Here is a 70,344-nt window from a genome sequence, read left to right on the forward strand (position 1 = left end):
GGGAGAAATGAAAAGGGCTCAAGGGGTGAGGTAAGGATGGGGGAGATCACTCAACAATTATCGTGACGGGCAAAACAGACTCAGCACAGGGAGATGGTAAGATTTATTGCCTATTGCTAACAAGCTAGAGAAGTGAGAAACAAAGGAAAGAAACCAAAAGCACCTTCCCCACATCCACCCTCTTCCACCTCCTCCCCTTGAGCAGCGCAGGGGAATGGTGGCTGCAGTCAGTCTGTGGCACTTCGTCTCTGCCGCTCCTTCTTGGTCACTCTCATTCCCTGTGACGTGGGGTCCCTCCCACGGGATGCCGTCCATGCTGAACGGATCCTGCGTGGGCTTCCCACAGGCAGCAGCTCCTCAAGAACTGCTCCAGATATGGCTCTGTACCATGGGGTCCATCCCTCAGGAGCAAACTGCTCCAACCTGGGTCCCCCATGGGCAGCAGCTCCCCCCAGCCCCCTGCTCCTGCATGGGCTCCTCTCCATGGGCCACAGCTCTGGCCTGGAATCTGCTCCAGGAGGGCTCTCCATGGGCCGCAGCCTCCTCCAGGCCATATCCACCTGCTCCACCGGGGGCTCCTCCACCCATGGGGGGGCTGCAGTGTGGAGATCTGCTCCATGTGGGACCCATGGGCTGCAGGGGGACAGCCTGCTCCACCAGGGGCCTCACCACAGGCTGCCTGGAGCACCTCTCCCCCTCCTTGGCACCTGCAGGGCTGTTTCTCACTCATCTCACTCTACCATCTGCTGTGAAGCAGTTTTTTTTTTTTTCTTTCTCTTTCTTAACTCTGCTCTCACAGAGGCATAAACGTCGCTTATTGGCTCGGCTCTGGCCAGCAGCGGGGCCCTTATCTAACATGGGACAGCTTCTGGATTCTTCTCACAGAAGCCACCCCTGTGGCCCCCGCTACCCAAACCTTGCCACATAAACCCGCTCCCGCTTCTGGTGCAGGACACCCCGACCCACCCCATCCCCTCCCCACAGCAGCAGCCCTGCTTCTGCGGGCACAAAGCCTGCACTTGCACTCCTGCCTCTAGCTTTAGCTACAGGCGCAGCTTTATTTGACCTGTCCCTGTATCTTTTGGGCTCAGGGACCCTTCCTCCTCAGCCTGCAGCACGGCGAGCGCCTCACGCTTTGCCTGCGCTACCCCGGAGGCAGCCCCACCGCGGAGCCGTGCCGCAGCCCGGCACCACCCGAGCTGGTCGCTGGCCCTACTGCTGACCCTAAACACAGCTCCAGATCCCTCTCCTGCCTTGTCCTTCCCTGCTCTCCTCCATCCCTCTCCTCTCCCCTCCTCTTCCCCGTCCATCTCCTCTCTCCCCCCCCTTCCCCCGCGCAGGCGCCGGGCGGGTGGAAGATGGCGGCGCCCGTGGACCTGGAGCTGAAGAAGGTAACGGGCGGCCCGAGGCGGGCAGGGGGCATTGGGCAGGGCCCCCCCGGGCCGCCCGCATGAGGCAGCGCTGCCCTGCTGGCCCCTTCCCCTCCCGCAGCCCCCGGCCCGGCCACTCCAGCCTCTCCTTGTGTTTGCTTTCTCCCCCCCGCAGGCTTTCACGGAGCTCCAGGCTAAGGTGATAGACACGCAGCAGAAGGTGAAGCTGGCCGACATCCAGATCGAGCAGCTGAGCAAGACGAAGAAGCACGCGCACCTCACCGACACCGAGATCATGATGCTGGTGGACGAGACCCGCATGTACGAGGGCGTGGGCAGAATGTGAGTAGCCCCCGGTGCGAGGCCTGGGCCTCGTGTTCCTCTGTACCGCTGGTAAATGGCTGGTGGGTGCCTCTTTGTAGGTAAGCGAGGTGGCAGCCCGGTGGGTGAGGAGATCTTCGTGGTCTCTGTATATAAAAGGCCTCCAGGCTGCTGTCTTTTGGGAGAGGTTTCTTCTTGTTATGAAAAATGTGGCAGCTTTCCCAGCCTTCCCTCCCCTCTGGATTCCCTCAGTCTTTCTGGGAGTACAGCAGAGCTTACTGGGGTTTATCAGTCGGGGTTTGCTGCTCTATGCCTTTAGGAAGGACTGTTAGAAGTCCCCCTGGTACTCCTGCTCATGTTGGCTTGCAGGCTTGGCTGCTCTCCGTGATGGTCTCGTTTGCCATGACTTTGAATTTTATAATCTCAATTAGCAAAACAAAGTTCTAAGGACAAGCTGCGTTTGTGAGCAGCAAGGGAGGCTCTCGCAGTCTGTCCAGCTGCGATTGTTCCGGGTATAATTTACATCGGACTCTGTGGACAGCAGCCATGTGCAGCTGATGTGCTCAGGCCTTTGCTGACACACGTGTTCGTCTGCAGGAGAGCTCTTTGCAGTGTCATGTCAGTGCTGGCTTGTCTGGATTTAAACCTTGAAAGTGAGCGTGTCCCAGTGCACCCATGGAAAGCTACTGCCACGTGTTGGATGGTTGCTGAAAGAAACACCTTAAGCTAGAAGTGATATGTTTTGGTTAACATTGCTGATGCACCTCTGTTTGACTTCAGCAGTCCCTTGTAGAAGTTCACACAAGCTGGTTTTAGATCTGGAATGCAAGCTTACTCACTGAATGATGTGGCTCCCAGTAAATAAATGTCTCCATGTAGATGAACTAAATTTTGGGTTTGCATGGAGATACCAGTGACCTGGAAAGGAAATAGGTTTTGGTCTCTCGCAGGAGGTGACTGGTGCAACCTGGTCAGACTGGAGGCTGTTCATTTTTGTCACAGAGAAGACAGACTGAGGGTAGATAATTCAGGAGTTGTCAACTTTTTTTTTTTTTTTTTTAGGGCTTTTTTAAAATCTGAAAGCAGAGAGTGCTTCTTCAATATGGAGAAATGCTTCAAGATTCCTTAAAAGCATGAGTGTATCAATCTTTACAGCAAAGTAATGTTGCTTGTGAATGAGACAGTATTTCCTTGCTAGCTGAAATGCGTTGTCCTGCTTTCTGCTTCCAGCTTATCAGTAAGAGACACTCACCTTCTTTGTCCCCAAAACCACTTACATTTTCTTTGTGTGCAGCAGCTGTTGGAGTGACAGTCTTTTGGGGAATTTTCTCTTGCTTACCTTTCAATGACCAGATAAGGTGGTTTAGACCCTAGTGGGTAGCTTTGTGGTCCTGGAGGATTGTAGAGGTGCCACCAGAAAAATATGGTTTGTGTTATGAAAGTATTTAAAGCCTGAACTTGTAATGAATTTTGTTGTGGTAGTCATTATGTAAATTCGGATTAAGAGAGTATTCTGTTCACAATACTGAGTAAGTTATTTATATATATATATTTCTTCCCCTTCTTTAGCCTGATGCAGTATTTATGCGAGCTCAGCCTATTCTGGCCATGGGGCTGAAATCTGCCTTGCAAATTGGTAGCTGTGTTTTGGTATGCTCTGTGTCACTTGCTAATGTAATGAACTCACACCAGGGACACAAGGCTCTTCCTGGAGCCCACTCCATCCCGTCATAGAAAACTTCTGGCTGAAATCCGGGCATTTGGATAAATTGGTTAAAGCTGTGCTTGAGCAGGAATTAAAATCCAAGGGCAGTCTGGCCATTTATATTTCCAAGGAAGTGGTCATTACAGTTGTTTTGTCTTTGTAATCTGTGTTCTATAGAGTGAAATTGGAGACTTAAAAACAAACAAACAAAGCAAAACAAACAACAACAAAAACACACACACACAAAACACCTTGTTGATTTAATTGGCTCGTATGGATATGGGTTTTTACACACCTTTGGGTGCTGGTGATGTCTTCAACACCTGTGATTTGTTTTGCACAGTTTAGCATTATCTCATGTGACCAAAAGAGGCATAGATGTTTTCTGTAAATAATGTTAGAACTCCAGTAGATTTCAGGTATCCAGAAAAGATTGGTGTTGGTGTCAGTATCAGCTCTGGTAATTGGAGCTCTTCTGACAGCTTGCTTGAATAGCTAAATTCTTGAAAGTAGGTTTGGTGCTTCTGTTCCTGCACTCAACTTTTTTTTCTTGTTTTACTTCACTTTTTTTTTTTTTTCCCTTCCGTCTTCTTTTCTTCTTTAACCCACTGAAACTGCTGCTTAGAATCTGACTTCTGATAATTTTTTTTCTTCATCTGTGGTAATATGCGGTGTGTGCATGAGGGTAGCACATGCACTTCTATTGAATGAACTACTCCAGGTCTTTGTGGAAGTGAAAGGTCTGAGGCACAGTAGTGATGTGATGCATCCTGGGAAGAAGTCTGCCTAGTTCTGTATTTGTTTCTGCGCTACTTGGACCGTAGTTGTGTGGTTTCTGTGCTCTGAACCTAGAGCCTGAGCCTGCTTCCTTTCTGAGAGGCTTTTCTTGCACCACTAGTGAATGTGAAAGTCCACTTGTTCCAAAACTTGTGTGGGTGAGTTCGTTTTTAGTTTTTACTTAGTTATTATTGCAGCGTGTATAACACGCACAAGCCTTACTGGGCTGCACATGTGGTGCTTGATTTACTTTTACTATAGCTATTTTTGTTTCAACACAAGAAATGTCAGTGCCACATAGTATGAGATGATGAATTGCTGTGTACTGTACATGTCTATGAGGCTAGGATATCATCTGAGTAGTGGCATTGTGCCAAATACATTGCAATTCTCTTACTTCATACTCTTTCGAAAGGCTTGTTACGTAGCCTGAGACAACTACTGCTGTGCTGGACTTCTGCTTAAGCTATTTGTGAACTGATATCATCATACTGCTTTGAGAACTATGCTGAAAGTTTAAGTTTCAGAATCCTGTCTGAATATTCAGACCTTTCCCTTCACATTCTTTTAACTATTAACCTGTACAAGGTTCTTACTTAGAGAAGAAAAATGTCAAGGGCTTATGCGAGGCATAGTGAGGACAGCACTTCAATTTTTCATGCCATGCCAAAATAGATGCTCAGTTTTGGTTTGACATTGCTTTATCATCAGTGTTCTCTCATTTGTTGTAGAAATAGACTTAAAAACGAAGTGCAATAAAGTAAAAATCAAGCAAATACTGCAGCACAACTTTATATTCAAAGTTTTCTGTGAGTATACCATTTTATGGGAACAGCTGTAATGGTGTAGTTTTCATTGTTTCTTCTAAAAGTGACTCAGATTTTTGGTGGAACCATCCACAAGTGAAAGCTGAGGGAGGATTAAACGTTCTTGATCATTTGTGAGATTTAAATGCATTCCTGTCTTTAGCATGAGCAATCACTCAGGTGATGACACTTTTTTGGATAGAGCTGCAAGTGCTGATTTTATGTTTTTTTTTGTTGTTCTGTGGATGGGATTGCTGTTAGATTTTACCAGCACAGATCACTGCAGAATATGGTAGCTGTACCTTCCTGCTCATACTTCAAAAACTCAGAGAAGTGATGGACATGCAAGGCTTAATCCTTATGGTTCAGTTACTAACTATAGGTCAGTCTGTGAAATCCGAGTGGCTCTCTGTTGCCCATCTCTTCAGATAAGGCTTTGTCCAGAGTTCAGCACTGAAGCCCAGCTGCTGAGAGGCTGATGGGTGCTGTAATACTTAAATGAATCCCATGACAAGCATGTTGCTATCAGCCTCTGGCTAATACATAGATGATAAAATTAAATCTTCCTTATCTTGTTCAACATCTTCATTGACAACCTTGATGAGGGAATAGTGTCCACCCTCAGCAAGTACAGGGATGACACAAAGCTGGGAGGAGTGGCTGACACGCCAGAGGCTGTGCTGCCATCCAGCGAGACCTGGACAGGCTGGAGAGATGAGCAGGGAGAAACCAAATGAGGTTTAATAAGAGCAAGTGCAGAGTCCTGCACCTGGGAAGGAACAACCCGAAATATCAGTACAGGCTGGGGGATGACCTGCTGGAGAGGAGCTCTGAGGAGAAGCTCTGAGGAGAGCTCTGGGGGTCCTGGTGGACGACAGGTTGGCCATGAGCCAGCAATGTGCCCTGGTGGCCAAGAGGGCCAACGGGATCCTGGCATGCACTGAAAGGAGCGTGGCCAGCAGGTCAAGGGAGGTGATCCTCCCCCTCTGCTCTGCCCTGGTCAGGCCTCACCTGGAGTACTGTGTCCAGTTCTGGGCTCCCCGGTACAAAAAACACAGGGAGCTCCTGGAGAGTCCAGAGGAGGGCCACAAAGATGAGATGGGGCCTGGAGCATCTTCCCTATGAGGAAAGGCTGAGAGACCTGGGGCTGTTGAGCCTCGAGAAGACTGAGAGGGGATCTCATCAATGTTTACAAATATCTGAAGTGTGGGAGACAGAGGGATTTGGCCAACCTCTTTTTGGTGGTTTGTGGGGACAGGACAAGGGGCAATGGCCACAAGATGGAGCCCAGGAAGTTCCGCACCAACATGCGAAAGAACTTCCTCACGGTGAGGGTGACGGAGCACTGGGACAGGCTGCCCAGGGAGGTTGTGGAGTCTCCTCTGGAGGTATTTGAGAACCATCTGGATGCCTACTTGGGCATCTAAGGATTTTGCTCTAAGGAACCTGCTTTCACAGCGGGGTTGGACCCGATGATCTCTTGAGGTCCCTTCCAACCCCTTCAATTCTGTGATTCTGTGATTTTGCTGTTGAAAAAGTCAAGATTTCATTTTCCACAATGTCTAATTAAGTAGAATCAATAATGTGAGAGAAGAGTACCATTGGTATCAGTGGTTCTCAGTTAACTGCTGGTGGTAGAGGGATCCAGGGAGTTCAGACTGCTGGATTCTGCTTCAAGATCAGAAAGGGAGCTTGTTCTGATGGTTCCCTTGCTGGCTTGGCATCTTTTGATGTCTCAAAGATGTTCTTCTTCCCTGTTCCCCCACTTGGTTCTTGATCTTACTCCTGCTGCCCTGGGCTGCTCACTTGTAATCTGGATATTGTGGTCTAGTTATAGCTCTCTTGCCCTGCTGCTCTATGTAATTACCCCATGACACACTGAAACTCTAGAGAAGAAAAGATTTTCATAGCTTGCATGCAAAATGCTTATCTGCTAAATTCCAGGAAATAGCTGCATTTTTTTTTTTTAACAAAAAACAAGGACAAAAAAACAGCTTTGACAGAGAACTGGTGTAGAATGGACACATCAGATAAGTCAGTGTTTATCAAATGTATACGCAACAGAAGAAAATAGTCTTAAAATATAAATAGCGGCTAGCTTAAAAAATAGCTGTTTTTCTCAGCCTTGCTCAGAACCTCTTGTTTGTGCTTCCCTACCTACTCTGTGAGCATTGTGATAGAAGGTTAGTGAGTGAAGGGCTGCAGTTTTTACTTGATGGTTGTCTCCCTTGCCTGGAAATATGTAATTCTTCAGGAGTACATTTCTGTTGGGTCTTTGAGTATGAAATTCAGACAAATCTGTTCCATTCGTATCTTCTTTTTCCATAGTATTTTCCCTACATGTTACCTCAACAGGGGCTCCTACAGAGGAAAGAGCTACCTGGGTAGATGTAAAGGAGATAAAATCTCAACTTAGAAGATAAGAGGCAGAACCAAGACAGACTACTTGTGCAGGCTGCCATTCTAGATGGAAGAAGTTGTTTGATCTGCTGTGGTCCAGAGGCGTTTTGTTATAATATATCTAACGTATTGTAATGCAGGTGCCAAAGCTTTCAAGAAGTCTTGCACTTCAGCTGTTTGGACGTCATATGTTGTGGGGAGCAAGGACATAGTAAGGCACCTTTGTTTTGTCCCAACCTCCAAAAAGGAGAAATCCGGGATCTCTTGTTAAATGCAACAGATTTGTTGCTTCAATGCTACAGGGCTACCTTTGGAAGAATTCTGTACAAGTATTAAATATTCAGGGAATAGAATAGTTCAGTTGGAAAGGACCTACAGAGAACATCGAGTCCAACTGCTTGACTGCTTCAGGGTTAACCAAAAGTTAAAGTGTGTTATTAAAGGCATCATCCAAACGCCTGCTTTTGTAGCTGGCTGTGCCAAATGCCTGCAAAAATGATGGAAGATGGCTATCTTATTTTTGCGCTTAAAATGTCAGTTTCATATTTTGTAACGGCAAAGAACTTCTGCTTGTTTTGACGCTTACTGGATTTCAAGTACTGTATTTTGAGCCTTTTTCCCCCATTCCCCACAGGAAATTTTGAAATCAAGGGTTAGAGTCCCTGTGGGAAATGCTCAGTGTTAAAGCATTTCTTTCAGAAGATAGATCTGTTTCTCTGCTTTAGCACAGGGGTTTAAATGGTGCTTTCCTGTGGCAGATGAAAATGGCCAAATTAGTGGACCAAAGAGGTATTGGAAGAGTCCCTGTTGTGTCCGTGTGGTGCCTGGCAATGCTGTTCCAGATGTGGTACCACTGCGGTGTGTGACAAGCTAGCCTGACACCTAGGGCCCTAGGGCTGGTGGGTGGAGATGCCCAGAGCCCGTTCCCAGTCTGATATGCAGATTTAAATATAGTCTATAAAATTTATTTGGAACAGTCTTAATACAAATGATAAATCCAGGTCTGAGCATCCTTTGAGCTAGATGCCTGCTCTTGTTCAGAATCTGAAAGTAGGAAGATTAAATTAATATCCCCTACTCCAAAACAGTGAAGCGAAATATGAGGACTCCAATACTGTGGGATGTGGTTATATTTTACATAGCTATAATGCAGAGATGCAAGAACCAAAGTGCTAATTCAGGAATTCTGCAACTGCTATCTTGAATTTTTGTTTTCTCCAGAACTATGTGCTGAATTGACAGAATGTTTCAGCCAGTTTAAAATGATAATAAAAATTGAGGGGAAAGCAAGCAAACAAACAAAAAACACACAAACAAATAATAATAATAATATATTTTTTAAAAAAAACAAAACACGTACATACTGGGAAGGAATGATTTTCTAAAACAACTTAACATCCATCCTTTTTGGTCCACAAATGCTAATTCTAAAACGTTTTGTTCTTAGTGATTAGGAAGCTGTAGTGCAGTTGTTTTAGTGCTGGCTAATTTAAATTTAGCATCTCGAAATAGGTCTTCTGACTGGAACAGTTATCTTGCATCTACTTCTGTGCTGTTTGCTGTATTGGTTTCTTTGATGTTCTGTTGATTTTTTATAGCAGGATTTGTGGTATGCAGGAGTGAAGGCTGTGTTATTTAAGAACCATAAATGGATGCCTGGGTCTTCATTCTCACTCTGGCATTTCAAAAGGAAGATCCTTTTATGTCTGTATTTTCACTTTTGATTTTGTGTGCCCAGGAGGAGAAACAAAGCATTTTTTTTCTTGCATCTGGGTATGGATTTTCCTTTCAAAAGAGATGAATCCAGATTTTGCTGGTTTTCCTATATAGGTTCTTAGTGAAGGGCTGCTGTTGAGCAGTGTAAATATAAGTTTGCAGAGTACAGCAGTGATTCCATGTCACTTCATTTACCACTACAAAATTCATCTTTCTGATCACTGAAGTTTTACCAATAGAAAAACTTTTTTTTTTTTTTTTTTAATAGAAATGACTTCAGGATTGGTTGACAAAGATGTTTGTGTTCTTTTGCTTGCTTCTGTTTCCCTAGGTGCCTATTCATTTGATGTTTTTTGTTTGTTTTAGCTGTTCTTCCTTAGAAAATTGGGACATTGTTGAAAATACTGGATGCTTTAGAAGTGGATCTGGACATCCTGTTGTTGGAGGGAATGGCTTTTGTTTTCTGCAGCTTGCAACTTTCAAATTTGGTACAAAATAAACTGCAGACAATCGATTTGAAGTGCATACTTTAGTAGGTACGTTGTACTCGTTTGAGTTTCCTTTGCTTTAACAAGCTACAGGTCATCTTTGCTACATACTAAAACTTACTATAAAACAAAAATAGAAGATAAAATTTCTAAACTAGGGATATACTGAGGAAAAACAATTCATGGAGCTTTTACCATCGTGAACTGCAGTCATGCTTGTGCTGTTTTCCACACGTGGTTTGAATCTCGTCTGTTACTCATTCCTGTATAATTAAGGGGAATCTTTTTTTTCAAATTCCATTTATCCTGAACGAGCATTCAGAAAGAATGGATGATGTCCTTTAAAAGCTGACCACAGTAATATTTTATTATTTTTGGTTGTGCTATATTTAATACACACTTCTTAGAGATATATTCCTTTTTTTTTTTAAAGAACCAAGTATGAACAATGGTATAATTCTACCATCTAGTTAAGTGTCTGGCAATGCAGAAACTGCTGTTTATGAGCTGTGTTACTATCTTCATTTGAGGTAATGTAATACCCTGTAGCTATTGACACATTTTCTCCCTCCTTCCCCCCCAAAAAAAAAAAAAAAGTGAAAAGTCAATGTAAACACGGCCGGAGGTGCAGAACAAAACCCACTGCCCCTCAGCTGGATGAGATGTGTGTTGAGGCTGTGGGGAGTTTAGAGGAAAGCCAACAGTATGGCATTTCTGTTTTCCTTTAGCTCCTTAGAGCAAATAGGTTTATGGCTGACAAATGTTCATCTGAGTAAAAGTTACGCTTCTTGTGGCCTGTGTAAGACTGCCTTTGGGCTGCTGCCAGTGCTGCTAATCCCGTCTTTGTGTTCCCGTGCTGCTGGCTGAGTTTGCACAGGTTCTGCTGCCTGCCTGCGGTTCTGCTAGCACGATTCTGCTGCATCTCTCTCCCAGGTGTCCCCTGGCACCTGGTGCGTGCACGTCTCCCTGGGTGCAGCAGTGAGCCCTACACTAGAATGTGGTCGTTTGCAATCCTCCCAATAAAAGCTGTGGCATTTGTGTTGCTTTATGTTCCGTGCTGCTTTGGCAAGAGGAATAGTTGCATTTAGCTGCACTGAGTGACCTAGCGAGACAACTGAGCGTTGAAATAAAAGAAAATGTAGGAAAAGCTTCGACTGCGCTGTTCCAAGTGAGCCTGTTCAGGAGCTACTTAAGGATTCTGATCTGTTGAATGGGAAATTCAAATCAGACTGAAAAATGTGAAGCCTTTAGACATGAAGGGTGGCAGCACCGACTATAATTAGTCATGGCTTTCCTTTTTTGAATTTGCTTGCTTGTCTGATTTGGGACGGGGTAATTCATCTAGGATGACTAAAACTGGAATTTGCTGTGGTCTAAGCCGTGCCTGTTATGAGCTGCATGGGGAATCATTTATAGCAGTGTAAGCAGACCCTGGGAGAGTAAAATGGGACTTCTGGGTGCTTGCAATTGTGAACAGCCGGTTCCTGTTCAATCAAGCTAGATTGCTTGGGATCAGCTCATTGGAAGCCTCTCTTTCATTGGCTTTGAACAGTACTTAAAATGCATTAATCTCCTACTGAGTGTGCTCAAAGCTTGAACAGCAGTGCAAGTTCAGAATTAAAAAGCGTCTTTAAATAGACAAGGGCATGACTGGGCTTAGCCCAACTTCTCTCATGGAGGAGCCTAATGAAAAGGCTTGGTTTCAAGGAGCAGATTCTACCTAACAGCAGCTGTGCAGTGTTACAACATGGCATGTTAGTTTCCTTTAGAAGTACAAGAAAGGTGTTAATATTACAGCTTTGTACAAAGTTGCTAGTTTTTTTTCTGTATCATAGCGAGTTTCTGTATCATATTTTCCAAATTCAATGGAACTGTAAAGCTGAAGTTAGAGTGACCCTTTCTGGGAGTTGGAAACCTGAATGAATGGACTTCTAGATGTGTCATTCATTGTCATTCTGGCAAAATAGGAACTGGAGCTTTCCTACCGGTAAAACTGCCTCTCTCCAAAGTGCGGTGTAGGGATATACATCAATACAAGGCTGTTTTTACCCTGGTGCCCCATGCAGGTTCTGGAAGTGCTCACAGCAGACCAAAGCAGGATGAGGAGCTTTGCAGCCGTGCTTGCTCCTTCCCTGCAGGTGCTGGGGCTCTGCCCTTGTGTTGCTTGGCCTGAGCCCCAGCACGGGGCTGATGTGTGCAGGGCAGTCGAATGCTCAGACCGTGGCCACTGGAGTGATTTCCTGAGCAAAATGCTAGTGCCAGCCCTGCAGGTCCTTCATGTGGCTCCCGGGGGATGTCTGCCTTTTGCAGCCACTGGTGTCCTGTTAAAAACACCTGAATTGTGGTTACCTAAGCAAAATATGAAGAGGAGAGAGTGCTTGTGTCTGGGACAGATGCCCGACGCCAGAAGTTTCAGACATATGGGCTGAAGGTTGAAGTTGCAAGTAATTGAAAATCAGGGTTCTTAATGGAAAATGTTCACCATGAGCATTGCTGTTACTCCACCTTTAATAACTTTAATAACTTGGATGTCATAGTAAAGGCTGGCTTGTGCTGAACAAACATCTCCATAACCTCATTCGTTAGGGGATGGATATTTCAATATCTAACACTATGTTTTAAAGTCAAATAAACAGTACGTTTTGGTGCAAACAAACTGAGTTATGGAATTACTTACACCCTATGAACATCACTCTGTGGGTGTGTGCGTGTGACACAAAGGAGCAGCCAGATGAAGCTGACAGCACTGCTGACCTGTGTAACTAGACCCCGAAGGCCAGGGTGGGAGGGAGTGCTGGATAAACCCTGACAAATGGGGCTTCATATCTAGAGATTTTGAGCTGGGAAGGGTGCGAGATTTCTTCAGAGGGAAACAAGCATCTAGTCCCACAGTGTTATAAATTGCTTGCTGTGGCTTAGAGAAACAAAAAGCCCGATGTGGAGCTAGCAGAGGACTCTAGGAAAGAAAATAGAAGCAAGAGGGAATATTTAGAGTGAGGTTTCTCTTTCAGTTCCCTTGTGCTCTATTTTTGTTCTGTGCATTGCTCTTTAACAACCAGTAATCACTGGGATACCAGATCACGTAGATACAGATGGTTCAGAAATACTTCCCAGTGTTACAGAGCTGTTCATGTTGGCAGCACAGATCTGGCTGAATACGGCTGTCCTCGAGGACCCCAGTCCATAACTTTCTTCTCAGATTTTCTTTGTTAGGTTTTGGGCTTTTACTTCTATGCGGGGGTGCTGGATATATTGCTAAGTATCCGGAGTCGAACATGTTCTGCTCTGTTTTTAGCCATTCCCTTTAAAATGAGTGACCAGATGAGACTTGGTGAATCTGCCCAATATGACCCAGACATTCTTGGTATTATTTAACAACAGGGAAAAAGCTCATGTGGAGAGGATTGTCGTCAAGCTTTGCAATTAACACCATGTTGTTGAGTGGTGTATTCTGAGTCATCGCTTCACGGTTGATATTGTACGTGTCGTGTCCGACAGACCTGTCTGGTGTTTGCTGTGACCTGCTGGCTGCATCTAAGCGAGAAAAGCTTCGTTTCCAGTGACCACAGTTACCTGGAAGACTTTTCTGCTTGTCTTCTGTGGACTCTCAGTACTTAAAAGTCATCCCAAATGAGGGTACAAGCGCTCAGAGCTTGGAGCCTGTTATGATGGACTTGTGGAATGGTCCGTGGAGGAAGTTCTTCAGTCCCTGAAGTTGCTGTGTTTGAAAGGCTTGTTCACAAACTCACGCAGGAAGAGCTAAATTCTTAAAACCTCCCATGGTTCTTTCATGAGTTTAAAAACACGTAAATAACCAAATCTTACAGAGCAATGCGACAGTGATAGTGCCTTATTTTCCTGGGTTGGTGAGGGAAAAAAACGATCAAGTTGGTGTTTTAGTTAGAGTAACCAGAATATTGAAATCCAGGTTAAACTTAAACTCTGGTTTATTACAGGTGTCCTGTGGTACTTCTTACCTAAAGATCAGAACAAGTACTGTGTTTTTGCAATTGCTGCTGTAAGCCACCGTATTTCTTTTGGTAAAAACTTTGGCCGAGATCCTCATCATGTGTGTGTTCCAAGCCAGAAGCTAAAACACTGATGAGCCCTTTGGGTCTATACAATGTTGGAAAGTGAAGGCCTGGATTTAAATAGTTAACTGTGGACTTGAACTGCAAGTGATGACAAACTTGTGACGGATGCTGCTGTCTGAGCCATTTGGTCTGCTTCTGAGCCAGCTTGTGGACCCACACAGGTTCCAGTCCACTGTTTTCTCGCTTAATAAAATTGGAGTAGTATTTGTGTCCAACTGCCCGCTTGGGGCTTGTCAGTGCTAACTTCAGCCATCCAATTTTAATTTGCTGTTGCAAGTCTGCCAGAGCGTTGCAGGAGGCTGGGAGGGGGTTATTTTCCCAGATGACTGCTGTTGACATTTGTAGAACAGGAGTGAAGTCAGCCGCCCGTTTGTTCAAAGTGCCCGTAACCTTTCCAAGCCTGCAGGGATCACTTCAGTGTCACGTAGCCCTTCAGAGATCTTCCCAGCTGCAGCACGAGGAACATTGATCAAGCTGTATCAGTTCAGTTTGCTATTTAGGCTGGAGACTTCACTGGAACTAAGGCTGTTGACACTACTCTACAGTTGGGAAGCTGACGAGGAGGTATTCCCTTCTTCTTTGCCCATCTTGAGTTTTAATTTCCAACCTGTTGTACCTACCCACAGTTCTGCTCTCATGCATTTCAGGAATGGATGTGACAGGCAATTCTCTTTTTTGCTATCGTGGTGCTGATGCAGAGTAGTCTGTTTTTCAAGCCAAGCAGCAGATACCATTTATACTCAAAGAACACTGCCCAGGCTCTGAGCAAACCCATTAATAATATCATTCCTTCTGGGAGTTGGCACTACCAAATGATCGCAGGCTCTTCTGTCGTAGACAAGGAATGCTTTCTGATTTTGCACTGTCTAAAGCTGTTCACGGTAACTGTCCAGGCATGAGCTCGTGTCACCTGGCAAGACGACACTGACCCAAACACTCAGCACTGCTGGGGGGAGACCTCGACCTCATTGGTATGACACAGGGAGGCTCCTTCTAAATCCCCTGAGGGACTTTCTAAGTAGGGAAGGGGCTCATCTCCAGCTTGTACATTCTTTATGTCTGGAAGGAGGGAAAGGCAACCATAGAGGGATCCTAAGATTTGTCTGAACTTAGTTGTCCTTTACTTCTTTGCGGGATGCCAGTGCCATGTGCTTGGGAGGTGCTTTGGATGCTTTTGGTTCTGAGCACATCAGGCAGCTTTTGCATGCTGTCCAACGGGACACCGTGACTGAGACGTTACAGATGCATCTTTCAAATCCCTTTGGCAATTAAAATGCGGAACAAATAGAAACTAGTGGCTGCAGTTGCAGTTAAACAACCATTTCCAGCCCTGTAGGAAAACGCTCTGAATTTAGAAAACATGGGAATTTGGAGTTCAGTGAGGGTACATGTTAAAGCTAAGCCCTGAGCAGTAGGAGCTGCGAAAGTTGGAGTGAAGGCAGGCGAACCATGTCTCTGTGTTTCTGGTGAAAGCACCTTGCCTTGTAGAAAGCTGTGTTTTTATGGTACAGGTTCATTTAGCTTGCAAGCACTAAAATGGTGACGTATGGCTTTTAGCTGATGAAAGAGGCCTCCTTGATTATACTTCTATCCTATTACGTGTTAGACTGCCATTGGTGAAAATGTCTGTGATGGATACTTTATAAGAAAGAAAGACTCCCATTGCTAGTTGTATGCAAAAACTGCTTTCAAAATATTCACGGACACTGAGTTGGAGAGGGTGATCCGTGTCCGTCCATTTTCTTCCTCCAGAATAATGGGTGAGATCAGTGAGCAAACCATAAAGGCCAGCCCGGTTTCATGGCAGTTATTGCAGCCACAGAATCACAGAAACATAGAACGGCTTGGGTTGGAAGGGGCCTCGAAGATCCTCTGGTTCCAACCCCCCTGCCATAGGCAGGGATGCCACCCACCAGGTCAGGTTGTCGTGTTGTCTGGCTACTTGCATCATGTTTGTCCACTGGGTTGATGTTTCAGTGGTACGCTGTGTGTATTTTTCACATGTTAAGATCTATTATGAAGACAGAAGGTTGGTAAGTATTGTAGGGTTGATGAACAGAAGGAAAATCTGGAGTCTATTAATTTAACAGTGAAAGTTTTTATTTGGGATTATTAAATAACTATCGTTTTTAGTAGCAGATTATCACTGTTCTGCAGCTGACTTTTTTGAACCTTTTGGGCAGTCTATCATGGTTGTTTCTTCTGTCTCTGTACAGAACATGCAGGTTGAGAATGTGAATACTTTGCAGAGGTTATTGCAGTTTAACTTGGTGCACAGCTAGGTGTACAATAGTTAGATGTGTAAACAAATATCCAACATTTGTTTCTTTGTTTTTCCACTTGCAGGTTTATTCTTCAGTCTAAAGGAGTGATTCATAATCAACTCTTAGAAAAACAGAGAATAGCAGAAGAGAAAATTAAGGAATTAGAGGTAAGTTTCTGGCAAGTAAAGATGATGAAAGTACAATATTGAAGGTCAACAAAATTGTATCTCTTACATTGCTTGTTTTTATCTAGAACTGTTCATTCTCAAGGATCATAATTGGGGGGGAACATGGAGCTGTTAACAAGTAACCTACAATAATTCCTATCACTTGGTTTCTTTGGTATGTCTACAAACTCATGAGTGATGCAGAAAAAGCAGATAAAGTTGGTTGTTCACTCTGTGTCCTGATGTGAAAACTGGAGGTGAGGGTTTCAAATGAAATTAGTGGGAGTTAAGTTTAAAACTAGCTAGAGGATATTTACGTGATTATTTGCAGCAGATAGGTGATATGAAACTCTTTGCCAGTGCTGTGGATATTAGAGGTTTACGTTGGTTTAGGATAATTGCTCGAATTCAAGGAAGGGGAATCCTTTGAGCATTACCAAATATGTAGAAATCGCATCCTGCTCAGGAAGTCTGTGAGCTAAATATGTCTGGAGGCTGGGAAAATATTAGGAGGAAGTACCATATATGCCTGCCCTTCTCTTACACTCTTCCCTAGGCATCTCTTGTGGCTGCTGTTGAAGGCTGGATGCTAGGGAAGATGGGACCTAGTTTCTGTGACGTGGTCAGAGCACTTTGGTGTTCTTAAGGCAGAGAAGAATATCTGAGATATATAAAGTAGTGTCTGCACAAGTTCCAGCTGTTTGAACAAGTTATCTAGTGAATCTTGAGTATCTTCTAGTGGCTACAAGTTCAGTTTACACTTTGGAGAAGGGCTTCAGACTGTTCTTTTCCAAGGCCAAGGTTATTTTTTTCTTGTTACCCCTAAAATAGAATTAATGTAAAACTCTGTTCCTTAGCTTTTGGGGAATGACAGAAAACAAAGACTGATTTGAGTTAAGCTGCTTGTCTAATCTGTTAGTGTTTTGAAGGAGGTGAGTGTGCAGACCAGGTAAGTGGGGGCAAGCAGCAACAGGCAGTAGGTACTCAAATAGGGCTGTGCAGTTCTGTCTCCGTTGTCTCCTACTTACACTACAGCAAAAGTGAAATCATATTTTTTAAATTTCTTCTTAAAGCTAAGCTTGTCTGGGAAGCTGTATGGCAAACACGTCACTGCATGCTGTGTTGTGTGTTTTCTGTGTTAGATATTAAGGTTTTTTTTTGTTTCTGGTGGCCAGAACCTTTTCTACACAGGGAAAACAAGTACCCCATGGATAGGCCATATATGTCAGGTCGCATTAATGCATACGAGGCACAGTCCTTTATATGCTTACATGATAAAAGTGATTGTATCCTGGCTAATCTGGAACCATTCCAGACACCAGTGGCTTTGAACAAAACCAGCTCTGCAAGTGAAGGTGGAGAACTTCATAGCAGCATGCCTGCAATTGGAGCTGAGCGGAGTGCGCTTGACAGTTCTGGCTTCTTTGCCCTTCAGCTGTGCATCCCAGTTTCTTCCTGTTCCTGGTGGGGAATGATCTTACCTCCTGAACTTTCAGATTGCTGACTTTTTAGAATGGATGGAATTCTCCCCAAATTACAACCTGTGTCATTCTTACATGCAGCCTTAGAGATGGTTGCTTGCCTCAGGTCTGTGGTTATGGCCACTGAATTGCAGTTCCCAGAAGCAGTGACCCTCTCAAAAGGTGGTAGGAATTGTGAAGGTGGTTGCTGCATGGATTGTTTTGGTTTGTTTTCTGTTTAACCACAGACAGTAGGGCTCAGATTGCTAGGTCCTTCCTCAAATCCATCTTTTAACTACTGTTTCCAGCTGTCTGGCACGTTTGTGTAAAGGATATTCCTTAGACTTGGGATTCCCTCAGGAAGAGGATAAAAGTGACAGCTGCTGGAAACTAAGATTTCAGGGGAAATACCTGAGTCCAAGTTAAGAGGGTGCTTATCACAGGAGTAGGGGATTTTGCTGTCCTGAAAACAAGTTGTGACAGAAGCAGGAAAGAATTTGAAACTTTGTGACCTTGTGCTTCCACTACATCATTGTAAAATAAATATCAGAGCAAGATAACCAGATTAAAACATCGCTCCATCAGTTATTAAAACTGGAAAGATTTTAAAGCTTACGTTTATTTTTTGTATTGTTAACTACCTTATCACTCTTATAGCTCACTTTGCATGATTGGATGAAGCTGGCCAGAGTAATCCTCTGGTATCCACACAGTGTAGCTGACCCGGTTACTCCTGTAGTGTGAGCTTGAGATAATTATGCACTGTGATTGCAGAGCTATTGCCAAGGTGTTGTGAAACATGCATTTTTCATACAAACCCCAATGTCAGAAATGCTGTCACCGCTAGCTTGGTTCTGGTTCTGGAGGAGCACAGCACAGAAGTCTCAGCTCACAGCTAAGCTCTCTGTAAATCTGCCCAGCTGTGTAGTAAGGGGAACTCCTGAGTGCTGGCTGTTTATGAAAACACATGCTTTAATCTGCTTCAGAGATGTGAACGGGATTTTGTGACGTTCACGGTTGTCAAAATGAATTATGAAAACAGAAAAGGGTTTTGCCTTTGGTTTGAAAGCTTTCCTTCCCTTTCCTCAGATGTTTTCTACTGCAAGCAGTGACTGAAGTTACTCTCTTTGCCTTATTCCTTTCTGCTGGGTTTCTCTGCTGTTCAAGTGTTGCGTTGTTTCTTTTCTGGCAGCATCACAAATGAGTGTGATACTGCGCAGCAAAGCAGCAGGGAGAACCCAAACCGTCTTTGTACAGAACTGTGAAAAAAGATTTTGCTGGAATATGTGCTCAGTGTACTCTGTGAGGGGAACTGTGTCACCGTGTCTCTGAAAATGCCCAAAGGGGTATAGATATGTACAAATAAGGGGGTAACCATGCTGTCTGTCAGTTAATCCGCAGACAAAGCAGGGTAGCTTTACCCTATTCCTTCCAGGTAAGGTATGAATGTGTGTGTGTATATTCATTTAGCAAACTTAACTTCACAACTTTTGGATAATCCTTTGGAATCTTAATAAACTGCCTAGGCTTGCTTGCAAAATGCACATGCTTGCCTAAAGGCTATGCCACTGAAGCTTCCAAAAGCCTTGGATCTTGCAGATTGATGGCATAGGCTCATGCACTCGCACGGGAAGCTTTCTGCTTAGCCCCAGCAATTGGTTTTTTCCAGTCCTGATAATATCAAATTCTTGTTGTGTTTCACAGCACAAGGGGTATGTGTAAAATCTATTTTGAAAGCATTCTAAAGGGATGAGCACAGACTCTTTTTAGCTCAGCAATGTTTGTGCAGTATTAAGAGAAAAACCAAGTAATGTTTTTCTTCCCTTGTTTTTAAGGAAACATGATATGTGAGGGGTGGAACAATGCTTTGTTTCAGGAAACGTTATCCGTTTCCATTGTAGGGCTAGATGGATTCTGTTTTTAAATGTGGCATTTTAAAAAGAACAAACTCTGATATTATAAAGACATGGAAAATTGATTCTTCATTAGGGGTGGAGAAAGTGATTATTGCTGTGCGTTTTCTCTGATAATATCTGATAATCCCCCTCTCTCCTGCTATATTGAGCATGTTTAGTTGTCAGGCGTTGTCAGACTAAATTTCTAAAAATAACAAATAGGGGGGAGGCTGTGCTGGGCAGCTTGGACTGTGTGTCACTGAATTTAGCTCCTCCATGCAAAGGGCAACAGCAACCTGCAGCTTTTTTTTGTGGAATTGGATATCAGTTTTAAAGCTCTGACCGTAATATTGTTGTGTGCTTATTTCCCATGCAATTTTTTTACACGTGTATGGAGACTGAATATTTAATGCTGTGGAGCTAAAGTTGGTTTCGTCTCTGTCTGTCTGAAGTTGAAAATACAGAGGTAAAAGGTGCACTCAAGTGCTAGATCTCTAATTCAGAAATTCTTCCTTTGATCCCAAAAATGCCATGTCCAGTTGTCTCGTCCCACACATGGAACTTTTTTGCTCTGGTTCGTGATGAAGAATAAATATTCTGCTCTCAAACACCACGACGCTTCTCATGCAAATGCTTGGATGGTTTTGTAGGGCTGGTTCCTAGTAAAGTCAAAATGTCACTGAATTACAGTGCTGTTTGGTGATCAGATGTCAGAATTACCAACACTTCTTCCCCATTGTGGCCTGGATGCGAACTTGCTTGTGCTGGGGAGCCCTTTCTCTAATCCTGTTCTCTAGGAGCTTTAGGATGGCCTTGCTGCAGCCCTGGGGCATAACGGCAGCGCCCCTGTTCTCAGCGAGCCTGCAGGGTGTCTCTGCTGGCTGCAAGCTGGTGTGTTTGTGCCCTGGGGAACAGAGATTGAAGTGGGCAAGGTGTGGCTGGGGAGAAATGCCGCAGTCTGGGAGCCGGTGCCTCTTCTCTGAGCATGTATGGCCGGGACGGACTTGCTCCAAATGGCCAAGTGTTTTGGATTTACTCCTAAAGCAATTCTCTGGATGGTCCTTTGTTTTTTTTTTTTTTTTTTTTTTTTTTATGCTAAAGCTGACAACGTGGAGGCCCCTGACCTTGCCTCAGTGCTTTTGGCTTTATGGCCTCATCGGCTTGAAGGAAGTTTGGCGTGTGGCTGTCACCATCGCTTCACACAGGAGCCAAGCCGGAACTGTCCCTGGCACGGTTTGCACACCACGTCCATGCAAAGTGGGAGCTCAGCTGCAGCTGTAGTTTGCAAACACACAAAATTTCCCTGGCACAGATCGTTTGCCATTTTGGGGCATTGCCGTGGAGCAAATTTGATTTTTATTTGCTTAAGCTGCTTGTCCTGGAAGATACTGAATTTGTTGCCCACCCCCCCCATCTCCCTCTTATCAAACTTTACAGCACTTGGTGCCTGGGAGTTTGGAGTGTTCATATCCTCTCCTCTTGTCCCTGAATCACACCTTGGAGCTTCATTAGCTTTCCCTGGCCATCAGGAGGCCTTGAGTCCAGATGCTCACCACAGACAGGAGAAAAATAAATGCTCTCAGAGGGTCTCGTATTCCTACACATTATCTCCTCCCTCTGCTTGTTGTATAGGGAGGCTGGGCACCTCATGGTGTTGGACAGACAGTACAGAAGTGAATTAAACGTGTGTGGTTAACACTTGGGCTTGCATAGATCTTTTAGGATTCTTTGGGTGCTGACTTCTGGGCTTGGTGATGTTTTTGGGAAATCCATTTCACCTTGACCTTGTTGGCTTTTAACATCCAGGCCTGAGTGTGCCCTCAGTGAGGGCTCACCTATGCTTTTCAGCCTAGGACAGGTCTAGAGTCTTGGCTTGCTTTTGGATGACGTGAGTGGTGTAGCTGCTTGCTGGAGCCTGCTGTCAGCCAGGGAGCATCCACAGGCACTCCCATAAGAGAGCAGGGCACAGGCAGAGCTGTTCGCACGCATCTGTTCTCCACTGACATGCTCCTTTTGAAGAAGGAAGTACTGAAGCTCATTTATTTATTTATTTTTTCCAATAGTTCTGGCTGTTTTACAGCGCAGGAGGAGAATCTGCATTCTCATTTTCAGTTTTGAAAGGGGAAATACTTGGAGCAATGAGCAAAATAGGCCTTAAAATAATAATAAGGCGAAAAGGTTGAGTGTAATGGACACAGAGCTAGCTAACACTCCTGGGATAAAGCCATTCTTTATGGAGAAGCCCTCTGGACTGGGACCATACGAAGTTAAGGTAAATATTTGGGCATAGTTAATGCTCCACTATTTGTTTCTGTCCCCTAAATTGTTTCTGCTGGTGACTGTACGAATAGTATGCTTGTTTCTTGCTCTTGAGGCCATGGATGAATCTGACTGATGACTTAATTGTTTAAAGCACACATTTGATCTTACAGTTGTTTGTGGAAAGTGAAAATAGTAAGAGGATTGTTTTCTTCCAGCCTAATTTATGTGTACTTTATGCTGTTTTTCTTTTATCCAGATCACATAATTTCGCTCTCATCCCAGACAGATGCAAGTTAATTGTTTGCAGGTAGCATCCTCCAGCTTTACATGGGAACAGATGCTCTTTGGTAATTGCAAGAAAGAAGATGTATTCTTTTTTTTTCTTTCTTTTTCTTTTTTTTTTTTTTAACACTTGTCCTGACTGCTATGTTAGGTTTGTTAGATGAAGGTCAAATAAGCAATTTTCAAAGCAGAACATACCTAAGCTTGTGCTATGTTAATTAGTGCGCAGGTCACGGGTTGCAAAATGCAAAGTAGTAACCTTTCGGATATAGAAACAAAATCATCACATTTGAGAGGGAATTCCCAGCTCTCTGAAAGGATCATCCACTGATTTAGGCGTGGGATGGCTTATGAAAGCTTAACATCTCACCATGTTTTTGTGAGGAGTGACTTGTATTTCTAACATCACATGTGTATGATACACATTCACAGGGCTGGATTTTTCATTTGGAGCACTCACTCACAGCAAAAAAATTTCAAACTCCACAGTTTTTGCAAGGACCTAGTTAATTAGTGATTATTTGTTACTCTCCACTGCGCTACAGCTTGCAGATTAAGCACGCAAAGTGGCTGAGAGGGCAAAGGCCTCAACAAGGGCGAACTGGAATTTGGCATCTCCTCTGTCCCCTGTAATTTTAGGTGGATAACTGTAGATTTTAAAAGTAGGAGAATAATGAACGTGAATGTTGTTCACTTTTAAATCCTTCAGAGCCTACCTATAGAGATGCTTTCGAAATACAATTATCCTAGAAGTTTAGGATTTTTGGTTTTGCTCTGACAAAAAATGAAACTAGCGGAAAAAGCTTTTCAAAGTAAAATTCGCCAATACACTAGTGTTTCTTTGCAATTCAGAGAAAAGTGAAGAACATTACGCATTACTAGAAAAATAAATCTTCTTCTGTCTAAATGGTTTGTCCACCCAGGAGCCTACATTTAGTCATCTGGGTCTGAAAGTTGCTTGTTTCCTCTGATTAGCGTTAAAGTGCTCTTATGAATACATTGAAATCATCTGAACATAAAATTGATAGATAAGCCTTTCTTTGTCGTTTTAAATCAGGGTCTGAATCATTGTCAAAGCTTTCCTTTGTACTTCTGGCTGCGGAAGTATCCAAAGCAATGAGGATAGCTGGATGTTGCTCCCTCCGAATTCTTCGTCGTGTGAGTAATAGTTAGTCACAAACCAATGCCGCTGCACTTGACTGAGTCACCAGGACCATGCAGTCACTCCTTGCTGTCCTTTGTACCAGGCAATTCAGTGGCTCTGGGGAGGGGGATTATCTGTATCTGGCACCCCAGCCCCCTTGTCTTGCCTGGGGAGAACAGGAAGCCTTTATTTGGAAAGCGTGCTCCTGCGTGTGAGAGACCTGACCCAGCCCTGAGTCAGCTTTGCAAAACCACACCTTGCTCGCTGGGTATGCAGGAGGTTGTCACAACTTCCTGCTGGCCCCGTGCCACTGCCTGGTTTACTTTGCTAATCTGCCCGAAAATGTGTTCCTAGTGGGGATGTGGCAGTGCCCGCTCTGTCGGTGAGGCAGGTGAGTCCAAGGGTGTCCAACTTGGCTGGGTGAGGGGATGATGGTTAGTTGGGAGTTCACATCTTCTTGTTGCTCTCTGAGTCTTTGAAATTTGCAGGAGTGATTTTACATCAAAAAATGGCCTCGTTTGGCCTGAACTGTAAGATCTGGATGAAAGGTATGGCGTGATTTTACAAGAGTCACAGTGCCAGGAGATGCTCTGGTCACTTGGTACTGACTGCAGGAGTACAGAAACCCAAGCACAAAATTAAGGAACTTAGCACATTTTGCAAGAGGCAGTTTGGTGAGGGACATTTGCGTGCAGAAAGTGGGGATTTTCAGAATCTGGGTAAGTTTTCCCTCCCTAAATTCTCTGTATTTGACCTGACTCTGCTGTCATGAGTCTAGTCAGGCGTATTGTAGTGGGCTTAAAACAATGTCCCTCTGAAATCCCTGCTCTAAATGGGTAACGTTTCCAAGAAGACATCTCCTAAAGGGAGTTTCTGAGCTGATAATGTATTTCTTGCTGCCACCTACTGAAATCTTCCCAGTTAGCTTTCTTTTGTAGTAAACGTCAGGCTAGGGTGCAGAAGTTCACTGGAACAATCGTCACTTCCCATTTGGGGAAAGCACCTGGCTCCACCTCTCATTAATACGCTGGCATGTGTGGCTGACACGACACTTAGTGTGAAGCATGCTCCAGCATGGGCTGGGGCTTTGGTACAGACAGGGTGCTCTGCAGCTATGTTCTCCTGCCCGTTACTTCACCCCAGCATCTCTCCAAGGGTTGCCTCTGTAGTACCGTGTTTGGAAAGCAGTGAATGCTCTTCCAAACTAGTTTTTTTCAGAATATGTTCCTCATTGTCTCAAAGCCCTATAATAATGATGTTGGAAGCCCTTCTGGTAGTACTGTGGGTAGGATCAGTACATGGTGAAGGCAGATTTGCACCAGCAATTCTTTAGGCAGGTGCTTCTAAAGATCCCCCGGAGTTGGCAGGTACACTAGGTCTCCTTTCTACTTGGGACAGCCTTCAAATAGGAGCCTTGATATGAGTTATATCACGATATGAGTTATATCTCCTAGGTCTACCTGGGACAGCCTCTGCTCTCAATTGTAATCCAGACGGCTCCGAAGTGACCAAGAATCCCCATTGCCTTCTGGAATGAGTGGCTAAGGGAAAACCCAGGGATGTGAATCATCACTTCTCCTCCTAGGTGAATGGCATCATCGTGCTTCTGTCAGCAGCTGTCATCAGAAACTGGCTCTACTCCCTTCCTATTGCACTTTACTCTTGGGCAAACTGTAGGCAACTTCCTGAGAGCAATAACCGTGCTTGGAAAGTCTTGAAGAGTATCTAAATATTTGGTGGTTGCTGCAGTGTGTAATTCCCAATGTGTACTATGTGCGGTGCTGGGTGGACCCAGCAGGGTGTGGGACTCACCCTCCCAGCCCTGTCAGTGGTGCCCACTGTACGGGAGTTTCTCCCAAAGCAGGAACAGCTGGCTGCTGCTTGGCACGTCTGCCCCTTCCCCATTTACCAGTTTCAGATGGCCGTGACATTAAGCAAAGCGCACGTCTTCGGCACGCCAGCTTCAGCGATTTGAGGCTGACCAAAATATCTGACGTGCCGCGGCAAATGGTGGTGGCTCAGGGTGCTGGTCTCTGGCGGGAGGTATTTGGGTGATTCCAACCATCCCAGCAGCAGCGGCGGCCCTCGAGTAAGAGAGATGTGCTGCTGCTGCTGCTGCCTGCCCCCCCTGTGCTGGCCGCACGGCTCTCCTCCCTCTTGGGAAGATCCCTCTGCAGATGAGCGTGTGCACCCAGCTCCGTCTGGGGAGCTGCTTATCACTTTCCCAAAGAGTGCACACACAGAGCCCGCGAGGAATGCCAAAAATGACCTGGGTTAACTTTGGGAGATACAGAAACTTTAGGCTAGCAGGTTTATTGAGACTGTCACAAGATGAGTTATATCAAGGCTCCTATTTGAAGCACGGCATCATGCCTGAAGACTCTGTGGCATTCCTCCACAACAGCCTTCTGAGCACAGGAGCAGCATGCCAGCAGCTGAGCGTGCTGCAAGCCACGGGGAGGCCTTCTCTAGAAAGGAACCTGCCCGCTTGTTTCATCCTCACAAGTTAGGGATTGCAGATTTTTTTATTATTATTATTATTTTTTAAACCTGAAATGAGGAGGCATGTTCCAATACCAGATCCTTACATTTCCATGGAGACACTTTTGTTTGGGTTCATGCACTTCACATTTGTGTTTGCAGGTCAGGGGTAGAGAGAGATGTTTGTTTTTTTTCTGGCTGAGGTGAAGAGAAAAAAGTAGAATTTAAAGAGTGAAAGGAATAGGAATTGAATGACAAAACGCTGTTTGAAAAAGGGAACTCACATGCGAGTGCTAGGCATTATGCAACAGGAGTAGACTTTGGCTGCTGTGTGTTGGTTTCTTGCTGAGAACAGAAGTGCTGTGCTGTCTTTCGGAGCCGAGCACGCCTGCCTTGAAGCACTGCACTGAGTTACCCACCCTGGACAGTGCTCAGGAGATGTGTGCTGGTGTGGCCAGCGCTGGCAGGCTCTGAAGACAGAGGTGTCTAAATCACAGCATTGTGGGAATACGTGGCCTTGATCATTTCAATCCAGTCCACGGGGAGCTGAATAATAGTTTTTCCTTGCTGTGGAATTTGTGGATGCTGGCTCTTTAATCTGCCAGGAATGCACGGCCTGGCTGTGTCACTGTGCCTCTCAACAAAGGCTTGGTTTCTTGCAGCGTGATGCAACACCAGTGGAGGTGGGAAGTTCACGCGGTGCCAGAAGGTCACCAGCTCTGCCTGCGAACCGGAGCTCCTGTTGTTCTTCGGGGTTGTGACCTGCAGGTTTATTTGCATTAAATCTATTATTTCCGCAGCAGCTGCTGAGAGCAAATAGCACGGAGCCGACCGGGGAGCGTGCTGGCAGCAGTTTACCTGTGACAGGGAGTGAAGTGCCAGGGCGAGCCGTGGCACAGGGTAACAGCAGCAGCAAGAGTTCACGGCATCGTTTTCACTTTAAGCATAATCACTGGGGCACGGACTTGTTTCTTTGCTGCACACCAGTGAGAAGCAGGAGCAGCAGATGAAGGTCTGGGGGTGTTGCCTCACCTAGCTGCTGACTGAGGCTGCTCAAGGTGATGCTTTCAAAGAGCTTGCACGTTGTCCCCAGGTGAGGCACAGAGGACTCCAGGCATCACGGCGCCGCCTGTGAGCTGCGGGCAACCCCCTTGGGGTCACAGTGGGCACCCTGTGAAGCAACTGCCCTGCAGGAGGGCTGCTGTGGATGCCAGCCAGAAGCTGCACAGTTGTCCTCTCTTCCTTCTGTAGACTCCCCGCGAGCACCACACGCTGTCTGACGTGGCTGTGGCAGAAACTGGTCGTATTTTTGGTTGCATCGTCCTCTGAGCAGGTGGGAGGTAGCAATTTTACTTTTTGCAGCTCTTCTGAAAACACGTGCAGGTTACCCTGTGCTGTTCCTCCCTTCAAGGCTGCAGCAGGGCCTGGAGGTGTGGGAAGCTCCTGAGATTTGGGAGGGGTGAGGTGAGCACGGCCAGGCAGGGGCAGGGCACCCTCTGCAGTCAGGGAGCAGGAGAGCCTTAGCAGGGCTCCTGAGCCACACATAGGCGTTGGGCAGCTCAGCCCTGTAGCCTGCAGGATGGATTTGCTCTGCTGCCCAAAGAAGCCTTGGCTGTAGTTCCCTGCCCTCCATCTGGGCGCCAGGTAGCCATTAGCGTGGCAAACCTGGTTCCAGAAAGAAGATTGAAGAGAAAACATTTCTTCAGGGCTTGTTTTCAGGCCTGTGACTTGTTTTGCTTCCAGCCACGGCAGCCCTTCCTGGCGAGGGAAGATAACTCTTGTTGGCTACAGGACTGGCTTGAAGAAATTGTGAAACTACAGGCTTGGAGGCACTAACTGTGCTGGCTTCTTGTGAGCAGCTCAGCATGAAAGCAGCCCCCATGCAGCCTAGACCTTGCTAACCTGTAGCAGGGTGTCTGTACCGGGTGTCCCAGCCCCCTTCCTGGGTGGGGAAGCAGCAGAGAAGGAGGGGGGTTGAGAGGCTGTCACCCCAAATAGTGGGTGCAGGAACCCCGGGGGTTTTGGTGCTGTGTGCATTGCGTGCTGGGTGGGGAGGGCTTGCTGGGTGCTTCAGCAAGGCAGAGGGGGCTCCAGAAACTGTGCCTCTTCAGCAGCACCCAAGAAGTGTATTTTGCAGTGAATGCAGAATCACAGAATGGTTTGGGTTGGAAGGGACCTTAAAGCTCATCCAGTTCCAGCCTCCTGCCATGGGCAGGGACACCTCCCACTAGACCAGGTTGCTCAAAGCCCCATCCAGCCTGGCTTAAACCCAAGACAGGTGTGAACCAGGACTGGCGAATTCACATCTTCCTGCCGTGCTCCCTGTATTTCTTCCTTAGTGCTTTTCTTGTAACTGCTGGTGAGATGCCAGCACCTCACTGGACTGCCCAGCTTCACTGCGGAGCGTGGTGGTGTTGGTTGCAGGCCGTGGACGTAGGCTTTCCTGAGAGCAGAACGGTGAGTGTCACCTTCACCTACTGGCTTTCCAAAGCAAGTCTCCTTCCTCAATCCCTCCCTGAGGCTCCATGACTCGGGCAGCCGTGTGCCTCTCTGCTTTGGGTAACCACTTGGTCTCTCCAAAGGCACACTGGAGCTTGTAGGCTGGCTGGTTGGTGTTTTTCTTGTGCTAGAAGGCAGTTTCTGGCTCTAACGGTGTGGGTGCAGATACGAGCTCTGAATCTGCAGTGTGCGTGCTCCGAAGCTTCCCAAGTCAGCAGCTTTCCGTGCATACACCACACAGGGCCAGTGTGCTGCCGGGGCCAGCTCAGGCTCCAACTGGTGAGCACCGGGGTTAACGGGCTAGGGAAGGAGTCTCAGCAGCCTTCGATTTCGTTCGGGACCCAAATTAGCAGCACAGTTCTGGCATCGCACTGGAAATGTGCTTCTAACTGCACTTGCCTTGGCACACGCAGCAGCAGATTCCTGCTTGGAGCACTAAATGCTCCTCCACAGGAAAATACACACAGCTCATCCCCTGAGGAGCTACAGCCTCGCAGCCACGGGCTGGCCCGGTGCTTCGGGTCAGATGCCTTGGGGCTGCAGGTCAGCATCAAGGTCGGAAAGTCTTGGATGTGGGGTTTGGGGAGGCTGCAGATGGTGTTTCTTGTGCAGCCAGCAGTTACTGCCAGCCCAGCGGATCTGGCAGGACTGGAACAGCCTCAAGGATGACTTCAGAGCAGCGCTGCCAGACCCATTACTTGGTTTTCTCAGCGCTGGTGTGACGAGGCAGAATATGTGTCAGCTGGGCTTGCTCACAGAGCTGCTCCCCAGGAAGGAGGATCAGATAGACACCGAGTTTCCTGTCTAGACCCCAGTAATTGTGGCGAGGAGAGTTTTGCATGTAAGTTCCTGCTCTTTCTCCTGTGATTACCTAAGCAGAAACCGGGCTGCAGCTTCTCAGGAAGGAACACCTTGCTCCTGCCACACACATAGGAAAATATCGTGATAGTCTGCCCCTCACCCTCCTTTACGTGGGCCGTTGGTCCAGGTGAGAGCCAGCTCTGGCGCTGCTGTGCTGGCTCTGGCGCTGCATGCTGCCGGCCTGGAGAACAGCTCAGAAAGCTTTCAGGCTCCGAACTGTGGGTGCAGCATTTCCCTTGCCTGCCCCAGCAGCAGGATCTCCCTGAGCACTGATGGGATGGAAGGGGCTGTGCTGGGGGGTGCAGGTTGGGTGCTGCCTGTGCTCCCCACAGCTCTCTTCCCCCAGCTCCCGCCTCGTTTCCTTGTCCCTGGTGTGGCTGCTCAGCCTGCTCCGCTTTGCCCTGCGCTGCTCCCTCTCAGCTGGATCCCCAGCTGGCCCCAGCTCGAAGAGGTTTGGTGCCATGGCCTCTGAAGGGATGAGTCTGCGTGGAGACCGCTTTTGGGAGAAAGGAGTAAAAGCATCAGGATCAGTACAGATCCTCTTTCCCCATCATTTTCTGCTAGAAACTGCGTAACCGAGGAGAGGGATTGAGGGAAAATGCAAATTTCCAAAATCCTGCCCAGCCCGTGCCTGCAGGTGATGCTTACCGAACAGAGTGTCCCCTTGCCATGCCCCGTGTGCTCTAACACCCTTGCTCCCCTATTTCACCCCACAAGAGGTGAGGGCAAAACACAACAAGCACAGGAGCGTGTGACAGAGGTCCGTGTACGTTCCCCATGGCACCCATGGGCACTTCTGCAGTGCGTTGGGCCAGATTAACACTCAAACCACTTATACATGGGGAGGTGAGGCTCAAAGACTCTCCAGCAGTTCCCTAGCCGTGCATGTTTGCAGTCCCCCTGTGTCAGGGTCCCCAAACCATTATTTGAGGCCTCTCAGGTCCTGTCTGTGTGCGGATGCTGCCTCATGGCCAGCCCTGGGCTGTCTGCAGGAGCCCGGCTGCCAGCAGAGGGGTGATCTCTTCAAATGTCTCTTTCCTGGTGGGCATAGGTGGGGAATGGAGAGGATAAAGGGTCTGTTTTGTAGAATAATATAAAAAAATGTTTTGAATGCATAGAAATGGGCTCTGCTGGAGCTGCTCTCCTCCTATAGCCAGCAGAGCGAGGAGGCTGCAACTCTGGGAGCTTCCTCTGAGCGCAGACCCGTGCAGCTTCTCTCTGACGTCTCTTCCCCTCCCAGCCTTCACGTTCAGTTCCCCAGATGTGAAATCCATCCACGTCTTCCAGGAGCAGCAGGAGAACACAGAAGTCCTGCCCTGCCAGGGCGTCAGCGCCGTGCTGGGAAGTCATTAGCAGTGGTAACCCACAGGGTGCTTCCTCTCCACCAGTTTCCTGAAAAGCAGCTCTGAAAAGCACCAGGGATCCCGGGTGTCGGGGGACCATTGGCGAGAGAGATGAACCATGGCCATGGCTTTTGTTAACAACCTTTCCTATTTAAATAAAAGTCCTTCAGTATTTGGAAATGGGACTGGAAGGGGTGTCCTTGCAGCATAGGCACTTGTCAGGTACACGGAGGTGTCACTGTGGGGTCAGCTGTGAGGGGATGGGTGCAGAGTGGTGGCAGCAGGGCCCTATCACGTGCTAGTGGGTTTTCCTTTTGTGTTCTGCATCCCAGCTCTGTGTCCGTGTAAGAATCATTCAGGAAGCTGCCAGGGGAGCATTGACTTGGCATTTTTTGCAATCTGGCAAAAAGGGGGCTCACACCCAACTCCCCCCCCTTTGCCCACAGCCATCGGGAGGGTGCTGCTCAGTGTGTGCTTTTGGTGGCCGTGTGTGCCCTGTTTCCACACCACCCCTGAGCAGCAGGGTGCTGCTCTGCTTCAGCAAGGCAGTGGCCGGGGGTGAGCACCCCGGAGCAGCGTTTTAGCCCTTTTTGTTCTCCCCCTCTGCAGTTTCCCATGTGTGGCTGAGCAGTGCTGAGGACCTCCCATGTCCCCTGTAGCTATTCTTGGCTTTCAGAGAATCATTCAGATTGGGAAAGACCTCTGAGATCATCTAGTCCAACCTTTAACCCAGTACTGACAAGTCCACCACTGAGCCATGCCACCAAGTTCTACATCTCCACGTTTCTTGAAGACCTCCAGGGATGGCGACTCAACCACTTCCCTGAGCAGCCCCTGCCAGTGCCACAAAACATTTTGGGTAAAGGAGTTTCTCCTAATACCCAACCCAAACCTCCCCGGTGCAACTTGAGGCCGTTTCCCCTCCTCTCATCACTTGGATGAGCTTGGGGGGGATTGGGAGGGATCATTCATATCACACTGGGTTCTTCTGCACGTGTTTAGAGGTGGTTCGGTGGAGCCTGTGACAGGATGCTCAAGGCTGAGGCTCTGTAACATGAGAATAATCCTGCCCATGGTTATTGGCACCTTGCACATCCCCAGGACAGGGATGTACCAAGCTCCCCGGGCTGGTGTGAAGGAGCATTTGCTAGGCTGGGGCTGTCACCACCCCGGGGAGAGCTGTGCTGGGCGCATCGCATCTCAGTGTTCCCCGCTGGGCTTTGCGGAGGCGAGGACTGCGGTGCTGCGTGGGCAGCGAGCCCTGCACCTGCACGCCCTGTGTGCAGGCAGCTGCAGCCTGTGGAGCCCTGCGTGTGCCTCAGCAGGTGGTTGTGCAGCCCAAAAGCTGCTGGGTGACCCCTCCGTGAGCCCACCGCCGGGGAGCCTGCCCCGGGCTTCCCCCAGCCCATCAGCAAGCACTGGAGCGGCGATTTCCTGGCGCCCAGCAGCACATGGACAGGGCTGCTTTCTGTGGGCCTGGCATCCGTGGGAGACTGTTGTGTCTGTTGTTTGGAAACCCAGAGAAAATAGTCAAGGGAGCCAGTTGCAGATTTTTCCAGTCACCTAGGAGAACCCAGACGAGCAGGAAAAAATGCTGCATGGTGAATTCCTATCTTGGGATGCACAGCTTCGGTCTGCTTCCCTGCCAAGCCTGGACTAATTAAAGATGATTAAAGAAACACATTTTGTGATGATGGCAGGGAATTTCTGAACATGCGGCAGATAGAAAAGAGGGTCTGGTTTCTGAAAACACCCAGCTGGGAAAAAAGAGCCTTTTTTAACCTGAGTGTGAAAGGGTTCTGGTGCGGGTTGCTGATAGCATAAGCAGGCTCCAGCATATTAATTTATCTCTGGGCTCCAAACTTTACGGGGTGTGATTTCCTTTTTTTCACTGCTACATTTGATGTCAGACACTTTGTGCAGCTCCGCTGTTGAAATAATCCCACAGCTCTGAGGAGGAGGTCTCAGAGGGAGCAGAACTCAAACTCTGTGTAAACATTGCCCAGGCAAGAAAGATTCAATATTAACACTTCCAGGATGCCTCTGGAAATGAAAACGACTCTCGCACCGGGGCAAGCACGCCGCGGTGTGTGCGCCCTCAGCAGGCTGCTGGGGGCTCTGCCCTGATCGCCTCCCTGTGCTGCTGGTGCCAGGCTGGACATTAACTCCCCTCTGGGTTTCTGCCTTGCAGCAGAAGAAGTCGTACCTGGAACGAAGCGTGAAGGAAGCAGAAGATAACATCAGAGAGATGCTGATGGCCCGGAGGGCGCAGTAGCTGCGTGGTTCCCGACAGGCCTGCGGCACCCTCTGGGTGATGCTGGGCAGCTCCGCCGGTGCCGCTCACCACTGCGGGTCTACGCGATGGCTGCTACTTGGCAGTGTCAATAAACTCTACCCCACAGCCTGTGTTAGCTCCTCTCTGCCTCTGTGTTGCGCAGCTGCTGCCTCCCCCACTGGAGTTTGAAGTAGGTGGTAACAGGGCTCGGGGTGGGTGTCCCCGGGGAATCCTGCTTGCCTCACACCCCAACAGACACAGGGTGCTGCTGGCTCTGGGCACCCCTCGCATCGTGTGGCTGCAGTCAAGCTCCTGACCTGTGCTGGAGCCAGCTGGCAGGATCAGGCTGTCACGAGCTGCTCCAAATCACCTCCACCCCTGCCTTTTGGTTGCTGCCCCCTAAACCTCCCATAGCAAGTCCTGGGCCAGCCTGAATGATTTTTGTCCCTGCGTCCTACTACGTGTTCCTCCCTCAAGCAAGCGACTCCGTAGTCTGAGCTGTGATGCATGGCACTGGGTGTCACACCTGGATGCTGGGGCTGCGGTTTCACAGGAGCAGCCCTGGAGGAGGGCCCAGACAAGGTGCTTGGACCTTGCGTTGGTTCCTGCCTGCCACTGGGCCCGTGTGGAGCTGGGCCCAATGAACACGGCGCTGCTGCTTGCTGCTGGGCAGTGATGGCTCTGCCAAGCCCTACAGCCCCAAGCAGAAGTCCAGGAGGTGAGTGCGAGATGTCTGCCCTGCTCCATGTGTCCATCTCTGTTGGGCACGGAGCAGGCTGGGTTTGGGCAGGGGAGCCCAGTGGCAAGGGCAGCCTCGCACAGAGCTGGGGCCGAGCTTCACCCTCGTGCCCAAGCCCAGCGCTGGCCTAGCGTGGCAATGGGGAAGGCTCTGCCCAGGCTTGCTGGGGCCCTGGTGAAGCCCTCATTTCTGCACGACATGCCTGATTTCTCCCCATTGCCTCAGGCAGCGCCTCAGCACTAAATTAATCCATGGCTTTATTTACTGTCACCCATCTCTTTACCCTTACCAAGCTGATGCTCTACAGCATGATGCTGGAAACACCCAAGTGGCATCAGGCCTCCTAACTGCTTGAAGCCAGGTCCATCACTGCTGCACCGCAGTCAGTGCAGGCAGGAGGCTGAGAACAGACAGTGATGGGGGAAGCACACTCTCTACAGGACAGATTTATTGAAACAATCGTGACCTAGCAAAGAAAATCAACTGTTGGCTTTAATTGTTGCATATATCTTCATTTCTAGGACTAGGAAAATTTCAACTGATAAATATACATTTCATCAGAATGCCTTTGGCTGAAATACACCACGAGCACATTCTTCAAAGTTACAACAAAAGTCTTAGAAATGTTAAAAAGGGATTTCCCTTTACTAAAATAAGGAGTGCACCCCCACCCCAACAAGGCGCTAGGACTGACAGACAGGAACTCTTGGCTGTGCAAAGCAGAGCGTTGATTACAGTAACAGAAAGGAGTCGGGAGAGGAGTGGGGAGACTGCATAGCACTCAGTAAGAGGTACGAGAGGTGGCTTCGGCAGAGTCAGGTCAGCATGTCCCAGAGGCAGCAGCAGCAGAGCGCGGTCCAGCACGCCGTCAGGCAGGCGCTCTCGCCTGAATCGTCCCTTCGCCGCTCCTCCACGACGTACACTGCAGGGACAAGAGAGCTCGGTCAGTCAGGGGCCTGTCGGCTCCCCGGCATTTCTGGTGGCTCGCCCACGCCTGCCCGAGGCCGAAGGGGCAGTTACACATCCCCCAAGGACTGCAGCAGGGAGCTGATCCTCGAAGGGTGCCTCCACTGATGCGCAGGTGAGTGCATGCAGGGCACGTGCGGAGCTCCCATGAGGGTCTGACAGAGCCTCCAGCCGTGGTTTCATCCCAACGGCAGCAGCAACCCACAGAGCCCCACTCAAGATAACGACGGGGTGATTGCTTACCATACACCATCGGGGGCAGAACAGGCTTAACTTAAGGAAAAGTCATTTAATTTATCATCAGTTAAAATAAACGTGGGTAGTGAGACAGACAAACATTAACACAACACCTGTCCTCCCTTCCTCTCCCAGCCTCAATGTCACCCATGTCCCCGGCCACTGGTGGGTACAGGAGGACTGGGAGGCGGAGGCTGCGGTCAGCACACAGCAGTTTCTCTCTTTCACTCCCTTCTCCTTGCACTTTCCTGCCACCTCCCTGATTTCTTTCACTCTGTAAGGCTTTGGTGCTGGGTGTGCTGTCCCTCTGCCTGGGTAGTTCTGGCTTTTCTCCCTTCATCACCTTCATGGCCCTTGGTTGGCCTCTCTCCAGTAGCTCCATGTCCCTCTTGTCCTGGGGAGCCCAGAACTGGACCCAGCACTCCAGGAGTGGCCTCACCAGTGCTGAGCAGAAGGGAAGGATCACCTCCCTCGACCTGCAGCCAACACTTGGCCTTAATGCAGCCCAGGACACTTTGCTCTTTGCAGCAAGGACACATTGCTGACTCGTGTTCAACTTGGTGTCCACCAGGACTCCCAGGGCCTCTTCTGCCAGGCTGCTCTCCGGCTGGGTGCCCCCAGCACGTCCTGGTGCCTGGGGTTGTTCACCGATGCTCTTACAGAAGCCCTTCTCATTGTCTTGGACATCCCTGGCCGTGACTGAATTCTGTGAGGGCTTCAGCTTACCTAACTTCAACCCTGGACGCTCACACAATCTCTCTGAATCCGAGGATGACGACAAGTTGTAATGAAGCAGACTGAGGTTGGTCTGATTAGCCAGAATTTGCACATTGCTGTGAAGGGCTGCACTGACGCCCCATTTCACAGCTTGCCCTGCGGTTTTTCCACTGTGAGACACGCACTTTATTGGCTATGTCCCTGTGAATGCACAGATCTGTAGGGATCAGAGCGCATGCTGTGCAGCTGGTTTATAGCCTATAAAACCTGCTCCATGGATGTCAGGTATGTAAAAAACTGGTCTTCAACTTGGCAGCCCCCAGCAAGCACCAAAGCTCATCAGCCTCCTTCAAGAGGATGTTTGAAAGGCTCAAATCTCTCTGCTCTGGGATGCTTAAAGCTGCTGCTGGATGTCACCACCAGTCTCCGGTGATGGAGAGGACCAAGTGGCATCTGCTTATGGTGTTAGGGAAGAGCAAACTGTGCTCCACTGGGGGCTCAGGTCCACCACTTCTTGGAGTCCTAGCACAGGAAGGACTGAGTAGCTGGACAACATCACATCACTGACACCAAGCATGGCCCATGGACATGCTGCTGCAGTTGCCATCAGGGGTGTAAGCATGGTGGTATCAGACGAGCTGCTCCAGGAGGAGCCGGTCCCCAGAAAAGGAGGGAAAACCAGAGGAGAAATGCCAGCATCCCAGCAGGCTCCTGCCAGGATTTCCTGGGGACAGAATGAGCTGGGAAGTCTGTCCCTGGAGGCTGCAGCAGATTGCTTGTCTGCTATCCGGACACCCAGAGGTGTTGGGAGCTCGCTGTGTACCCTCTATCCTACCTTTAGGATCTTGAACTCCACTGCCTCATGGTCACTGCATCCAAGAATCTCATAATGAGATCCTGAGCTGGAAGACAGCTATGCAGATCATTGAGCCCAAGGCTGCCTTTGATCTCCAGATACCCAACAAGTTCTTTGTTGAGCATGAGATGGAACAGAGCTCCTCTTGCTGGCTCCTCTGTCACTTGGAGGAGTCTGTGTTCAGCAGTGATCTCCAGAAACCTCCTGCAGTGCTTATGCCCTGCCGTGTTGTCCTTCTAGCAGATGCCAGGATGGTTTACGTCCCCGTGAGGACCAGGGCTTGCAAGTGTGACACTACTGCTACCTGTCAATAGAGGGCCCCATGAGCCTGGTTTATGTGGTCAGGTGGCCTGGAGCAAACACCCACTATCCTGTCACCTATCCCCATCTTCCCTTTAACCCTACACCATAAACACTCAGTTGGCTCTTAGTGATTTCAGCTTGCTTTTAGTTTTCACTACCCTCATCTGTTACTTTAGTTTGCTGAGTCTGGTTTGCCCATGTCTGCAAATGGTGCGCGATCTCCCTGTCCTTATCCCAACCCATGAGTTTTTTTTCCTCCCCATCATATTTTGTCCTTTTGAGGGAGGCTGAGGGAGTGGTGAGGTGGGATGGAGCTGTCCAGAGTTGAATCGCTGCATCCCAACAAGATCACAGCCCTGCAACTGCACGTGCACGTCCAACTCATCTTGCTTCTTCCCCATGCCCCATGCTCCAGTGTACATGCACGTAAGAGAGAAACACTGAAAAACGCCTGTCCCAAAAGCTCCAGGATTGGAACAGAATGATTTGAAGAAGCACAGGTCGGTTCCTTGCTGCTGGCTCACTTTCATGCACAAGAAAAATTACAGTTTCAGCACAACGAAGGTAACAAGAACCTTCCTGCTGTCAGGTCTGCCCAGGCTGCAGGGAGGAGAGGCTGGACAGACACCCAGGGCAGAGTTTTTAGGGAGATGCCAGCTTCTGTAACTAGAAGTACATTTGCTATTTGTCTGCTTGCTGTTTGTTTAGGCTGGCAGCAGCTGCTCCCCGACAGTCAGGCACGTGGCTGCCTCCTCCCCTAGGAAGTCAGGGCAGTGATGAGTCCTTACTCCACCGCTGTCCCTCTCACATGCCAGGGCACCACCAGGTGCTGAGTGGCTTCGATGAGCTTTGTTCACCTTGCACGCTGACTGGGCACTCTTCTTCTGGCTCTGCCTGCTCAGCATCCACAGCACAGCCAGATTTTACCAAGCTAGAAGATGGCAGCCCTTAGATACCTTACCTGCCGTGGGGTTGATTACACCTCTCAGTGCTGGTGGACCCGGTGACCCCACGGACAGAACTCATTGAAGCTCTACGCCTTGAGGGCTAACCAGAGGATCCCAGCAGGTTGCTGGGTTTTGCCACGCGTACCAGCTGCATGAAACACAGGAGGGACCGTGGCTCATGGCTGATGCCTTGCAGCCAGGTGGGACTGGATGGCAGAGATCTTCCTGTACCTATGCGTGGCATATGCCCTTGGTGTGGATGTGGCTCTGCCAGCAGTACCTCATACACGAGTCCAGTGTGTCTCTGCCAGCCTCCAAAGCCAGTTCAGGGCAGATGAACAGTTTCCTTTTGGTTCCTCCTCTCTGAGCTTGGCTATCACATCTGAAACTGCAGCACAAGTTGAAGGCGAGCACATGACCTTCCTTGGAGCTTTCTTGGGTCCATTTGTTATGGTCTACGTGAGAAACAGAAGAGCCTGACCCAGGCAGATAGCTGTTGCTTCGAGGAGCTGAACGTGTGGTGTTGACAAGAGGTTTGGGCAGGAGAAGGCTCCTGTTGTCAGCCTGGTTCTCCTGGCCTGGATCCCCGGCCTCAGGGAGCCTCCCTCCTGCCAGCTGGAGTAACAAAGAGGAGGCAACTCCTGCAGTGCAGGCACAGCCCAGTTCCAGAGGAACCCCAGGTGTCTCCAGCACAGCACCGCTGCCCATTCTGCTCTTCTCTCCCAGGCTTCCCAACTCCCTGCCAGGCACACACCTCCCGTCCCTCGGTGTGAGGCAGGAGGAAACCAGGAGCCACCAGGAGCCGCACACAGACCAGGGCAGTGCTCCCCTGGCAGAGAAGGAGAACCCCACTGTGCTGGCAGGGAAGGCATAACCAGGTGAATGACTTTCAAGCCCAGCATCCCAGCCTCCTCCAGGGATCCTCTTCCACGGCTTTGAAAGGCTGGACCACAGCCTCATCCCACCCAAAGGCGGGTAACGCATCCCAAAGCAGACAGGACCTGTCAGGCCCTTCCCTTCCACCTGCCTGCAGCCAGCTGGCAGCCACAAACTTGCACTCAGATGTGAGTTTGGAAGACCTTCACGCTTCCAGATGTGAAGCCCTGTATCCCTGTACACCCTTGTGCAGTGCAAGCTGTAACCCAGGGGCCAAGCAGGCTCCCGGAGCAGCAGAGCACGGCAGCACGGCTCAGCTGTGGGAAATGGAGAAGCCGTGCGCTGCTTTGCAGAAGAGGTGGTGGCTGAACAGAGCTGCCCGTGCAGCCTTACCTTTCCGGCAGTGCTGGGAGAAGCTGCACAGCCAGGCACTGATCTCAGCTCCTGCCTTTCTGCCTGGCCTAACCCCAAGCTGAGCTGCGAGGAGGAGCGAGCCCTTGCCCCACACAATGCCCCTGCACAGACCCGGCCACGCGGCTTCGTTCTGCAGGAAGGAGGGCAGCGGGCAGGGCTGCACAGAACAAATCCAGCTTGCACGGACTGAAGGAGGCAGTTGTGTTTCAGGCCGGGAAAAGCCTTCGGGCTTCTTTTCCTGGCAAATCCAGGAGGCCTGAACAAGCAGCTAACTCTCTGGTGCCTTTGTTTCCTCTGAGAAGGGTTCTGTGACAATGAATGAAGACCAAACACTTATCAATTGACCCAAGAGCCCTGTATAAAAAGAGGCTGTGTTTTTTCCAGCGGTGCACACTGCCTGCTGAAGGGCACACGTGAAGGGCAACAGCTCCTCGCTGTTAAGGGGAACCCCCCCATCACCTCCTGCCCACAGTCAGATGGGAAAGGATGCCCAGCAGCTCCTGCCATCCCTCAGGGCAAGCAGGTGAGGGCGTTTTCTCCATGGCTGCTTCTGAAGTAGTCAATGTGCTTGTAGCAGCACTGGTTTCTAACTGGCTGCTAGGTGCAGTCTAAGCTGTCCTATTGCAGAGCCATGGACATCGGGGTTGCTGCTGACAGCACTGCCACACCCCAAATGCAGGACCACAGTGCCCGAAGACATCCAGGTTTGTGCAGTAAAGGGTCTGGGAGAACATGCAGGGTAGTCCTGGGATTCCTGGTGATATGGAGGCTGGCTCTGTCCTCTGAAAACAACAGCAAGAACCTAAACTTGCTACAGAGCAAAGTCCTCACAGCTTCAGCCTGAGCAAGACCCAGGAGAACTCCGGCACCCTCCTGTGCCCCAGAAGTTCTTCTGCAGCGTGTGACGCTCCCAAATCCGGTCGGTGGACACTGGGAGGTTACATTGCTTCAATGGCATTGCCTCACATCTCCTCAGCTGGCTGCTGGAAGACAAGCAGCTGAGAACCTGATCTTTGCTGCAGCAGTGGGAGGATTCCCAGCTTCTCACGCCCAGATACAGCACCGTCCACTTGGGGGAGCAGGGAAGTGGCCCTCCACCTCTTCCAGCTGCCTGTGGTCCCAGCGCAGGGGCTGATGCTGCTTTCCTGGTTTAAAGATGCTGATTTCAGCCTCCAGAGCTGCTGCCTGAAGTTAGGGGTCGCTTAGTCCGTACACGTTTGCTAACTGCCCAAGAAGAAAGCAGGAAGAGCAGGTAACACGGTTTGGGAATGAAGAAAGCTCTGTCTTCAGGCACAGCCAAAGCACCGTGCTGGGAGGAGCTCCCAGACTGCCTGCCGTGGTGGGGTAGCTCAGCAACAAGCTACCAGAGAGCAATGGTAGAGAGCATGCAAAAGGCACGAGCTGTCAAATGATAACGCTAACACTCATGCAACGCCCTTGCAGGACTAATAAGTCTTCCATTCTACCACACAAACCAATAAAGGGTTTTGTGGGTTTGCTGATATCTCAAAGATCAGTAAAATCAAGTTTAGCTACATGATCTGCTGGAAGACCACGCTGTATAACCACCCACACCTTAAAGCAGAGCTGAAGCACGATGCCCTGTGCAATTTCTGGTAACCTGTCTATGACTGCAGGCGTACAAGAAGAGTTTGCCTAAAGTATTTATGATTAATCCATTAAATTTTTTAAACTACAGCTAAGCGATCAGGACATCCTGACAAAGCATTTCTGAAGTACGCATCAAGTACTGTTATGAAACGCTCGCTGAAATGCTCAGTCTCAGCAGGGCAGCTCTGCTCTGCCACCACCAGCTCACAGGGACCGGCTCCAAACACTGCTTCAGACAAAGCAGGAACCTGGCTGGAGAGGAAATAACTACCAACAACAACCAGCGAAGGTTTTCAGACTTTGACAGCACCAGGGCAACATCCTAAATAGAAACGACCTCCTCTCCTTTATACTTTGGATTTAATGATCACTTTGAAGATTCATCAGTACTTCAGAAAGCGTGGAGACAATTCATCAGACATGCATGCCAGAGAAACTTTAACTACAGCTATACAGAATTAATGCTGAAAAGCTTCTCTCATCAGCCCGTTGGGTATGCAGCTTACACAGGAGAGGGTAGGAGCAGACCAGGTGAGGGCTGGGTGACCATTCACTTGCAGCTATCAAAGTGCACGGAGTGAAAAACAGTTCGAAGGAAGGCTAAATAAACAGCTGAGCTCTCATTAAGCTAGAAACATCCTACAGCAATTGTTTTATTTTGGACACTAAGAGCTGAACATCAGCCTCAAAGCAATAATAGAAACCCAGTGACCAACCCAAGGAAGCCAAGGGGTGTCTTACAGCACCCTTACTCCCTCTTTCTAGTCTATGCATTAGTGCTGCTTCAAAAGCAGAAGATCCTCTGTAAACAGGGTTAAGACGTAGCATAATAAACCCCTAAGCGCCTTACCCAGACCACTGAAAATCAGTAAGTTTAGCTGAGCATGTTTGTGATGTAAGCCAACATCGCCCCAGCTCGCTTTATCCAGCAGTTTCCCAGTACTCCTCCTTCCGTCTTCCATTAACAGGGATCAGGCTGCCTGCTGCAATAACTTTGACATATTTTTGTTGTTGTTGTCAATCAAGGAAACGGCTGTTTTTATATGCTTTATATCAGAAACATGAATGGCTCCTTTAAACAGAAGCCAGCTCGCTGTGGCACACCTTACTGGGGACTTCACTACCTCCTTTGTGCCTCTTTTTTTGTCCAAGGTCAAAAACTCCTCTGATTTCCCATGACGTGCCAAAGTCTCTCCTGCTACAAGCAGAAACCCGTTAGCACTCCGGGACTGGTGATCCGATGGAGAACAGAAATACGGGTGATTATTCTCAGAGGCATTCAAGCTGGTTTTGTTTTTAACAGGCTCACATTTTGCCACTTCCATTGCTTTTTTCTAAAATAGGATGGAACAAGATATAAGCTCAGCAGACCCACCCATCTTCTAATCTTCTAATCAACTTCAAAGACCGCAGCTCACAATGAATCATGCTTGCTGTGAATATGGCAGCACTCCCTGTAACCACACAGTCTGCACGACCCAGTGCAAGTAACTCCCACCTTGTTTTTAAAACAAACACTACAACACTTTGTTATTTCACACACATTCCGCTTTATCTTAAGCACACATATTTTGGTTCTGTTCACACCTCATTGAGCTAGTGGGTGGCATCCCTGCCTACGGAGGGGGGTTGGAACCAGATGATCTTTGAGGTCCCTTCCACCCGTGCTGTTCTGTGTTTCTGTGGCACGTTAATCATTAGCTCTACGAGCGAAAGGCATGAGCATTACTTTTCACACGGTTTGGTATAAACTAAAACCATGACCTTAGACTTAGCCCGGTGCTTTAGTGGGTCTGCAAGGCTTGTACAGTGACAGAGGCTTTGCTACCACAACGAGACCGTGCTTTCCCAGGGCCCTCGCACAGACAGCATTGCTCCGTTCAGGTGTTGACTGCCTTACACACAGAACCCCTCAAAAAACAGGGAGCATCAGCAGCCCAGAGCCCTCAAGAGGCCTTTGAGCCCCTCCAGAAAATTTGCTGCATGCCAGTGGGGCTCTGGCCTTTGTCCAGCTATTTCAGGGATGACATCCACGTCGACAGCAAAACCTCACTTCAAGCAAGCCATGAACGTGGCCACCTGGGGATCCTGCTCAGCTGGGGCACTGCCAGCTGATCCTTCCTGCCTAAAGAAAGTCAGCAGAGGGGTGTTAGCAGCACTCAAGGGATGCAGAGGTGATAGGGACCACAAATGCAGTGTTTCTGAGGCATGCTTTGGGTGGTGCACTGCAGGTACACAGACCCAGCACCACAAAAGGAAGGGTGACCCAATTAGACCTCCCTAGACCGCAGCATACCCAGGAGTACATCCGTGCTAGCAGCAAGCACGGAAAAAAAGGGGCTGCAGTACTGGGGAACATGTACTTCAGCTAAAACTTCCACATCAGCTGCCAACAGGGCTCTTCTCCACACCGCACCTCCTTCCATGGCCACAAGACCTCCTGGGCAGAGCTAGGGCACAGATGCACCTCGCAGCTCCCTTGGCAAGAAAATCTTCCTTCTTTCTGCAGACGCATCTTAGCAGCTTCATACCTGTAAAATTATGTTCCCCAGTCCTCTAGCTCTGTCCTGACCAGAGGTTTTCGCAGGACAAATATTCTACCTATACTGTATTCAAATTTCAGGAAAAGCCTTAGCGGACTCATAAAACAGGTACCTGTCAGAGCCAGGTGGAAATACAACAGTGAACTCCCAAGCAAAAAAAAACCTACGAAGTTGCAGAACATTCAGTTTGATGAACCCCAGCTATAAACATGAACAGCTCTACTCCCAGAGCTACCCGAGCCAAAAATCAAGCATTGTGCAAGACAACAGGCAGTGAGCACGTCCCCTACACCACCCCAGCAGAAGGCACTGCCTGCAGTTGCCCACAGCAGCATCACCGACCAGTGGCTGCACAACCTCATCCGCCAGGCTGGTGAGGAACCTTTCGGATCCCACAAATCCAAGCAGCCCTTGTGGTCACCCTGGAGAGCTGTTTCAGTTTTCAGGGAGCTGAAGAGGCAACACATTTCAGGGAAGTGACCGCAGAGGCACGCCAAGCAAGCACTTTCAGTGCTGCATTGGCTGCAGTTAGCACAGTGGTGAAGTTTCTTTCTTGCAGACTGCATGTGCAGAGCACAGGGTGCATCCAGCCACAAGCCCTGCAGAAGGTTTTCTTGCAGCTGAGCTCCGGGATGGGAAAGAGGAGAGCTTCCTCACCTGAACACACAGGGATCACGTGGAGTTGTCATTCAGAGACTGAGACAACACGGGAAGCCTGTGGAAATGACACTAACCAGCATTTATGGAGTGCAGATGTGCTCAGGAAGAGCTCAATATCTCTGAGGAGAAGGGCTACAGGCACTTCTTAGGAGGAAAGCACACCTTATGTAGCAGGTACTTGGACTCTTCTGGGGTAAAGCAGGTACCAACCGGACCTCTGAAGCACCAGGGACCCTGGCACACGGGTTAGAAGGCATTCAGGAGACGGTGTCACATGAGAAGCCAGCTTCCCCCCAGTTCAAGGGTACAGAAGTTCAGGGCTTCAGATCCTTCAGTTTTCTTCCACACTGCAACAGACGCTGATGCAGGGACATCTCCCAGACCTACAGAACTTGAGAACTTCCTCTAACATTTGTTTTCCCAAGAAAATCCTAATTTAGTCATAAAGCAAGGGTCAATTTTCCACCGAGTCAACTGCAAAAACAAGAACAGCACACTCCTCAGCTTCAGCCAGGCTTTTAAGTGAAAATCATCCTTCGTTCCACATTTGAACATGTCCTGGCTCGGAGGATTTTATGCAGCACAAACTTGGTCTTACAAGGTTTTTAAAAGAGTGTTTTGGGTGACAGACAGGAGGAAAAAGTCCAGTTTTAAAGCAAACTGAACATGTCACAATGAACAGTTGCTCAAGGTGACAAGAATGCCCCTGAGCAGTCCCTTCAGGGCTGGAGCACCGTGGGCTGTGCAGCTCCTTGCCCTACACCACCTGCTGCACGCCCAGGGTAGGTGCTGAGCTAACAGAGGCTGCCCAGACTGGCAGCCTGTTTCAATCGAGTCAGCTATGGGCCAGACTCTCCAGGGTTCAGCCAGTTTTTATGAAGCATGTTTTCAGAAAAAGGACCTGAATTTGGAAATCCCTTTCTTTGCATTGCATTTTTCTCAGATTACCTTCTTAGGATTGAAAAGCAGGTAAGAACACCTCGAACATCAGCGCCAGGACAGTGTTGTCTGCCAGCAAGCAGCCCTTGCTGTTTGTGGGGCCAGCAGGCATGAGCCAGGGACAGAAAGAGGCATTACACAGCAGGTCTGGGGCAAAGAGAACACCGGGTTAAACAAGCACTGCATCACGAGAAGCAGGTAAGGGAACACCTGCCAACTTAGCTGTGGTGCCTGACAGCTTCTTGCCAGGATCCCGTCTGTCTGGAGTTGCAGGTCCAGAAGGTACAGGAACAGATAAACTCAATGCCATGGTAGGCTGCGAGGAAAGGTTCAACAGAGAAAGAGAAAGCCTGAGGGAATTGCTATGTGTTGCCTTCCAAGTAAACTACTGTAGAAGGCTGAACTCAGTTTGAGAAACAAAGGGGGAAATCACTGAAAGGCACCTAGAAGTCTAACAAGAGCGATCACAATCCCCTCCTCTCCACAGCGAGCGCCACAAAGAGGAAAAATCCACGCCTCTAGCAGGAGGCAGCGTCTCTGTAGCAGGGTGACCTGTTTATTCTTGCAGCTGGCCAAACATTCGGAGGCTGGCGTCATCACCGTGACTACTGCTCTTATCACAGCAAGCTGTGCTGCCAGTGGTCAACTTGCAGAACTCAGATTTCCACCCCTGCACGCAGTAGGTCAAATGCAATGCCGAGCTGTTTGCCATCAGCTGGAACGGCTGCTGACAGAGCCTGGTTCCCTTTAGCACAGAATCACACAGCCTTATCTATTATGTTATGTATCAGTGGGAAAAAAAAAAAAAAGATCAAAGCTGTGCAAACTGCTAACAAATAGTTTTTTTGAAATTACATATGAAGAATGTCACTCGTACTTTGGCCCACTCCACTTCTCACAGTGCGTTATCAATAGCAGCGTTACATTTCACCTCTATTTTATGGTGACAAGGAAGTACCTGATGACCAGTCAGCAGGTATTTTAGTTTCCTTATGCCAGGACACATTGCATTAATTCTATAACAAAAAATACTGGTGGGGAAGGAAGATATTTTCTGGATATTTTAGGGAATTTCTCCTAAGCACGCATTCTGCTGCTCAAGAAGGCCTGGCTCCTTACATCGAGCTCCATGCGGACACAATTGTCCTGCTGCTGCATCCCTCCCAGCTTTGTTCTGGTGCAGGTGAGGTCTCTTTAGCTAATGAAAGCACTTAGAGATGTCAAAGGGTAAATCTCCTATACTCCAGGAGCTCATACTTGCAGACAGACATGACAGCAGCCCTCAGATTTTACACCAAGAAAGACGCAGACAGAAATCAACACAAGTCAGCTTAGAGAGCCAGGAAGCTGGATCAGATGAGGGATAACATCCCTCAAGCTCAACATATAAGTTATCGGCTCTAAAGGTAAAAGTCAAGTTGTCTACTTCTTATGAACAGAGTCAGTTATGAGCCCTTGAAAGCTGCAAGGGCACAAGGCTTACCTTGGCAGCTCATCAGCTTCTCAGGAGCATGGGTGGAAAACCAGCGCTAAGCATAAGCTGTTCCCTGTTGTATCTCAGGTACAGATTTTTTATTTTATTTTCTAAATACTGAGAGTGAGTTGTATGAGTTTTCTTCTTCAAGCACCAGTTGGAGATGCTAGGTACATCACTGTTCCAGACACACCACAGACTGATTAAAAAGAATATTGCCACCATGGAAATGATACTTTACATCAGATTTTGGTTGCATGTATATGACAGATTTAGAGCCAAAGTGCCTCAGCAGCAATTATTTCCATCTGTGGATCCACTGGGAATGCACAATTGATTGCTTCCACACATTAGCACATCAAATATAATTCACAACAGAAGAGACCACCCCTGCAGTTTGCCTACACAGTAAAGTAACTAGGCATAAATCCTAACACAGACCAAATTTCCTAGTTTTCAGTGTGGACACACATTTGTTCGGAAGTACCAATGTAATTCCTTGGAATAGCTTAATTCGTAAGATTAAGCAAGCACCTGGAAGAGCAAAACATACCCTCAAAGGAAAGCAACCATGCAGTAGCTCTTCCCAGATAACTTGTGTTTGGAAACACATGGACTGATGAGCCACATTAAGTCATGCCAGACTAGCTAGCTAGATACCAACATCTTCATTAAATTTAGATGACAATTTTTGACGTTAGAAGTTCAGCCACAGAAACAGACATACAGCATTAGCATAATAGATTTTTAAAATTATTTTTTAAAGGGATATCAGTTACATATTAGACACTCCTGTAGGTGATCATTAAACCAAGCCTCATCAAAAGCTATCTCAGAAAATTTCTGTTCAGGCGTCCACAGAACAAAGATCGGGTTTCTGCATGATGGACTGGCCAAAGGTGCAAAAATAGATGCTTAATGGAAGGAGAATCGAGAAGAGGAAAAACTTTTGCAGAAAAACAGAATTATAGACTTGACTTCATTCTGCAAACATTAATAAATATCCTCTCACATAACCAAACACCACATTCCACTGAGAAATGTAACCCTTCATTTAAATTTTTACTGTTTTATGGAACACATGAAAAGATATGCTACTGAGAGTTACAAGCATGACTTAAGCAATAATTGATACTTCATCTGTTATCACTTCACAAGAAGCAGAGACCAAGCAATGTGCAACACTGTGATAAGCCGTTTGATCACGTTGGACATTTTGAAGAGCACCTCCAAAAGCACTGCTATAGCCCTGTAGTACTTGTGACTCGGACTCTAGCATTTTGTTTTCTTGCATGTTTTGGGGAAACAGAGTGCTGAAGAGTGCACACATGGCCCAAGTGCTGGAAATACCTGGCTTCTGGTTGCAGCTAAAATGCCGATTAAAAAAAAAAAAAAAAAAGATATAAACTGTAAGGAATTAAGTTTGTGGGTTTTTTGTTTGTTTTTCCTCCTAAGTGGTTAAAAATAGGCACCTGAAACTGGAAAGCTCTGATGAAGCTTCTTTCTCAAGTGTGTTAAACCTTAAAGAACTTTTTCCAAAAGAATTTCTTAAGGCAGGTTTACTTCTTCAGAAGTACCAAACTTAGCAGCTCCTTTTATTTTCACAATTCCACTAGTAAATTATTCTGTTCACATATGATTTGAACTGAGTTTGTCAGCAGAATACAATATAGAGGGTTCCTTAACTCACAGAAGTTGTGTGCAAATACCTATCAATGCACTAGGCATAAACCTCCCCGCCCCCAATGACTCTCGTACCATCTGGTTTGAAAGTTTCATCCTTGCTCCTGACATCTTATCTATGATTTGATTTTGCTTCTTAACACAGCAAAACGTTTCTAGTGACTATAGCAGACTTCTGTTATTGCAAAGCCTGCCTTTTTGAAATACAGATATCAACTCTGGAATATAAAATGACTTGTGCTCCTTCCTTCTTCCTTATAATATGTGGCATTAACACAGTGCAGATGAGAGACATAGCAGCATCTGCACATCTACTGAGCATTATAATAAATAACTCTCTGAATATAAAATCCATGCAGTACTGACCTTCCAGCTGTTTCTATTTGATGTCAGTCACAAGTCACCAGTAAGGCTTTAATGGAGGATAGCCACCATATTCCTTCACAGCTTGTTGTTATTAATAAAGCCTTTTAATTGCAACTTCGTTGGATCTCTATGTGGGACACCCTGTTTGAGCAGGCTCGTTGTGGTTTAACCCTGGCAGGCCACTGAGCACCACACAGCCACTGAGGCACTCTCCCCCTGTATCTCACGGACTGAGACATAGGCAGCTTACTGGGTAAAGCAAAAGCTGCACACACAAGAAAAGCAAAACAAGGAATTAATTCTCTACTTCCCATCAGCAGGTAAGCATTTAGCCACTACCAGGCAAACAGGGCTTGTCTTCCCAAGAAACTGTTACACGTGGTAAGTGCCAGCACCCCAAATGTTTTCCCCACCCTTCTTCTTTCTCCCTGGCTTTTATTGTTCAACACGATGCCACACGGTATGTGACATCCCCTTGGCCAGTTGGGGTCAGCTGTCCTGGATCTGTCCCCTCCCAGCTTCTTGTGTACCCCCAGCCTCCTTGCTGGCAGGGCACGACAAGAAGCTGCAAAGTCCTTGGCTCTGTGTAAGCACTACTCTGCAACAACTAGAACATCGGTGTGTTATCAACACTGTTTTCATCATAAACCATAAACACAGCAGCATATGAGCTTCCACAAATAAAATTAACTCTATCCCAGGTAAAACCATGGCACAGGGGTTGGAAGGGATGACTGTCAGAGGCCTCTGCCAACCTCAGCCGTTCCGTGATCACGTTTACTTGTGAGAGCAATGCAAGTCACTGACTCCCAGGTTGAGTTCAGAGCCCACGTGGCTACAGGAAGCCAATTCAGAAGCGTGACTTACCGGAAGATTATTGGTTTGTGGGGTGAAGGAGCTGTTTCTGCAGAAGAAGAGTTGTGTTAGCTTCAGTTTGACGCAAAACCCTGCCTTTTGCAGCACAAGCCTGGTCAGTGAAAGACATCTGTCCCCTCCAATCTCCCAGCCTGTTCTCCATCTGGTCGCAGGTTTGTGAGTGGAAGAGAAACCTGATCTGAGCACAAGGGTGTTCAGTGCAGTTTCCTGATCAAGTCTGACACGGGATCCTTTCAGCATCCAAAGCAGCAGATCTGGCTCAATGTCAGACTGTCCAAAGGCGCAGGACCTCTTCCTTCAGCCTCTGCTAGGGCATCCCTTTTTATGGCTACAGCAGCAAACTGACACTCGCACCAAGTAAAGGAAGTGTTCTACATAGGAGACTGGGAATTTTTCTCCCTGAGAATACATGCCTATTAGCCACTTCAGAACAATGTGCATTTCTCAATAAAAACTCTGGTTACACGTTGAGTACATGTGGTAGCAGCAGTAGGAAGCATCTCTGTGCTGCCGCCTCCTCTTTCTGAAAGGCTGACCCTTGAGGTTTTCCCCTTTTACAGAGGAAGCTGAGCACACAGCTTGTGTGTACTTCTGTTACCATCACTGAAAACAGTTGTTCACTTCTCATATTTGGGTTCTCTGGCCATACCCACACCAGAAGTTCCCTGACATCTCACATCAGTTAAAATCCCCAGAGATACTTTTATGTACACTGGCTTTAGCTGTTGAATCCAAACCCACCATTTCAACCAAGGATACTGGAAGAACAAGTTCTTGAAAAAAATCCTTCCACAGATCAGCCTGTCCAGCCACGTGTGTCAACTTTCCTTTGGATTCACTACAGTGAATAGTTCCTACCAGGAACTGTCTCAAGTTCCAGTTTCCCATAACACGAGGGCCTTGAACCTATCTTCATCACGGTGCACTGCTGAGTCAGAGTAACACAAAGTGGTAAAACAGAGGGGCTGAGAAGGCAGTTATCTCAAAAAATGCAGCAAAATCATATGGACCCCAATCCTGAGAAGGCTTTACCTACTAGCACATGTCCCAGAAGCTTAGGATGGTATACGGAGAATGACTTCAATAAGCAACAGCTAAGGACAGCTTCACAGAGCAAAGGAATTAGTATAATTATCACAGAATTGTAGGGGTTGGAAGGGACCTCAAGAGGTCATCGGGTCCACCTGCCCTGCCCAAGCAGGTTCCCTGGAGCAGGCTGCCCAGGTAGGTGTCAAGACAGGCCTTGAATATCTCCAGAGAAGGAGACTCCACAACCTCCCTGAAAGGAGGTTACTGTTACAGGGAGGTTATCATCACTGAGGAAGCTCAAAATAAGGCACTGGAGTTGGTACGGCAGCAAGAGTACCCATGCTGATGGGGAGTACACACTCCACAGTGCATAAGCAGAGATTTTAAAACCAAAGCCAATGAAACACTGAGGAGAATAAACTTGGTCTCTAGCTATACGTCCTCACCAGCAAAACAGAGTTAATAAACAACACACTAAACACTTCTCTTCTCAGTGTGGAAAAGGCAGGGACCAGACCCAACCTTGCCAGAATCCCAGAGTTGTTGAGGTGGGAAGGGACTTCTGGACAGCTAGCACAGGCTGCCCAGGACCATGTTCTTCTGAATAGGACCATGTTCTTCTGAATAGGACCATGTTCTTCTGAATAGGACCATGTTCTTCTGAATAGGACCATGTTCTTCTTCTGGCTCCATCTTCTTCGCACCCTGCCTTCAGGTATTTATAGGCATTGATAAGATCCTGCCCGAGCCGTCTCTTCTTCAGGCTCAGCAGTCCCCGCCCTGCAGTGTGCCCCACAAGAGCACCCTCACACAGTAAAAGCTTCAGGAGAACACACACAAGCTCAGGAATTATTCCAACTGCTACTACAACATCACTTGGACAGCTATTCATGGGCTCAAGAAAATTGATGCAGATTAACTGAGTAAGAACCACACGTTTGAGTTTTAACTGTTTCAGCTATGCAGCTTTCAGATAAGCTTTTATCAGTCACGAGACAGGCAGAACGAGAGCTGTGGGAAATCTAAAGCCAGCAACAAGCGTGTGTAACAACCTCAGCATACGGATTCCTTTCAGAGATCAGCATCAAGGACCTTCAGCAGTACCTCTGAAGGGCCAGAGAACTATCAGAGGCATGAAACTGCAAAATCAGGCAGGAAAACACACTATAATCAGAACACCTACCTCAAACAGGCCTCCACCTCCCCCAGCTCTGTTAACGCCAGAACCTGATAACCACATTACTTCAAGGTCAACGTGCACTCACGCATTTGTAAGACCCAAAAGGTTACGATTGCTTTGCGCCACTGCTGCTCGACGTACCTGTGTTTTTAGGCCCCTCTGCGTACACTGGTCCTGGAGGTGGAGGTGCATTTTGCCATCCATACTGCGGATAACCCTGATAACCCGGCTGACCTGGCTGATACGGCCCTGGGGGTCCGGGAGGATAGCCAGGGTAGGGGCCAGGAGGACCACCTGGTTGTTGTACGTAGGGTGGGTAAGGGGCAGTCGGTCCCGGGCCGGAGTAGGGTGGAGGATTTTCGTAGTTCATTTTGGATGCGGAATCTGTCCTGCAGAAGAACAAACACAAACAAGAGTTGGTTTGTTTTCAACTTGCTTCATCCACAAGCTTATAAATCCCATTTCAGACTGCTTTCCAGGGGGCTGGAATTTGACACAACCAGACCTGAAAGTGCCTTGACAAGCAGCGAGGATATTTTTAACTCCATCCCAGGGCAGAGCCTGAGCAGAAGTGACTTCTTTTAAGTGACAGGTTTAGCACAGGAGAGCAAGGAGAGCAACTTGCTCATTTCCAATCATGCACTCGCTACTCACTGTAAGACATTTAACAGTCTTGCTACTGCAAAGAAAATGATTTCTGCTTCTACTCATGACTAAATTGCTTTTAAGTGAGCTTTAAAGGTGATTACTTCCTTTTTCTGTCAATATTAAAGAGGGAAAACATGCATAAAAGCAGCCTATCCAAGACACATACTTGATAGCCTTAATGACAGAAGGAGCGAACACACATCCTCAGCTGAAGTGTGCTTTGTTCTGGAGTAGAACAACGTTACACTTCGGCTAATTGCTACAAGCATCTAGACCCTCACTTTGGAGCAAAGCTGTGTAGGAATAATTTCCTGATGAAACTGTAACTCAGCACATCAGCTATTCTTCCAGTAATACGTAACTGAACCATTAAGCAGCCAAAAGCAATCAGAACCTTGGGCTCAGTCTCATTTAAAAAAAAATAAAATATATAAATATTAAAGACACTTCAGGTTTTATGACCTCGAAGTCTCCATCCAATGCATTACTCATGCAACAGCCATCAGAAGACAGGACTGTCACCACAGTGATGCAACTTTAATTCACCTCCAAGCAGCGTGACTGAGCAAGACATTCCTTACACTGGGTTTCTGAAGCTTCTCTCTGTCTGAGAAACAGAAACATCCCTAACACCACGCGGCCAGGAGCCGTCCTGTTTTAAGCAGCTGCACCCTGCTATTTTCTTCCACCAAAATACGGTGGAGAAGGGTCACCATTTCCCTGTGGCACATACCTCTTTCCCCATACCAGGACGTTTGGGAGAAATACCAGGAGCATGACTTGCCTTTGGTAAGGCTCAGAGCTGCTGTTACAGAGGAGAGGCTGATGGGCAGCCAGCAGGACCCACTTCAGACGGTGGATGGCCCAGCACAGCTGGGACAGATTTTCCTCAACACTCAATATTCTGCAGCAGTTCTTGGAGGCGTGCAGATTTTGAGGCCAGAGGAGACCATGAGCACATCCAGCCTGAGCTCTGGCATGACCCAGGCTAAAGAATTTCACCTTTGTAACCCTATAGCGAGCCCAAAGCAGTCACCCTCCAGGCAGAAGCCATCCGAGTCAGGACTTGAGGCTATGTTTAGCTGCTGCAGTCCCTGGCTGCACACCGACCTGAATGTTGTTTGTTTGCAGCTCGCCGTTTCATCACCTCAGAAGGAGCTGCCTGTCCTTCCCCAGGGAGGCTGCAGAGGCTCTCTGCTTATTTACCAGCCACTCCTGCCTGCATGCTGCTCACCCTGTGGGTACCATGCTGTGTCCTCCTCACGCAGCCCTGTCCTCTTCATGCTGTGCAAGCCAGGCTGTTCCAGTTAATTGTTCGTGCACTGCTGTTACCTTTCCAATAGGCATTTTTTAATGCCTTTTAGAAGAGTTTTAACTGTTTTACCAGAGCCAGTGATTAGAGGATTTTTTTTTTTCCCACTGCCAGGCCAGCCAGACCACTTCACTGTCATTTTAAAGTGATCAAGCACAGCAGAAGTCCAGCTTCAGGCTTGTTAACCCTCATGGTGCACTGCAGCACCTCCACCAAGTCAGCAGCAGGGAAACTCACCCTTCAAAGAGCTGGCAGAGCAGGCAGCAAGCCCTTCAACTTACCCAGATGCACCAGAGCAGAGAACAGGGACCTGATGGATCACTAACGTTCACCTAACCCAGAAACTCAGCCCAAAATACTGGCCAGACACAAGTTCCTGGGGAAGAACAAGTGAATGCATGTGACTACATACATGTACTGCCTTCAGTACTGAAGCAGGGAACCTGTCCATTACCCCAGAGCTGCCTGGATTCCTCACGAGCACCCGTCTTGTACCCCAAAAGACTTTTGGAGAGCTGGCTCAAGTGCCAGACCACGCAGGCCACACACAAACACCTCTGTGAAAGATGTTGGTTGGGCATCACCTGTACAAGGCTGTGCCTGGTAACGCTTACACTCCACCCAAAGGATATGGTAAAGCAAGAGCCTGGCTAAAACAGGCAGCCGTGGTGAATGAATAAAGAAAGCTGCACGTCAGCAGCTCTGCCAAAGAGCTTAAGAAACTGGAGAGGAGTCTGGCAATAGCCTGTGTAAAAAGGGAACGGTGGCATCATAGACAAGGAACACTGGTAAAAACAGCTTTGTGTGAGCCACGGCAAAATTCGGTTTTCAAAGATGGGCAGGAAGGGAATGGAGCTTCTGCCTCTTAATGCAGAGGGACTGGCAAGAAAACCAGACACAGTCTACCAGAACCAGCCAGACACTTGCACAGAGATGTCAGATCATCACAACAGAACAGAAAAACAGAGAAGAATGAGATTAAGAAGAGTATAGCTTTCCAGGGCAAAAGTTAATTTTCCCCTTAAAAAAAAGAGCAGTAAGTACCACAACCGAGAATAGGTCAAAAGTGAAAGAGAGCGTCCAACAAGACCAGTTTCAGCAGCACCTGTATTGGAGATTTTTGTGATGAATGAGAAGATTAAAACTCCTGAGAAATTCATGAAGGCATTCAGCAAGCCTAGGAGGTGGTTGTGGAACACTCCAGAGGTCCTAAGCACAGCTTCCACCCACTCTCTGAGCTGTAAAGGTCAGCCATCCTGCAATGGGCTTTGTCCCAAGGAACATTTCCTGGAACATGTTTGCCTTGTCCCCATTTCCAGGATCAATTACTGCCATGCATACACTCTTCTCTAGCTGCTCTTTTTGAACAGCATGACAACATTTATGTCTTCCCAACCCTCATCAACTCATGCATTATTTTACATGCTTACCAGCCTTATTTACAAACCAAGGTATGTGTTTGCAAAGCAGGGCCTTAACTCACTAAATAGATACTTTTCAGAGACATACCTGAGCTCCTAGTCAAGGGCATCATCAGGCTTTACTGTGGGTTCTTACCCTGTCCTAATTCCACAGGAGCTGTAACCCACACTTACTCCTACAAGCTTGCATCACGCGGCATGCTTGTGGCTTTCCCAACAAGCACCCTGTAGACAAAGCTCTTTAGAAAACCACCACGCCCTGTATTTTGCTGGATAACAGAAAATTGATTAGTCTTCTGATGCTCTTCAGACACACGCTGCTATTCCCTCTCCCCTCACCAAAACTGAGTGATTTTGCTAAGAAATAAGCATGTTAATACACTGTTACAGTTCCAGAAGATATCTGAACTTTTGCTCCACGCTGCTGAGCAAACATCTTTCCTCTACCCTAACAGAAGGGCAGAGGTAGACAAGGGACCCACAGGGATCATCGAGTCCAGCTCCTGGGGACTTGTGAGATTCTTCCCCACATCTCTGGAGACGGCCTTTGTTTCACCAGTCCTGGAAAAGTCTCCTTGTGCACAAGCTGCCACCTCTTCACCCCTTTCCAGAGATCACCATGTAATGGGACTCCAGCAGTGACCCTCTCCCCTCGGGAGATTCGACTCCTGCTGCTCCCTCCCATTCTGTTTCTGAGTGGGTTTATGAATCCAGTAAGATCCAGCGATGAATCCAACGAGAATTACCTTTATCCCAGCTGTGTTTAGGAATCAACGGGAAGGATTTTTCCCTAAACTGGTACTCTGTGGTAGCCTCATTTAGGTATCTGGCTGCTGTTCCACGTCACAAGAGCAGCCCTGCAGCACAGCACAAGACCAAGAACACGCAGGACTTCTGGTCTGAAGGTAACACAATGCAGGAAAACAAGCGAGAACAAAGAGAAAACGGGAAAGTGCAATGGAAGGAAAGCTCTTCTGTTAGCTTGAGGGGTTCTCGAGTAAAAAGCTTTCACACTCTACCAAAGAGACCTGGCTTTACTCTCTTCCCTCCCCCAAAAAGGCCACTTAAAGACTGGCCCTCACATCCCTCTTATGAGGTCAGTGCAATTCCAGCTTTTTAAACTGACTCAAGACCAGCAGGAATTTATGTCTGCTGGCAGCGACAACACCTTGTTACCTCTGCAAAAACTGAAAACACTACACACATAAGAACCACTTGCATTTTTATACCATAGGTGCTCACAGCTGCTAACCCACCTGCAAAGAAATCCCTGTCCTTATGGGCTGCTGAAAGGCTGAACCTTCAAACTCGGTCTCCTATGAAAATGGATCAATTAAGTAAAAAGCTGGATGGGGGGGGGGCTGGCCATGACGACCTAATCTAGGTATTGAAACAGAGCAAAAAGCCTCCCATTGCATAGGGAACAGCACAAAAAACAGCTCTCTGAAAACAAGTGAGAGATTTACCAAATCTGAGAAATATGTATAATGAAAACTGAAGATAACCCTCCCTCCCCCAAAGGATATCAGCGTTTTTAAAAAGCTTTAGCAATGAAAGCTTGCTTTTCTGACAGCAGAGCAAGCAGCACACTTCATACACTATTCAGGTCAGGAGAAATCACGTTGTGCACGACGTTGGATACTGATTCGGCTGGCTGTGGTACGGTTCCAGTCAGGGAACGCAGCGAGAGGCACAGGCTCTGAGCAGGGCAGCTGAGTGCCCTGATGTAACCCACCCCGCTGACGCCTGCAGCGCTAGGAAGTCGTTTTCCAATGCAGAGTTCTAATGGAAAGTACATCAACGAGCAACAAGCCAGCTCCTGGCAACGAGCCTAGAATTTAAATTGTATTTCGTATGAACAGTATCCACATGAAAGCAGTACAAGGGGCTCTCAAATGGCACTGGTTCTGTGTTTCCCCCTTATCAGCTTCCTTCCAAGCTCCACGCAGCGATTGCATAAAAGGTGCATTAAGAATAAGCTGTAAGAGATTCCTTCTTGCTTGGTTGACTTCCAGGAAGAACCTCCTCTCGAGGTTCCCTACCCACTGCAGCAGGCGGCATTATCAGCCTGGAGTAGTGACTTCACAGCAGAACTGCACTCACCCGCTAAATAAAAAGCTGCTCAAAACCATTTTGCTCCCCAAAATGCAGGTCTAAGCAGGAGTGCAAAGCACTGCGCTGTGCCATCCAAAGAAAAATCAACAACACTTCTGTTTCAACCAATTTCCTTAAAAGGTCTCTGGGGATAGGGAGCACTCTGTGGTGGATTTCCTCACCTTTATTCAAGTGGTTGACAGAACTTCCCTAAACAAAATACTCAGCAGCTGTTCTGAATGGTAGAAGTCACCAGAGCAGGCACCTCTGCTGACCGAACCCGTGTAGGTTTGGATGAAGAGGTGATCAACCTCCAAAAGCTCCCGAGCTGGGTCCTACCTCATCCATGATCCCGCAAGCCCACAGAGGCCTCAAGTCTGCCCTGCTGACATACAAGGCTGACCCTCATGCCCCTCCAAACTGAAACTTCAACCCATCCCATTGCCCTGTCCCATTATCTGTCACACCCCCTTGACAAAGCCAGCATGGCACGTATGTTTCCAGATGTTTTGTTTCAAAAATATGGGGTTTGATCAGCTTTTAAGGGCCTACAGACACACGGACAGCATTAAACTCTTTGTAGAGCTTCATAGTTTTAAGATTTATCTTTGATGCTCTGCCTCACTCTTCAAAAATAGTCCTCCCAACTTGCTCCCTAATTTTTCTGATTGCAACATGCTGTCAACTGCATACCTACATGTTATGCACAGCAGCAAACTGAGAGAGCTGCTCGTGTAGTTCCTACAATAAAAATGCTAGTGGAAAAAGAGATCAAATCCACTGCACCATTACTGTTATCACATGAACTGCACAAACTTACAGGACACGGTTTCAAAATTTTCAAACATCTGATTAAAAGTTTTAAAAGCACATGATTTAACCGCACAGACTAACTGTGCTGATGGGAAGTTTCACAACACAGATCCTCCAGTGTGAAGAGCCAAAGCACTTGGTGCTCACTCGTCAGCTGATACTGCACCATGCTGTGGTAAAGAAAAAGAAAAGCCCTTTCGATGGAACATATTCGAGATACAAGCATTAACACCCTGGTTTCAGGTTTTGAAAGTTTTTTTTTTTTTGTGTACAGTGTGCTTGTTCAAATCTTTTTGTAACATGCCTCATTAGAGATGGTTCCAGAAATACGCAAACATATATTTTGCTCTTAAAGGGATGTATTAAGACATTTTTAAGGCACAACAAATACCAAAACCAAAAATCCGTGAAACCATCTGATCGTCAAGTTAAACTAGACTCTGCAAATAGTAGTTAAAGAGGCTTTGTTGGTCCAACTGAAAAGAGAATGAGAAACAAAGAGCCTGACTGGCAAGGAGATTAATAAGCACCCAAGACAGATAATACATTCATATGTGTTGTTCAGATGGTGCTCTGGCAGCATCCCAGTAATGGAACAGCAGCAGCCTTTCACGATTGCCTCCCTGACTCTGATAAACTGGTGGATTTGATGGAAGATACTACCCAGACTGCATGATATTTCCCACTTCTCAAACGTGCATTGAAAACACATGGAAGGGCAGCAGACAGCTTTGAAGACACAGCAAAGTCAGCATGTGCAGACAGAAATACATGCATTGCCTGCATCTCAGATCTTCTTACTCAAAAAAAAAGGGATTTTTGTCACAGGGTGGAGAATGGAATGAGATAAACATTTTTCCCTCTGCTTTCTCACTTGTGCTTTTCCTCCTTTTCCACATCATACATGCTGCTGTAACACTGTTCTTTACATAGCTTATAGGGGATATACAAGAATCCTCTCTCATGACTACTTGGGGCAAAAGCAAGTACCTCTGATACAACATTTTGTCAAGAAAGCCTTTGCCTAACTGTATCATAGGTTGAAAAGAAGCTGTAAAGTGTCCAGGGCACTGTTGTCAGACCAAATGATGCCTTAACAATGCATTATGACAAGAAACAGAAAGAAACAGTGTTTTTTGACGACTGATATAAGGGATGCAATTGGGCAGATCTACATCGCAAAGCTGGTGCATGCCCAGTGCACCCTGCAGTCCCAGCTTGCAGCCAGGCAGGCACTGAAGCATAATGCAGCTTCCAGCGTCCTCCCTGTGGGAGCAGTGGCAGCAGCAGGAACATGCTGGCAGCCACACCGCAACCAGGAAGCATCCCCCGAGGTATCAGGGCGTGTACCTGCTCTGGAAACGTGGAGGAAGGCGACCTCTTGATGTGCTGGGTGAGAGCCTTGGATGCCTTGTGGGAAGCGGCTGCGGGCGGCAGGATGCCAGACCTGCAGTAATGAGCCTGTCTGAATGACTCAGGCTTCTCGCTACCTTCCTCAGTTCCCAAAAATGACAGAGTACCATTCTCTACAACTTGAGCCACAGGGTTTCGGGTCAGGAACAGGAAGTTGCGAGGCAAAGCAGAGAACTGACTGAGTGAAGATATCGGTATCAAAGGTGGGCATTCGAGCTCTGCTCAAGCCTGCCACTCCCGCTAGAAGCTTTCACGATCCCTTGTTATTGAGCCTGCAGCCAGGTCACAGGGAACAAGTACCTGAAGCAGTGCAGACCTGTTTGCTGAAGGAGTTACACAAGGGTGCTCTGCCCTGCTACAAAACACAAAGTAACACATTAATCTGCGGAGGCACAGAATTATCCCTGAAAACAAGCAGCTCCTCTGTTTATTGTACACAAAGCCCTCCAGGTAGCTCTCCATCACCCCAGGGCACTGCCAAAAGTAGAACACCTATGCTCACGTTTACAGGAATGCCTGTTTAGAGCAGTAAAACACTGCCAGTCCTCAGTGCCTGGCCCACACGGCGAGGTGCTGAGGGCTGGGGCTGGCACAAGGCAGCAAGCCTCCACATCCCTCTCCCTCGACCTGAGGCAGAAGCAGCCCAGGGCAGCCCCTACCCATCAGATGTCACCTGCTTACAGGACATTCCTCCTCAGCCAGGGCACCCACCAGCATCTGCTGGTGAGCAGCTCGGTTCTTGAAGCCTTCGGGGCGCGTTAAATTGGTGTTTTAACGACGACGGCCTTCACCGAGCACTAGAGAGGCAAACTCCAGCAGCGCTGTGGAAGTTTCTGTTCACTAAAAATACACCGCTGCGTGCAGGGCAGCTGGTTACCAAACACGTTAATCCCTGACCACCCTCAGAACGCGCTGCAAGATGCCCACCAAAACGCTGCAAATTTCAGCATTTTCTGCTGCCTCCTCGCTCCGTGCGATATAGTTGTAGGGTTCTGACTACCAAAAAACTTTCTCGGACGAGCAGAGGAGGCCTTTTTTTATTAAAGCAACCGGTGGACGTGGGGATAAGGCGCCTATTTTCCACGCTGGGTGCCTTATTGCTGAATTCACCACACCACGCACTTCATTTTAACCCCCCCCGAGCCCACCCGGCTGTGGCAGGAGAGTCGGGGGGGGACCGGTGAGCAGAAAGCCCCCCTCCCTGCCACCACACGCCCTCACCCCCCCCCCCGGGGCCCTTCCCTGGGCCTCTACCGGCCAAGGGGGGGCCCTGCCCGTCCTCCGTGCCCCGGCCAAGCCGCCCTCAGAGCCCCGCAGCCCCCACACAGCGCCCGGGCTCCCCCCTCGCTGCCCGCCCGCCCCCCTCCCGGCCGTACCTGAGGCGCTGCCCGGCACCTGCTGCGCGCCCCGCGGCGGGCGGTGACGTCAGCAGCGCGAGCCCAGCCCCCGCCCCTCCCCTCCCCGAGCCGGGCGCTGATGGCGGAGGGGCGGGGGCGCGAGCTCCTCCCCTTGAGGGGCGGGACCTGGGGGGGAGCGCTGAGGCGCTGAGGTGATGGTGGGGGGGGGGGGAGGTTCGGAGCCTCCTGGGTGGTGGATTGGTGTGCGGAATGGGGAAAAACCTATCGTAATAAAACAAAAATAATCCTCTGGGCGGGGTTACGCCACGCTGGATGGTTTTGTGCGAAGGAGCAGGCAGCGAGGGGCCGTGGGCAGGCGGGGGCACTGCCAGGCGCCAGTTGTATAGGATCAGCTCCTCCTTCACCTCACAGTGTCATTTACGTATTCATTAGTGGATCACATACCTACCCCGACGTGTATGTCACAGCAGACAAAACATGCTTTATTCCACTGGTTAACACTGAACATGTCTTGGTCCTTTACTCCAATGCCAATGAACATACTCCATTGGCTTTTAAACATCAACTGGGAAAGCAGCTTGAAAAACACCGCTTAATTTCATTAAAATTTTAAAATGACACTTGGTAGTTAAATCTACTTATTGCCCAGTCAAGTAATTCAGTCTAGGCTTTATTGCCACTATTATCCTTCCAACAGAAATGGTATGCTCATTTTTAGGTCCAAATACCCTGGAAATGAGGCTGGGGTTTCACACCTTATAGCACTGCACAACAGGCTGGGGTTTAGCCCCTATAAAAAGCATGTGCCAGCTCTCTGTGGGGTGGGAAGAGGTGGGTTTCCTGGTGAACCAAGACATATGGAAGGTATGGTCACCCAGTTCCCATTAGCTGTGCTAGCATACTACACAGAGCTACCTGAGAGGCATTATCCTGAAGGCATTACACGGTTGGAGCCTCCTGCCCGGGCTGCACAGCGTGTGTGTGTGCAATGTAGTTGCTAGAGAGTTGCAGCTGAGGGCAGAAAACTCCTGAGACATGCTGATGTGGTTGCTTGAAAACATTATCTGAGATGCTGGGAGACAGACAGGCTTTTGCACCTGCTAAAACAGCCTCCTTTTTGCCTTTCTTTTACCTGTGATTTTCTCTCTTGCTTTCTTCACTTCTGTACTGTTGCCTACTCAGGAACATGGGAAGGGAAATGTGAATCCAGCTTTCTGGGAAAACTCTGCTGCCTAGAAACTGTCTGAGCAGGATTTACCTCCCCTAGCCCTCCCTACCTTGGACACACATTCAGAGGCTTTATAATCGTAGCTTTTGTCTTTGGTGTTTACTTTTTGAAATCTTCTTGTCCAAAAGACACAGTCCAGAGGGACTGACTTGACCCTGTAGAGTAAAAATGGAGGAGCTGAGATGACACAGCACGACACAGAGAAGGTGAATTGTAAGACGGGGAATGGCAGAGTGCACAACCATTGCACAGACAACTTGCCATGGCTGTTTGCCCCCATTCTTGCTGCCTTTCCCACTTCTTTCCCCACAGTCATTCGGTTAAACCTATTGCAAAAGCCTTGTGAAACACCCTATTTCCTTGCAAGGTGATTACGTGAGGCTGCAGTCTGCGGGAAGGGCTGGGCACTTTTGTTAGCTATCAGTTCTGGCGGGTGTGGGCAGGAGGGCCAGGTTTTTATGTGCGGTGGTGCCAGCCAGAGAGATCCCCGTCCATCCCCATGCTCCCGCCCTCCTGCGTGTTTGTCCCTGCCACCCGCCAGCTCCTCAGCGCAGAAATATCCTGTGGACCTTGTGGGCAGATCCAGGATCAATAAAACACCTCAACATGGAAATGCTGCCTCGGAGGGTGAGATTGGCAGGTCTGCGCTCTGTGTGCTGAAATCCAAAGCTCTTTCTCAGACATCATTTGTGCTGTTAGAAAAGTTTTCCGACTTGCTTGCTGAAGATTTACAGTTTAAATGTTTGAGCCCGTAGTTTTTTTTTTTTCAGGGACACAAGGATTTAGGAGATATTTGTCTGAGCTGTGCCTGGGTGTCTGATCTGAACCAAATGAGCACTGCTGGATCCAGGAGAGGACATGCTGATAGTCCTGCTGGCAAACCACGGCAATTGGGTCCTGTGAGCAGAGAAGCAGCAGCAACCCAGCCTGCAAAACCCATGTGTGAGGTGGGTGGCTGCTGTGCTGGCTGGTCCAGTCTGGACCACATCTTCCTGCTGTGCTGCTGTTCAACAGATTCAATGCCCTTTCATATGTTGTCAGCCCCATCTGGGTGAATCTAAATCACGCACTCTAAAAACTGGCTTTGTGACACAAAAGCAATGGTTGTTCATGCCTTCTTCTTTAGGATGAGTTCTGGTAAGCCAGTTTTTGCCTCAGGTTCCCCGACAGGGAATTGCTGGCAGCACCTCCCTCTCTGCCTTCCACTCTGTAGAGACCTGGGAAGCACCATGGGCCAGAGAGGCTGTTAGAGTGCTCACTGTGTCCTGACCTTATGCCAGCTATTCCCAAAGTAGATCTGCTCTTCTGCTCGCATGTTGTGGAGCTCTGAGTCCTTCCCAAGCTGTTGTCCTGTGCTGAGGCTCTCTGAAGCATGGTCTCCATGCTCCATCATGTTCAGTGTCTTTTGGTCTCTACCTGCGTTATGCTCATCTCTCACCCCCACACCACCCAGTCAAGAGAGATCTGTGCAGGATGGTAAGGTATGAATGCTGTTATACTTGGGTGTGTGGAAACAAAACCTCATCAAGGGTCAGGCTGGTCACTAATGCAAAAAAAAAAAGGAAAGTGGATCACCTGGCAAAGCCCTAGGCTCAAGGACCCCCACTGGAAGATGCCTACTGAATGTGCAGCCAGAGCCTCTTCTCCTGTGCCAGGGTAAGAGGCTGGAGATGTACACATCACAGACACATGAATGCTCCCTACACTCCCAGTGTGACTGATGAAAGCAGCATCATTCTGCTGTGACTCAGTTTTCCTATCAGCAAGAAAAGGCCGAACAGAGGCCACCCCTGAAAGCATGGATTTCAACTCACCATTGCTCATATAGAAGGCCAAGAAAATGAAGGCTGGGTGCTCTTGAAGGGACGTCAGCATTTGTGGTGGACAAAACGTGCAGCAGCCCTACAGGTCTGAGTTCAAAAAGCAGGCGTGATCAGCTTGCTCTCCAGTTGGTGCACTGCCAGGTGCTGTCACCTAGGGGTTTGGGCAGGCAAGCCCTGGTTGCTCCCGAGTGGATGGTGGAGCCCATACAGCTGCCAGGGGCGAGGAGGAAATTCCCCTTACCTTAGCGAGTGCTGTGCAGCTGCTGAGGCAAGGCGTGTTTCAGTTTGGCTGACTCTGTTCCAGAGGCTTTCAAGCTGTGGGAAACCAAGACACCAGCGGCAGTAAATCAGCAACAGTACCTCATTCATGGGCTGGCCTGACTCCGATTCGGCAGAAAAAAAATCAATGGTGGCTTGGCAGAACCGATGTGGACTGCGGAAATCTTGCCTGTGTTTAGGCCACAAGCTCCCTGTGTGGTTTTCTTCCCTATGTGGAGCTCTGAGCAATGCTGGGGAGCCCTGCCAGCTGTGTGGCACTGCAGGGACCTGGAGGTCAGCAACACAGCAAGCCATGAACGCAAGGAGCAGAGGAGGCACGTGAATGGTCTGGAGGTGATCATTGTAGAGCCAAAGCAGGTCCCAGCTAGACAGACTGAGGTTTGAAGGGCATTCACCTGCGGACACAAGATGTGCAGACCTGTCACGTTTGGGGTACCTGGTAACCAAGGTGTCAGTGCTTTGTCAATGCCGGACAAGGCTGCAACTTCAGCAATCAAATTCCACTCTCCTGGTATGCCGTTTAGCCCAGGAAAACCTCCTGTTGGATAAGAAAGGAGATGGAGGGAGGGAGTCAAAGGCTAAAATCACTCCAGGAAGTTCTGTTAGCAGCAGCTGAGAATGGGGAAAATTCTAGTGGTAGAAATGGCTCTGTCTGAATGACCTCTACTGCCAGCCAAGCTGCTTTTGGCATGGCTCTGAGAGTCTGTGCCAGATGGATCAGCTGCTCCCCCTGCCTGGGCAGAGCAGAAAACACTCCCCTGAGCCCAGTGGTAGGGCCTGGGTGCTCAGCCTCTCCTCTCCAGCAGAACCCGGTGGGAATGGACTTCCTTCCCTCACCTGCCGTGGGTGTCCCCACTGACATACAGCTGGCCCGGGATGGGACCTTGTGGCTCCTGGGCCCTTAAGAGCTTCCAGTCCCACTTCTGACACAAGACAGGAAGGTTTCCTGCAGATGGCCTGGCTTTTGCAGCTCTGTTCCCTGTTCTTATACCCATGCTGCTGTCTGCTAGGATGCTTTTATCCCTCACAGGGCCTGCCTTGTGTTGCACAGCTCCCTGTCCACGTGTCCATGACCCTTGAATCCTTGACTCTGTGCATGAGGAGAGGGTCCATCAGCTGAAGCCTGCAGCAGTTGCAGGGACCTCTGCTTTGTGTCAAGGAGCTGTCCCCAGCAAAAAAGGGGACTGGGGTGATGGCTCATTCCTAAGGACCCTGTTGTAGTTCCCAGTGGAGACAGGGCCAATGTCTCCTTTCTCTGTTGGCAGGAGGCTGCCCAAATGTGTGGCCATCCATGGTCAGGGACACCCATAGGCTAGCAGGGCAAAGCCCGGGGTGGGCACAGCCAGAAGGAAGTGGAGTGTGGTTAGGTCCTGCCCTGCTGGAGACCTCCACCCTGGTGCAGCAGCTCGTGTCTCCCCCCACCCCACAGCAATCTGCATGAGGCTGCATGGCCAGGCTGACACAGCCCCAGGGTCTCCAAGCCAGCCTAGGCAGAGGGCCACCTCCTTACCACCTACTCAGCCAGCCAAGCCCAGCAGCCCTTGAGAGCAGCTTTTGGAGACCATAGGCTCTCCTCCTGGGGGAATTAATACACATCTGTGTTTGCTGGGGGCTCTGGAGGCATCTCCCAAAGGGGCTCTGATGTCAAAGGAAACTGATCTGTGGCTTCTCCACTGCAGTGACGTGGGAGCTCATAGCCCCATCCAGGGGCCTGCTGATGAAGACCTGAAGCCCCAGACCTGAGCACAGCTTTGGTCATGCCTTTTGTTTGGGTTTATTGGACTCACCAGACCTGCAGAGCCATGGAAAAGCTTGGAGATGACTGCAGGGCTGGATAGGTCATCTCTCAGTTGTGCTGTGCCTGCTGTGAGTTTTCTGTCCTGTTGTGTTTTCCAGTGGCCTCAGTGGTGTAGGTCCTACCATGGAGAAGGCTAAGCAACCTCTGCAAGAGCTGGAGCCACAGCTGGTAGCTTCCCTGTGTCATACTGGCTTCCCCTCCTAGACACCCAGGTCTTTGCATTTGAGTTCTTCCTGGCTCCACGTCCAGGCTAGATCTGCCATTTGAGCTCCTGAAGAGGGAATTTAGATGTGCTGTGCTTGCAACATGATGCACCCCCTGACAACTCCTGCCTCATCTCAGGGCCAGCTGCCAGAGGAGCGCAGCTGGGACAGGTGAGGGGGGACAGGCCTGCTCTGCAGCGCAATGCACTGGCACCCTCTAATGACACAATTATGTATTTCAGTGAGTGCCTTGGTGGCTGGGTGGCTTGCCTGCCTTTCACACTGTGCTGGCACAGGCTGGTGCCCTGCTCACAGGCTTCTGCGGGGCAGCGCCCCAAGATGGGTTCCCCCTTCTGCCCTGCTCGGCTCCAGGTCCTCCGCCGCAGCTCCCTGGGCTCGAACAGGGACTGTGAGAGGCAGCAGGAAAGGTTTGTGTTTGTGCACAGCTTCTGCCAGGTGTGTGTCTGTGCTCCCGTCCTCCCAGCCCCAGCAGCACAGTGAGCTGTGCTTGGCCTGTGTGCAGGACTGGGAGCGCTGCCCGGCTGCAGCCAGGCCATGCAGCCTGGATTTTTGGCCACACTGGCCAGGCCAGCTCAGGAGTGTTAGGCTGATGGATTTGAGTCAGGCTATCTGGACTGGCAGGGCATGTGCCAGTGCTGTTCTGCCAGTGTTATGGCCAAAGTCAGCAGCTCTTTGCCTTGTTCCATGAGACAGGAGCTGAGGAATGGCCCTGGGAAGCAGGGATTTGCATTCCTTTGCAAATGGGCTGACAAGTTCTGGAAAAGTAAAGCAATAGTGTGAGCAAGACAGGGGCCAAGCCAAGTGCTCAGAGGGATGCCCTGGGCTGGGCCTGCCTTTCCCTTCTGGGGCTGAGACACAGATGATGGAGCAAGCCCTAGTCTATGTCCTAGTGCAGCCCCTCCAACAGCTCCTGTGGGAGCTGCCTGGCACTGTCTTCCTCCCAGGAAAAACCCAAGAACCATAGAATCATTCAGGTTGCAAAAGACCTCTAAGATCATCGAGTCTGACCATCCCCCTACCACCAATATTGGCCACTAAACCATGTCCCTAAGCACCACGTCCAACCTTTCCTTAAACACCTCCAGAGATTCCTTAAACTCCACCACCTCCCTGGGCAACCCGTTCCAGTGACTAACCACTCCTTCTGAGATTAAATTTCTCCTAATTTCCAACCTAAACCTCCCCTCGTGCAAGTTGAAGCCATTCCTTCTAGTCCTATCATTGGTTATCTGAGAGAAAAGGCCGACCCCCAGTCCCCCACACCTTCCTTTCAGGTAGCTGTAGAGAGCAATGAGGTCTGCCCTGAGCCTCCTCTTCTCCAGACACAAGAACCCCAGCGCCCTCAGCTGCTCCCCATAGGACTTGTTCTCCAGATCCCTCACCAACTTCGTAGCCCTTCTCTGGACACATTTCAGGGCCTCAGTGTCCTTCTTGTAGTGAGGGGCCCAAAACTGAACATGGTACTTGAGGTGCGGCCTCACCAGAGCAGAGCACAGGAGGAGGATCACCTCGCTGGTCATGCTGACTCTGCCATTTCGTGGTCACTACCCAAGACAGCTCCCAACCACCACATCTCTCACCAGTCCTTCCCAGGCTCATCTCTATCAAGCCTCATTTTATCCCTATCCCCCTTCATACCTTGTTTAAAGCCCTCTCAGTGAACCCTGCCAGCTCCCAGGCTAGGATCCTTTTCACCCTTTGAGACAGGTGGGACCCATCTGCAGCCATCAGGCCAGGTGCTGAGTAAACCGCTCCTATTTGGGGTGTATCACCCTGGTGTCTTTCTCGCAGGCATGGCAGGGAGCTGCTCCACCAGCCTAACTCCTGCTTACGCTCCCTGATGCTCCTTAATCTCTCCACCTCCTCCTTGAGCTCTGCCACCAGGCTGATCAGATCACCCACCTGCTCACACCTCATGCAGGTGCTATCTCTGCTACCCTCTGTTAACAGCAGGCTCAGGCACTCCCTGCAGCCAGAGACCTGAGCAGATGCATTTTGGGGCAGGCAGGCAGTCTGGGTTGCCACTGTCTTTGTGGCAAGAGCTTTCTGCCTGGTGGAGACCATGGCTGGATTTGCTGTCTGGGAGGCAGCCAGGAGGTGAGATGGTCTCCTGGGTTGGGAGGGAAAACTTTTCCTGCAGCAGTGAATGGCTGGGGTTGGGGAAACCTTTGGGACCCCATACAAAAGAGAAGAACAGGGACAGGTTGAGATGGGAATGGGGATGGGTTAGGGATGGAATGAGATAGGAATGTGTTGGAATGGGGTTGGAACAGGATGGAGTGGGATGGGATGAGGATGGCGTGTGGGTGAGATGGGATAGGGATGGTGATTGGGGTGGAATTGAGATGGGAAAGGGAATACAGATGAGATAAAGATGGGGAGAGGAAGGGAATGGGATGGGAAAAGGTCAGCTCTCATTCAGAGAAGGACATGTTCAGACGGGAGCTCACGCTAGCTCAGCTACATTGTGTACAAGCAGCCTTGGAAAGCACTGAATGCCTGTCTCTTCTCTTGTTATTATCCCAGGGGGCTGTGGTGCTCAGCTAGCTGACTGCATACCAGGAGGTTTTAATTTTACATTTATTTTCCTAATGGCTTGGGTGGCCTGAAAACTTGAGCAGTGAATTGTGACTGCTGGAGATTGGGTGAAAAACCACACAATGGCTGTGCACTGCAGTGTGGCACCAGGGATGAGTCACCAAAACTGCAATTAAGAAGGAAAATAACAGTGGCTTTACCAGCTTCTTTCCAGGAGCATTGCATTTTTCCTGAGCTGCAGTGTTTCAGGCTTGTTTATGGAACAGTGCCTCGTGTCAAACAATGCATAGAAATGGACGAAGGGATAGCTGATATAAAACAGTTTAACAGGTAAAGAAGGAAATAAAAGCAATATCCATTTTTACCCGGACAGCACAGGTGCTTTAGGAGGCACCTGTAGGGATAAGCAGAGGAAACTGTAGCAAAATACAGGGGCTAGAGACAGTGGAGCTGTGCCTGGACATGAAGCCCAAGGTGACACAGGTGACCTTGGCAGAAAGGGCACACGAGGAAGGAGTCCCAGGGAGCGACAGGAGTCCCACAGGTGTCTCCTCCTCAGCTGTGTGAGTCTCAGCATCTTTCTGGAGAGAACCTCTGCAGAGAGCAGTGAGAAGGACAAAAGTATTACCTGTGTGAATTGCAGTGTGGCAGGGAGTCCAGAAAAGCAAGAATCAACCTTTTGTGTTCCAGTAGCTTTATTTTAGCCTTGCAGAAAGGCATGTACTGCTTTGCCATGAACAGAGGTGTAAAGCACTACGCAAAGAAGCTCTGTTGAGAAAGGGCACATTTATAATTTTATGGCCTCGTGCTGCTATCAGGTTTCAGTGTGTCCCAGGGACAAGGCTGAACGTAGCTCTCCAGAATTCCAGTCCACATGGTGCCAGGCAGACTTCTGACCTCCGCAGTTGCTGTCACCTCTTTAGCAAGCTGCCCTAGCACTGAGCGAACAGGCCAGAAGCTCCCCACGGGGCACGTGCAGGGCTTGGACATGGGATTATGCACCCCTTCATCTGGCTTGGCTTCACTTAGGGAGCAGCAACTGCACAAGAGGCTCTATGAAACCCAGGGCTCTGGACATTCAAGTCATCACCTCCACCCCACATGAGCTGCTCCTCACCTAGCCCCAGGCAGGCACCAGCCAGCTCTTATCTGTGGATGCTGAGTAATAAATGTCTTCTTGAAAGTGTGTTTCATTGCTGAAAGGGTTGTTAGGCATTGGAACGGGCTGCCCAGGGAAGTGGTGGAGCCACCATCCCTGGAGATCTTTAAAAGACATTTAGATGTAGAGCTTAGGGATATGGTTTAGTGGAGGACTGGCTAGTGTTAGGTCAGAGGTTGGACTGGGTGATCTTGGAGGTCTCTTCCAACCTAGATGATTCTGTGATTCTGTGAAATAATTTTAACTAAGTACAGATGAGATGGTCCAAACTAGAGATCAGACAGCTACTGCTGCCATTGCTTGCTTACCGTGATCACTCTCCTGAAATGCCTCTGTCCTCAAGGTGACAGGACACAATGCCACAAGGGAGCTATCAGCACAAGTGCCATTCTCCTGTGTCCTGATGCTCAGAGAAGCATCAGGCAAGCAATGTGCTGCAGCCTCCAGGGACAGACTTCCCAGCTCATTCTGTCCCCAGGAAATCCTGGCAGGAGACTGCTGGGATGCTGGCATTTCTCCTCTGGTTTTCCCTCCTTTTCTGGGGACTGGCTCCTCCTGGAGCAGCTCGTCTGATACCACCGTGCTTACACCCCTGATGACAACTGCAGCAGCATGTCCATGGCCGTGCTCGGTGTCAGTGATGCGATGTTGTCCAGTTACTCAGTCCTTTCTGTGCCAGTCCTTTCTGGACCACTTGGTCCTCTCCATCACCGCAGACACTGTTCTGGTGGTGACATCCAGCAGCAGCTTTAAGCCCAGTGGGGAAAGCTCCCCACTGCCAGTTTATAAATCAGGATGGTTATTCCCAAACACTTGGTTCCATCCCTTTGGAAGCTCACTTCTCCAGAGAGACCAGGGCCTAGGGCTCACTGGTTTCTGGGGGATGGTGACAGTGCCCTGCCCTTTAATGCAAGCTGCTGCCTGGTCAGGCTGTCCCCAGCCCATTCCCTGTCTGACTGCAGCTGTAGCACATGGTCCCCAGCCCTGTGGCTTTGGGCAGTGGTGGGAACAACCATGACAATCAATCTGAGGAGAATGAGCCTGGCTCATCTCACAGTGGAAAAACCGCAGGGCAAGCTGTGAAATGGGGCGTCAGTGCAGCCCTTCACAGCAATGTGCAAATTCTGGCTAATCAGACTAACCTCAGTCTGCTTCATTACAACTTGTCCTCGGATCCCAGGAACACCCTCCACAACAGCACTTTCTAGCT

The 70,344-nt window shown here is 48.7% G+C and overlaps 2 protein-coding genes and 1 long non-coding RNA gene across 3 annotated transcripts; 1 reads left to right on the top strand and 2 right to left on the bottom strand.

Moving 5' to 3' along the window:
- Positions 1 to 815: 815 nt before the first annotated feature.
- PFDN1 (prefoldin subunit 1) lies at positions 816 to 32,746 on the top strand. The gene is made up of 4 exons (XM_084535863.1): positions 816 to 1,391; positions 1,546 to 1,712; positions 16,024 to 16,108; positions 32,527 to 32,746. Exons 1-4 carry the CDS (start codon positions 1,359 to 1,361, stop codon positions 32,608 to 32,610), a joined length of 369 nt encoding a protein of 122 aa, XP_084391989.1. The 5' UTR covers positions 816 to 1,358; the 3' UTR covers positions 32,611 to 32,746.
- A 1,036-nt stretch (positions 32,747 to 33,782) lies between these two features.
- CYSTM1 (cysteine rich transmembrane module containing 1) lies at positions 33,783 to 60,217 on the bottom strand. The gene is made up of 3 exons (XM_084535864.1): positions 60,104 to 60,217; positions 51,168 to 51,415; positions 33,783 to 34,271 (listed from the first exon to the last, which is right to left on the bottom strand). The coding sequence occupies exons 2-3, from the start codon at positions 51,394 to 51,396 to the stop codon at positions 34,165 to 34,167; spliced, it is 336 nt and encodes a 111-aa protein (XP_084391990.1). The 5' UTR covers positions 51,397 to 51,415; positions 60,104 to 60,217; the 3' UTR covers positions 33,783 to 34,164.
- LOC311444602 lies at positions 43,538 to 48,801 on the bottom strand. The gene is made up of 3 exons (XR_014697978.1): positions 44,637 to 48,801; positions 44,428 to 44,565; positions 43,538 to 43,953 (listed from the first exon to the last, which is right to left on the bottom strand). It is a non-coding gene; the product is annotated as an uncharacterized lncRNA (long non-coding RNA).
- Positions 60,218 to 70,344: the final 10,127 nt, after the last annotated feature.

This window comes from Aythya ferina (assembly GCF_964211825.1).
Source record: "Aythya ferina genome assembly, chromosome: 14".
NCBI classification, from domain to species: domain Eukaryota; kingdom Metazoa; phylum Chordata; class Aves; order Anseriformes; family Anatidae; genus Aythya; species Aythya ferina.

What these genes read in the sequence shown, in the direction of transcription:
- CYSTM1 (XM_084535864.1), bottom strand. Translation starts at nt 51,396, where the DNA reads ATGAACTACGAAAATCCTCCACCCTACTCCGGCCCGGGACCGACTGCC. An exon ending in AGAGGGGCCTAAAAACACAG is followed by an intron (nt 34,272 to 51,167) that starts GTACGTCGAGCA and finishes TTGTCCCTGCAG; the next exon opens with TGTACGTCGTGGAGGAGCGG.
- PFDN1 (XM_084535863.1), top strand. Translation starts at nt 1,359, where the DNA reads ATGGCGGCGCCCGTGGACCTGGAGCTGAAGAAG. An exon ending in TGGACCTGGAGCTGAAGAAG is followed by an intron (nt 1,392 to 1,545) that starts GTAACGGGCGGC and finishes TCCCCCCCGCAG; the next exon opens with GCTTTCACGGAGCTCCAGGC. An exon ending in AGAAAATTAAGGAATTAGAG is followed by an intron (nt 16,109 to 32,526) that starts GTAAGTTTCTGG and finishes TCTGCCTTGCAG; the next exon opens with CAGAAGAAGTCGTACCTGGA.